At 39.6% G+C, this 72,089-nt stretch overlaps 1 protein-coding gene and 3 pseudogenes across 1 annotated transcript; all 4 read right to left on the reverse strand.

Annotated features, from left to right (window-relative positions):
- Positions 1–26,358: 26,358 nt before the first annotated feature.
- LOC131279362 (ATPase WRNIP1 pseudogene) lies at positions 26,359–41,121 on the reverse strand (annotated as a pseudogene).
- Positions 41,122–49,283: 8,162 nt separating this feature from the next.
- LOC131279363 (RNA-binding motif protein, X chromosome-like) lies at positions 49,284–50,373 on the reverse strand (annotated as a pseudogene).
- A 5,337-nt stretch (positions 50,374–55,710) lies between these two features.
- Positions 55,711–58,899, reverse strand: LOC131279364 (olfactory receptor 1N1-like). Its single transcript, XM_071216530.1, is given in 3 exon segments — positions 55,711–56,179; positions 56,181–56,650; positions 58,816–58,899. Coding segments are annotated over 3 exon segments (1,023 nt in total).
- Positions 58,900–65,387: 6,488 nt separating this feature from the next.
- LOC101424291 (glycosaminoglycan xylosylkinase-like) lies at positions 65,388–68,334 on the reverse strand (annotated as a pseudogene).
- Positions 68,335–72,089: the final 3,755 nt, after the last annotated feature.

Consider the following 72,089-nt stretch of genomic DNA (forward strand, 5'->3'; position numbering starts at 1 on the left):
AGCTTGCCTGTGGAATCTGGACCTGTGCATCCTATGATCACATGAAAGAATTTTATAAAATCTCATATTTTTTACAACTATTTCCTGTTGATTCTGTTTCCCTAGAGAACCTTGACTAATAAAAGCCCCTTGCCCTCCCAAATAAATATTATAATTGGCTTTTCCAGTTCAGTAGAAAATGCTGTTGTAATTTTTATTGGGATTTCACTAAAGCTGTAAATCAATTTGGGGAGGATAGATAATTTAATGATATTTAGTCTTCCAATCCTTACACATGGAATATCCTTCAATTTATTTAGGCTTTCTTTGATTTCCTTTAATAATGTTGTATATTTTTCTGTGTGTAAGTCCTTTACATCCTTTGTTTATTCCTAGATATTTGATTCTTTTAGTTGTTATTGTAAAGAGAATTTTTTTTCTGATTTCCTCCTCAGATTGCTCATTATTAGAGTACAGAAATACTACTGATTTTTGCATGTTGATCTTCAATCCTGCCACTTTACCGAACTTGTTTATAAGCTCTAGAATCCTTGTAGATTTTTTTGGACTCTCTACATATAGGATCATATCATCTTCAAATAGAGAAAATTTTAGTTCTTCCTTTCCAATTTGGAAGCCTTTTATTTCTTTTTCTTGCCTAAGTGCTCAAGCAAGTAATTCTAATACAATTTTAAATAAGAGCAGTGGCAGTGGGCATTCTTGTCTTATTCCAGATCTTAGAGGGGAAGACTTTAGCATTTCACTCTTGAGTATGATGTTAGCTATGGGTTTTTCATTTATAACCTTTATTATGTTGAGGAATTTTCCTTCTAGAGCTATCTTTCAAAGTGTTTTTATCAAGAAAGGGTGTTGTACCTTGTCAAATGCTTTTTCTGCATCTATAGAGATGATCATGTGATTTTTTTCTTTTGATTTATTAATGTGGTGTATTACATGGATTGATTTGCTTATGTTGTGTTGGAAACAAAGACATAAAAATCTCATATGGAAAGATATGCTGTTTACCTGGTAATGCTTGCAATGTAAGGAGTTGGGCAATTAAGAGTGTTGGACAAATAGAATGAAGCTGTCATGGGCTACAAGAATAATGAGCATATTTACTTGGTAGTTGTATAGAACATCTAGACTTTGTACTCCAAGATAAGATATTTCAGTTCCTTAGAACGGATGGGTAACTTGAAATAAGAGTTGATTGAATTCCATAGGTTATAAGTCATATTAATGGTTAACTACATGTAGCTGCTTGTTCACATGTATGTTGGGGTATATATAAAAGCCTCTCTGAAGCAATAAATACGTCTGATGAGTCTTTACTCACAGATCCCCCGATCCCTTCTCTCTTTGTTTTATTCCTGATACCCTTCGGACCCTAGTCTCCAACATCTGGCACCCAATGTGGGGCTCAAAGAAGTGTCTTCCACAACAGTATTGAGGAACCAGCAGAAAGAACTCCTGAGAGGTCGTCAATGTCGTCCAAAGAAGTTTGACTCGAGTCTTTTTGGTAAGTAACATTTCCACGGATCATCAGGGTAATGGGTAATCAACCAGGATGAGTAGAAGAATATTCTCAAGTGTTGAAAACCTTGTTGAAAACGACTGGGGTGCCTGTAAAAACCTCTAAGTTACTAGAATTGTTTGCTTTAATACAAAAGCATTGTTGTTAGTTTCAGCCTCAGGGGCATAATGTTTTAAACTTGAAACAATGGAGATATGTAATGAAGACTGTATGTAGAGCATATCAAAAAGAGAGTCTATTCTGCTCTCAGTATGGGTTTTGTGTCAACAAATAGCCACAGCACTAAACCCTTTACAGTAAGAGAAAGATGAGGAAGAAGAAATTGCAATATTTTCTAAGCCAATAAATAAGTCAGAGCAGCAAAAGGATGAGTCTGAGCAAACGCAGGAACCTGAGGATGATGAAAAATCTCCTGGCTTTATGCCTAATCCTAATCCTAATCCTAATCCTTTTATAGATAAGAAGATAACTGTTGGCTCTAATGAAATGTCCAATATCCACATATCTCGTCCAGGCACTTATCCTAGCTTATATCCAGTTCAACCTATTGTGCCTGATGAGCCACCACTTATGGCCGCTTCAACCTCAGCACTTGAATCTTTTTCAGATACTACAGACACTTTACTCTATATTAATAACGATAGTTGTTCCCAACCCCACTCCTCAAACAACTTTAATGAGCTATTTATTGCAAGGATCTCAACAAGGGGATCCAGAGGCCATGCAATTTTTATCAGCTTTTCTGGTTATATTATGGGAACTCCACCAAATACAAATAACCTTCAAGGGGGTGTTGAGTTTCATCATGAACCAATAGCTTTTAAACTATTGTAAGATTTAAAATAGGCAAAAGTGCTGAATAAAGCCCTTGTTAGTGAAATCAGGCTTGTAAGAAAACTCTGTTAATGACTTTAAAATGCTGTTTGACCTAATGTAAGGGGGAAAAGGAAAGGAGAAATGAGTTTATATGGCTACGAGTCTCTAAAAAAGAGTCTGGAGGCTGTCAGAAGGATTGCCCTTATGCACAACTGAGCAGAATCTAAGAGACAGATAAAGTATATACAATCCCCAGGTATTGGTTCCTTGGAGGACTAAAGAGACCCACGGGTTCTATGGTCATGGCAGATGGGGTTCACTGCCATGTCAGATGGCCCTTCTTTGGAGCTGGTGTTTCTGCGTGATGAAACTGGACTCAGATGGGATCTCTTTTTATAAGACTTTCATGCTACTTTACTGGAATTGTAGTTGGTGTTGGGATTTAAGATATATTTAGGGGATTTGAATCTCTGTATTGACAATGTGATAGCCAGGCCCTGAGCCTCAACAGACTCCAGCTCCTACAATCTGATTTATTTGACTCACCTCACTCAGCTAAGATGGAGTTGGAGAAGGACAACCACCACACCATGGAGCCTAGAGTGCCTACAACTGAAAGCAGGAGGATTGCATCCAGTATCCATGTGGAATCTGAGCCTCCTGTTGACATAGAGGTGCAACGGAAACAACCATCCAAGGCCCACAGAGAAAAGGTGGCATTGGAGTGGGAAAAGTGGACATGGTGGCTGATGGGTATGGGGAATGGCAGGAAGAGATGAGATGTGAAGGTGCCTTTGGGACTTGGAGTTGCCCTGGATGGTGCTTCAGGGGCAATCACCGGACATTGTAAATCCTCTCAGGGCCCACTGGATGGAATGGGGGAGAGTATGGGCCATAATGTGGACCATTGACCATGAGGTGCAGAGGTGCCCAGAGATGTACTTACCAAATGCAATGGATGTGTCATGATGATGGGAGTGAATGTTGCTGGGTGGGGGAGTGGTGGGGTGGGGGTGGTGGGGATGAATGGGACCTCATATATTTTTTTTAATGTAATATTTTTACAAAATCAATAAAAAAAAAAAAGAAAACTCTGTTGAAGTGTTAACTAAGATAAGGAAATTATTCTGGTGGCAACTCTGTAAACTCCCCTCCGTCTACATGATAATGTAGCTGTGGGCTGGGGTTAATAGAATTAAACTGCTGGAAAATGAAAAAAACATTGCAACATTGGTGTTCTGTTTTGTTTCCATGCTAATTCTGATTGGGACTATTACCAAAATAATAAAATTAGTACAAAATTTTTTATCAAGGGTTAAAGGGAATTTTTGGTTTTAAATCAATAGTTTACTCCTGAACTTCAAATCTCAGTGTGGTCTTAAAAAGTAGTAATCTAAAAAATTTGTGTTAATGGTCTGTCTAAACTGCTAAATAAAAGACTTAATATTTTTTTAAATTTAATCCCTCCTCCAGTTGTCTGCTCTCTTTGTCCATTCATTGTGTGTTCTTTTGTGACTGCTTCTATCCTTATCAGCAGCACTGGGAATCTGTGTTTCTTTTTGTTGCATCATCTTGCGTGTCAGCTCTCCATGTGTGCAGCGCCATTCTTGGGCAGGCTGCACTTTCTCTTGCACTGGGCGGCTCTCCTTACAGGGCTCACTCCTTGTGTGGGGGCCTCCCCTACATGGGGGACACCCCTGCGTGGCATGGCACTCCTTGCATGCACCAGCACTGCACATGGGCCAGCTCCACACAGGTCAAGGAGGCCCAGGGTTTGAACTGCGGACCTCCCATGTGGTAGGCAGATACCTTTCCATTGGGCCAAGTCTGCTTCCTTGCTTAACAACATTTATGCTGCTCAAACTATCTTAACTGGTTGCTGATAACTAATAAAAGTGTTTCCAAGCACAAGCTTGCATGTTACAGGCAATGTGTATTCCAGAAAAAAATCTTAAAAACAGTAAAATCTAAGATGTAAAATAATGGAGAACTTGAAAACAGCTATACCAAAAACATAAGAAAGTAAAAATCATGAGTCAAATTGTAAACTTTATGTTTCTATTGGTGTGTTGTATGTGTTTTGTGTTTGTCTGTTTGTTCAGTGTCAGAGTATATTTTGATACCTCTGGATGGTAATATAAATTAATAAATAAAAATTTCTAAAAGAGCTCTCTCTATTCAAATGGCCAAAAATTAAATAAATGCTTATATTAATACTTAAGTTTAAATGTTAATGAGATCTCTACAATGATAAAAATTGTCTTAATTAAAGAAATTACTATCTCTTCATAAAAAATTATTCTTGCCTAAATTGAAATGAATAGTTTATTTTTCTTCACAAAATAAAATAAAAAATGAAAAGCTTGAATGAATATTTTAAAAGGTAAAAGTTTGTAGAAGTGATAACTAAAATTTGATAAGTTTGTTAAAAAAAAGTATATTTTGCCCTAAAATAAAACAGCTGGTTTTCATAAAATTTAAAAAAAAAATCATATGCAGGACAGAACTTGAATGCATGTGGTAAGTTATAAAGAATATTGTGGTAAATTTTGGTAAAGGAATATGTTCTGTAAAGGTAAAATTTATCTTAAGATAATATAATTATAGTCTATGTGGTTATAAATAATAAGAAGTTTATGGAAGTTTATGTTTAAATTAAAGTGTTTAAATGGCTAATTCCAAAAAGTCATTATTAAACAAAACCTGAATTAATAATAATAATAATAAAAGGTAATTTTATAATTGGAAAACTTGTCGGTGGCCAGCCTCCCCTGTTAACTTGTTTATAAAAGACTGCTTCTGGTATTGCATGCTACTAAGTATTTAAAGTGAAGAAAAGTTCATTATTTTAACAAGGTTGCTTCATGTTAATGGTAATTATATGTTGTAAGAAGTTTGACTGGTAACTTATGTATGTGGGATGTATAAAATGTGTTTTTATTATTAAAAAAACAGAAAATAATTTTGTCCTAAAATAAAATGATTAGTTACTAAAAAAAAGTAAAATGTGGGACTAAACCTGAATAAATACAGAAAGTGTAAATGGTTCATGAAAAAGGAATTTTTTGGTTAAAGTTAAATAAAATTTGATAGTTCTGTCTATAAAGTTTTAAAAGATTAATATCAAGTGGCATACTAATGCAAATTTAAAATATTTTTTTTTTATTTTTGCAAATAATACAACTTATATTTGTTTTGGAATATATTTTGTTAGGGGAAAACATTACAGATGTACTCCAGCAAATTTAAAATTTTGTTCTTCTCAAAATCTCTCAGTCATTAGTTTGTTCTAATAAAAGTTTATAAAAAGTTTTTCTCCTGAATAATCAGTAAACAAAGTCTGTTTTATCAAAATAGCTTCTTATTGTCTAACTTTATCATTTCCTTGATTTTCTAAGAAGTGAGTCTTATCATTTTCAAAGGAACATAATGTTCAAACCTGCTTTCTCAAGGTCAAATCCTCAAAAGTATCTTTTTATTTCAAACTCTTGCAAAAGATTTGTTCTTTTACCTTGCAAAAAGGAAACTAATAAAATAGCTGAGTTCCTTTAATATATTATAAGTTGAACGGAAAGTGTTTAAATGTATTATAAAATTAAATGGAATTCTTTAACCCTCTGTTAATTAAAGTTATATGAGTAAAAAGTTCATATGAATACTTAAAGAGAATATAAAATTCCTGAAAATTTTTCCATTGTTTCAGCATAACATTGATCAAAATTATTTACTGAATTATGGCAAAACAATTTATTATGGTAGGCTGCTCTTTCTAATTTTATTGGGATACTTGATATACATTTACCATCAAATAAATTTCTAACATTTTGTCAAAACACAGCCTTTGTCATCAATGTAATAGTACAGGACCAACCAAAGCAGAAGTGTCAGCCGTTATTCAATTTTCTGATATACATGAACCCATTAATATAGGTAGCTAATTCTGCCTATATTTGCTATACTGTTAACCATATTGAAACTACTTATCTTTCTGAAAGTATAGAAATTACTTTTGGCGGATTAGCATACATCCATGTAACTGTGAATACATGTAGTGGATTTACTTAGGCTTTTGCTATGACAGGAGAAACTGCAAAACATGTTATTCATCATTGTCTTGCTACTACAGCTATATGGGTGTGCCTAATAAAATTAAAATGACAATGGCCCTGCATATACTAGTAAATCATTTTCTAATTTCTGTAAAGCATGGAATATCCAACATAGTACTGGAATCTCCTATAATCCCCAAGGACAAGCTATGGTAGAAAGAACTAATGGTATTTTAAAAACCTATTTATATAAATTTTTAAATAAAAAAGGGGAAATGAAGGGTCATCCCCCATAGACATAACAGAGATGAGTTTAATTAATGATTTTCGGCCAGCAGTTATATGAAGCAAAGGCCTTTGTACTCTGACCATTCCTAACGTACAGGCTAACACTCATACATCAGCAGTTGGATGGTTCTGGGAGGGAAAATCAGGATTGTAAAAACCTTCAACAACCGATATATTATAAAAAGCTTTTAGATAATACATGGTACCCCGCTATGGTAAACGTGTGTGGGGGGGCGAGGATATGCTCTTGTCATTACAGAAGATGGGGAACAAATTTGGCTGCCAGCTCGATGGATTAAACTGCAGAAAGAGGAGAAGAAAGAGAATTTTGATGATGATTTCTCCTCTCCTGATGGTATTAATGGTAACTCTGGGTCATGCAGGTGAAAATCATACTTATTGGGCGTACATTCCTAATCCACCTCTAATACATGCTCTAACATGGAGGGATCCATCGTTTCCTATGTTTTTGAATAAAACGTATGTGTTTCCTGGGCCTATAGATGATAGACTATCCTTAAAGCCTAATGAAGAAGGGAGGAAAATATATAATCTTACCCTTCCTTTTGACCGTAAACCATTATGTATAGGAAAAAGTCCTCCCTGTATACAAAAACAAAATTGTACTATGGTTACTATGAAAGCTAATGGTACCAAATTATTAATAATGGTATTTCCATCATATAATTCTTTTCTGACCAAGACACAGAATTATAATTATCCACCCTGAGAACCTGAAGAAAAAGAAAGATGGCAAGAATGCTATATAGGAAGAGGATCTGTCATTTTTAATGATTCCTATGAATTAGTTTAGGACAGTGCTCCTATGGGGACTCCCAGTAATAACAACAGCAAATTTACTTGGTATGGACTTAACAATAAAAGTCAAGTAATCAGTAATATGCAACATCCTTTTTCATGGCCTATGAATAAATGAATTATATTTACTAATAAATCTATTGTGTGGAAATACAAAGGAAAAATGGATACTGGTCCCTTGGGTTAATAACACTTATAATATACAAAAGAATTTGTGGGAAATATTTCTTGGAATTGTCCCTACTTAGGAATGGTTGGGAAATAAAAATAATACAAGACAGTACTTGACCCTTAATCAAATGTATCATCTTAAAGCCTATGTTAGAGATTCATAGCCAAAAACACATTGATGAACAGTTAAATAATCAGGTAAATGATTTAAAATCTGCTGTTTTGCATATTGGAAATCAATTGTATAATTTAAACTTGTTAAGAAGATTGAAATGTGATTGGAATGAAAGCAACTTTTTATTATTCCTCTTGCTTGTAATTCATCAGATATAGAATGGGAAAAAATTAAGAATCATTTCCTAGGCCATAAAAGTAATATCTCTCTGGAATTAGTAGAATTACAAAGAAAAATATTAGAAATGTCTTATAATCAAATTCATGAAGTAAATGATAAGGATATTTTTCAGACATGATTTCACATATTACAAAGTGTAACCCAGGTAATTGGTGGAAATCACAGCATTTCCTGTCAGTTTTTGGAATAGGACTAATCGTATTTGTTCTGTTGCTCATGATTTTTGCCTGTGCTGGACAGTGCTTCAAAACAAAATTGCAAAGCATAACAGCCATGGGACAAACTAATAATTTGGTGCTAATGAAAGAACTTCAATAACTTCCCCTAGTCGAAAAGTTTGGCTAGTAGTCAATAATGGGTAAGATTCTTGAGAGAAGGGCAACCTAAGACAGGCACAGTTACCTCAACTAAAACAGAAAGGGGGAAATGTTGGAAACAAAGACATAATGATCTCATATGGAAAGACATGGTTTCCCTGGTAATGCTTGCAATGTAAGGAGTTCAGCAATTAAGAGTGTTGGACAAACAGAACAAAGCTGTCATGGGCTACAAGAATAATGAGCATATTTACTTGGTAGTTAAATAGACCATGTAGACTTTGTACTCTAAGATCTTTTAGTTCCTTAGAACAGATGGGTAACTTGAAATAAAAGTTGATTGAATTCTGTAGGTTGTAAGTAATATTAATGGTTAACTACATGCAGCTGCTTGTTTGCACGTATGCTGGGATATATATAAAAACCCCTCTGAAGCAATAAATTTGTCTGATGAGTTTTTACTCACAGATCCCCTAATCCCTACACTCTTTGTTTCATTCCCAATACCCTTCGGGCCCTAGTCTCCAACAAAGTTGAATCATCCTTGCATATCTGGGATAAAACCCACTTAGTCATGGTATATAATTTGTTTGATATGCTGTTGAATATGATTAGCAAGTATTTGGTTGAGGATTTTAGCATCCAAATTCATTAGAGAGATTGATCTGTAGTTTTCTTGTGTTGTCTTTTTGTGGCTTTGGTATTAAGGTGATTTTGGTATCATAGAATGAGTTAGGTAATGTTCCCTCCACTTCTAGTTTTCTTTGGAGGGAGTGATGAAACAGATGCTGTCAGAGCCACTATAAGCTGGCATGTAGAGATGCACAGGCTTTTTGGAGGAATTTTACAGCTACTATAAAATTTCACTTTAAATAGTGTAAGGCATAAAATACATTTGAACAATGTATATGTATATATAAGCATCATAGTTTGTATTAAGGAGAATAGAAAAAACTGAAATGCCCAGCAATAAGGAAATGGTTAAATTTTATATAATAAAATGCTATCAAAATACAATGGGGAAGCAGACTTGGCCCAGTGGTTGGGCGTCCGTCTACCACATGGGAGGTCAGTCCACGGTTCAAACCCCAGGCCTCCTTGACCTGTGTGGAGCTGGTCCACATGCGGTGCTGATGCACGCAAGGAGTGCCCCGCCATGTAGGGAAGCCCCACATGCAAGGAGTGTGCCCCATAAGGAGAGCTGCCCAGCACGAAAGGAAGTGCAGCCTGTCCAAGAATGATGCCATGCACATGGAGAGCTGACACAACAAGATGATGCAACAAAAAGAAACACAGATTGCCGTGCCACTGACAACAACAGAAGTGGACAAAGAAGAACATGCAGCAAATAGACACAGAGAACAGACAACGGCGGGGGGGGGGGGGGGCGGGGGAAGGGGAGAGAAATTTAAAAAAAAAGTCCCCACCCCAATGCTATGGATACACAGAAAGTCAAGTGCCTGCATGGGTGCCCATGCAGCAAGCTGAGTCCCCACATGGTAAGCCTAGTGCCCACGTGAATGCCCGTGTGGTGAGCCAAGTGCCCGCACAGCAAGCCGAGTGCCTGTGTGGTGAGCCAGTGTCTGTGCGAGTGAGCCACACAGCAAGATGATTATGCAACAAGAGAGAGATGAAGGGAAGAGTCAAGGAGAAGTGCAGCAGAGACCAGGAACTGAGGTGGCACAATTGACAGGAAACCTCTCTCCACGTCAGAGGTCCCTAGAGTCAAATCCCAGTGAATCCTGGGAGAGAAGGAAAAGAAGAAACGACGAAAAAAAAAAAGAAAAAAAAAAGAGTAATAGATACAGAAGATCACATAGCAAATAACAGCTGGGTGGGGGAGTGGGAGGAAAAGAAAAAATATAATGGAACAGAACAGTAAAAAAAATAGTGTAGATTGTAGATAGAAGTGATGTGGAATGATATCCAAGACATGTTTTTAGACTAAAGTTAAAATTGTATTATAATATATTTATGGTGTGATTTCAATGTTGTTAATCTTTATATTTACTTATGTAAACATGTATTTCTATATATAGTGGGTCTGAGGGTGGAACCAACTTTCAGTTTTTACTTTATAGCATTTGTTTGAATTCTACAACTAGAATGTTTTCATATGTTATCTGAAATTTTAAAAAGGAAAATATAAGCATGGAAGACTAAGAGAAAAAGATAATTTAAATATTTGTAACTTATACTGCCTTCTATTTAGCACCTAATACTGACACATGAAAAATTAAGAAAAACACTTATAATATTGAAAAACATACCTAGGATATAGGGGAAGAAACTTTTTACCCCTCAAATCACAATGGGTGGTGGCTCTAAAAATTAAACGAGGCACTGTAGTCATCCCTTTAAACCAGTGGTTCTAAATCTCTGAAACTTTAAAAATATTGAAACCTGGCTCCCAAACTCAGAGATTCTGGTTTAATAGGTCTAGTGTGTGACCTGAGGATTGGGTTTTTTGTCAGAAGCTCCCCCCAAATGGTTCTAAATGTGCAGAGGAGGTTGAGAACCACTGCTTTAGATAAAGGAGATTCCGTCACAAAGATTTTTACTTAGATCACAAGGAATGGGGGAATTGCTTTGCGTGCCAGAGACAACATTATTCAGAGAACACAAGAAGGCCCTTGCTAGACCTCCTTTAAAAATCATATCCTAAAAGTGGTTGCTCAGAAGCCTCCTCTAATGTTGCCTTTGAGGATTGGCCTCAGATGAGAGGAGGCAATGCCTCTGTTATAGCATTCTCTTTCTTCTTTATGGAATTCAAGTAGAATGTGGCCCCAAGAGTTCAGCCTATGGGGGGAAACTAGGAAGCCTCACTCATGGCATTGTGTCAGAAAAGTCTCTGATGCGCTATCAACTTCTGAAACTTCCTCTGAGGGACTCTGTCCAATCTCAGCTTTCCTAACGAGGCTCTGGGGAGACCTTGCTGGTGAACCTCCACACACCTTTGCTTTGATGTTAATTAAGTTCTTAGTATGGCTCCTTAAGGCCTAATTAAATGAAACTAGAGTAAAATTTAGCTTTTCCTTAATGAGTGGTTGATTGGAAATTAAGCCGGGAACCTCTTAGCAAATCACATTGTTCTCAGTGTAACCATGGATGCAGCTGTTTCCAACACCAAGTTCCTGGTAGGGAGAAACTGCATTCTCCCACTTGCTCCCATTCCCCAACTGAGTTGGAACAATCTGCTTCCCTTTTAGAGCAAAGGATTTCTCTTTTGATCAGGTCATTGGCTCCTCTGGTTCAGAATTCTTCTAGATCAGGAACAAGAAGAGACTGGGAAGGCCAGGGATTTCCATGGTAACACCATCCTCATGCCAGTCAAAGCCTGGCCTCAGCGCAGGCACTGGGGACTTAGAGTTGTTGATTCTGGGTTTGAATTCTGATTTACCACTTTCTGATAGTGACTTTAGGCAAGTCATTTCTCCTCTCTAAGTTTCAATTTCCCCATCTTTAAAATGAGGTCATTAATTCCCATAAGCCAGAAATATGCTATGAATACATGGAAAGCAGCTAGTAGTGTGTTGAGCATAGCAGGTGCTTTTTTTGTGGTAGTTAACATTCCATTACCAGCAAAACTGAGTTGATATTTGTTGACATATTTAAGTGGATTTAAACTACATGATAATAGTATGTGCTCATTCATCAGATGATGAAAATCATTGCTATCAGAGGGCATTATGGCCAGGACACACAAGAAAATTTGGAGCACACTCCAAATATCCAGTTGCATCTTTCCATGTGTTGGTAAGGGAAAAGCAGTCCAAGAAAAATGTCAGGTTGAAAATAAGTAACATTTTTTGTTATCCATACTTTGGGCCCCGGATCCTAATGCAGAGACTCTGGCAAGCTAGCTGGGCTACAATGAGGATTCTTTTTGTTTCTAAGCTAGTTATGTTCAAATATCTTTAACTAAAGCATGTGATGGAGAAGTCAGGTCTGACATCTCATGATGCTCAGGTTTGAATTTAGCATCTTATTGTATTAGGCAACATGAAAGGGGAAGATAATTAATAGTTACAACAACAGAAGCAGCAGCAGTAGTAACTACCACTCAAAAACAATATTTATTAAATGCTTATTCTGACTCAGGCTGATTTCAATACTTTATACCTATAATCCATTTAATCTTCACAATAGTTCCATTATATTGTGAATGTTATATGCATAAGAGAGAGACTGAATTAACTCACCCACAATCACAGGTCTAGTGAATGGTGAAAGCAGGATGGAAGTCCAAGGATTCTAACTTCAGAAGTTAAGGTCTTAATCACTGCCCTATGATTGAAGTTCTCCATTCAAGAATAAGCCTGTCTATTTTTTTAGCATACAGGTTACGTTACTCAGAAACTGTAGCCCATTCAATATCCTGAAATCTGACAACTGAAACAAATCCTTATCTTTCCTTTTTCATGGTCTGGGATCAATGAGGATGGGAGAGGAGGCTTTGAATTCATTTTTCTGGTAACATCTTAAAGAATGCTGTTAAAATTCTAGTCTGAACCAGAATCTTTTTGGTTGACCATAGATGACCTTAGCAACATATGAATCAGCATTGTGATGGAAGGATCAACAAATCTGAATTTAGAAGGAAGGAGGTAATATTAGTCCCTCTTTACTTTATTCTGGAGGGTCATATTCTGTTTTTGGAGCCATACTTTTTTAGGGACTTGATAAATTGGTCTTTGTCTAGTGTAAGAAGACCAGGATGGTGAGAGGACTCAAAAGTTGTTTCTTGACATTTGACTTGGAAAGAGCCTAGGCATTCAGCATAAGCAAACATAGGTGGAAGATTGAAACACTGTGGAAGACTTATATGAATAAAGTAAAAGCTTCTTGATGTGCTATTAAAAAAGACCTGGATACTTAGAGGAAATTGCATATTCTTTATATTGCATGGGAAAATTCAATATTGCAATGATGGAAATATCTGAAATGTATCTATAAATTCAATTAAACCCCAGTTAAAATATCATTTCTTTGGAGTGAGTGAGAAATTGATGTTAAATTTTCTCTTGACAAGAACTTGTTTAAGAATGAACAAGAAATTTAAAAAAATAACAATGTGGGAGGACTTGTCCTACAAGATTTAAAAATAAACTCTTAACGAAAGCCTCCATGTTGCTCAAATGTGGCCACTCTCTAAGCCAAACTCAGCATGTAGATGCATTGCCTTCCCGCCAGCATGGGACATGACTCCCAGGGATGAGCCTCCCTGGCACCAAGGAATTACTACCAAGCACCAGCTGATGATGTAACTACAAAAAGACCATGAACAAAGAGGTCAACTCAGACCAGCAGAATATCTCAGCCTACATGTAATATCAGGTGTTAAAAACTGCTTTTTGACTTTGGATAAAAAGGGGGAAATGGAAAGGACAACTGAATTTATATGGCTAAGAGTCTCCAAAAAGGAGGTCATCAGGGGGTGATGCTTCTGCATGCCTCAGCAGGGTACCAGAGACAGCTAAGGTAGATGGAAACCCAGGTGCTGGTTCTCCTGAGGGCTGTAGCTACCCACAGGTTCTATGGTCAAGGCAGATGACTCTGGAGTTCAGGGCCATGTCAGTTGGCCCTACTTTGGAGTTTGTGTTCCTCAGTGTGACGGACTTGGACTGAGATATAACCTTTCTACACATGCCTCTTCTGTTACTTTTACCGGAACTGTGGTTGGTATTTGGGTTGGTGTATACTCAGGAGACCTGAAACTCTGAACTGCCCATGTGATGGCCAGGCCCTGGGCCTCAGCTGACTTGCAGTTCCTACCCTCTGGTTTCTTGGACTTACCCTGGCCAGCTGACAGGGAGGTGAAGAGGGTCAACCACCATACCAGGGAGCCAAGAGTGCCTACAGCTGCAAGCAGGAGAATTGCATCCATCATCCATGTGGAATCTAAACCTCCTCTTGATGTAGAGGGGGACTGAACATAGCCATCCCAGGTCCACAAGACAGAGGAATAGAGTATGGATTAGAGTGGACTTGCTGGTGTTCTGCTGGGGAAATATTGTGATTAGTAAGGGAAGAAATTTAGTAGTGATGTGGAGAGGGTAGCCATGGTGGCTGCTGATGAGAGGAAAGAAGAGATATGGTGTGGAGGCATTTTCAGGATTTGGAGTTGTCCTAGGTGGTGCTGCAGGGACAGATGCTGGATGTTGTGTGTCCTGTCGTGTCCCACTCGGTGGCCTGGGGGAGAGTGTGGACTACAATGTGGACCACTGTCCACATGCTGCAGCGGTTCTCCAAAGTGTATTTGCTGGGTGCAGTGGATGTGCCACAATGATGAAAGAGTTTGTTGATGTGGGAGGGGTGGGGTGGGTGGGGTTGGGGGTATATGGGGACCTCATATTTTTTGAATGTAACATTTAAAAGAAAATAAAGAAGAAAAAAAATACACTCAAATTGTAGGTGTTAAGGGATGTATTATTAGTGTAGGAATAGATAAACTTATCGGTGAAACATAATAAAGATCTAGAGAAAGACACATGTATATGTGAAGATTTAGAATGTGTTAATGATAATATTTCAAATTAGTGATAATATTGGTAGAAAAGCTGGATATACACTGTATCTGATAAATAAATTACCTTTAACCACTGCAAATATTCAAAAACCTACAGAATAGAAATGAAGATAATATAGAATATTTTAACATAATTTTAAAAGAGAAGGGCTTTCTAAATGATATAGAAAACCTGGAGTATAGAATGGAAAAAACTGACAAATTGACAGAACAAAAAGTAATAGACATTATTGTAGAGAGGTGTATTCTTATCAAATGGGAACTACCCAAGAACTGAAATAATTTTCTTATTATGTTGTGTGTTCTCTGTCAATTGAGGATGTCAAAGGGATATAATATGACCACCGGGTGTGCTCAGTTTGTAGGAATGATCAAAGTATGGGTGTGGATGGTAAGAATGAAAATAAATTTTATAGAGCACTATAAAGTTATTTAAACATTTATTTAAATTTGAGGTGAGATTTTGGGATATCCAGAACCTGGGACTGATTGAAAACAGAAATCGCACCCAAGAGACAAACTGAAAACTGGGGAGGATCATCATCTGTCATGTGCATTGCCATGTGACAGAAAAGCCAAGGAACCCCAAGGATGATTCTTTGGCCAGACTGAAGATACCCACCCCAGGAGGAAGCAAGCCTCTGAAACCAAGAGCCAATAAATTCCTGTTGTTTAACCCAAGCCAATGTATGGCATTTATTTTTTCAGGCAGGAAATAATACAGTGATCGTCCTACTTTCACAGGTATTAACTCCAAGAGTGAAAACTTAATGGTAGAATTTTAGGACCTTGGGCAAATGGGTAATTTTAACTTTGAAGTGATAGAATATGGCAACACCAGAATCACTTAGATTCTTCTATTTGTGAACTTGTTTCTAATTGTAGTCAGCAGAAAGGAAGAGCAAGGTCAGATGAAGCCATGTTTCTGTGATTTATTCTTCTTACATAATAATGGTAAATAGGTTTGCCCTTGCAGGCATTCTCTGATCAATTGTTAAAGAGTTCCTGGAATACTGAGGTGAGTTGTGAGGCCACTTGGGGCTCTATAAGAACATCTTCCATGTAAGATTAACAATTTAGTCTGTGAAGATGAAAGTGAAGAATGCTGATATGCATGCTGGTGCCTCTGCTCCCAGAGTTCAGCTGGTGTGGGCTCACAGATCTATAGGTTAATGCTAAAACATAAAGATAAGGGGAAACTTGATTCAGCCCAAAATACAATGTGAAAAATGGATGACTGTGCTTACTAGTTTTATGCACCTGCTTCCATTATTCATTTACACGATCATGGAAAAGGGAGGAAGATTTGGGCTCTGATTGGTCTCTGTAACTTATCATGACTTTCCATCAAGATTTCTGGCAATAAGATTCATATTTGCAACTTTTACTGAACAGCAGTGCCTCTGGTCTGAGCACTTAAATTACCTCAGTAAAAATGTTTTCACTTAACATGTTGTGAAATGCTGAGAATTACTGCTAGAGTAGATAGCAGTCACTCTGTTGGAACTCTGGTGATGTGTCCCTGCAGCAATTGGTCTTTTTTCTTCCCAACCAAACTGATTTGGCATGTGTTCTCTGAGCACTTCAGAAATTTAAGAATGACAAATCTTGGGTAGGTATGGTTGGAAAATGCTAAAATGGACCCCAAGATTCCTGTCCTCTGGTGTACATGCCTTTTATAATCCTTTCCCTATGTGTATGGGCAGGAAATGTGACTATGACGGAATATCACAGTCATGACTATGTTTCAGTGTGGCAAAAGTGATTTTGCAGGTCTAATTAAGCCACCTAAAATCAGTTTTACTTAGTCCACAGGGTCGTTATCCTGGCTGGGTCTGAAACCATCAGGTGAAAAATCCTTAAAAGCATCAGAGAGGGGAATGGATGTAGCTCAATGGTTGGGCACTTACTTCTTTGTACAAAGTACTTGGTTCAATCTATGGTACCGTCTTAAAAAAAAAAAAAGAAAGCTTTAGAGAGGGCCTCTAGTTGGCCTGGAAGGAAGCCAACAGCAATGGGTGAATTTATTATAGAGAGGCAATGTGGCTAAAACTTGAGAGAAGCCTCTAGAATCTGAGAATGATCCCTGACCTGCAGCCAGCAAGAAAACGGGGTTCTCAGACTTAAAACTTCAATGAAACAAATCCTCCCAACAACTTGAATAAGCTTCAAAGTGTATCCCAAGAAAGATGAAAATGTAATGTGACTAACTCCTTGATTTCATCCTTGTGAAACTCAGAGCAGATAACCAAGTTGCTGCATTCACCTCACAATAGGTTGGCTCAAAGGGAAGGCAATGCAGAAATAAAGGTAGAGACGAAAGAAAGGAGACAAACCTGGGACCAGGGGACTCACAGCTTCTGGAACTGAGAGCCTCAACCCTAGTATTCCCATAGCATTTCTTGGGAAACTACCAAGCAGCTGTTTGCTATCTGAACTGCAACATTATTTACAACAACAGGGAACAACTGCAACATCTAACAACTGCTACATTTAACATGTGTAACATTTACAATAACGAACAGGTAAGCCTGTTTCCAACAACATTTCCCCCTTTTTGTTTTTACAAAGTCTACACGAATGACATTTTACTGATTAACAAAGCTTCCTGCATGACATTTTCACTTTTAGGTTTGAACAATACTTTTTTTTTTCTTTTCCCCCCAATATATTCAATCCCAGGATTGTTCAAACTTAAAACGAGATTTACACCAAGACACATTCATATATCACTTCACAGTTCATCAAATCACTTAAGTATACTATATGTTTCATTATTAAAGTTCTGATTAGTATTCAAGCATTTTATACATAATCCATAACTAGCATAGATTATACAACAACAAACAATAAGACTTCCAACTAGCAGACATTTAATAGCTAAACTTTCATTTCTTATAGGCTTAAGATTTCCTACCAGCAAGGTTATATATGCCAGTACTTGATCAAAAATGACCTCATTTTCCCCCATTTGCATAGTTTGAGGCATAGGCAATGACAAATTCTTACTTCCTCATTTTGGGCTGTGGGGCAGCTGGAAGTTTATCACATAATTTTGATGCCTTCCTTGGTCCTGCTCTTAGCCTCTTCACTGGACCTGGGGCCATAACTCAGTGCTGATTATAAACTTAGTACATCATTGTGAGGACTCATTTTTCAGGCAGAAAACAATCGCTGGCTTGTTCTAAGAGTCCCGAAGCAGAGTCTGTAGCAGTGAAAGCATATTTTGCCCCTTCCAGGAGCAGGAGGGTGCTGATGTCACAGTCATTGACATGAGCATTAAGGCCACAAGCTGTTGAATAGCAGGCAGCAGGAACCGCTGCTCTAGGCACCCCAAGGTCTGGTACTCACGATGTTCACTTTTCCAGTGGAGCCATTCTACTTCCTCTCAGGTCCCAATTTCATGGCTCTGGATCTTCATGAGGCATCTGCCTCAACAGTCCTGAGAGGGATGTTATAGGAGTGGGCAGGGAGATGACAGACAGTTGCCTGTCACTGATGGCAGGTGTCCCAGATGTTCTTCCACAGATCTCTCCCCCATGCAGAGTGAATCACAACAGTCCATTGTTTCTGTCTTGTTTTTAGTATTTGAAATCCACCCCTGGATAGGGATGGCAGTCTTCAGAGTAACCAGACGCTATTGGGTTAAGCTTTTCACTTTCAGCAGGGCTTCATATGCTGCGCACAATTACTTTTTTATATTGTACTGATAGCCCCTTCCCACAATTGTGACTAAAACCCGAGGGGTACTCAATTAGAATCTTGCCTTTGCCACAAACCCCACCCAAAGCCAATATTAATACTGGCCACATCTAATTCATAGGCTAGGTCAATATCCACCTTCTTTTTTTTATTTTTTATTTTTTAAAGCAGCCTGCTGGAGGTCCTCCTACTCCCATGAAGGACCTTTCCCAATTAACACATCTCAGTGAGGGATAAAAGACTTTTAGTATTCCAACAATATTACAAATTCTTTTAACATGAGAAAACATTGTACTTTATCAATTACAGCAGAAAGTATAGTTTTGTCTTACCCAATCAAACAACATTTAAGAATTTGATAGAGTAGCAGGGACCTTAGAGCTTGTCTCAATGGTTTGCCTCTTCCAGGCTTCTAAAATACCATTGTCTCTGATGTTACTCAGTAGGGTCACTGCCACAGATTTCTTCTATGCAGCAGGATTCATCACCATCAGGACAGGGCAGAAAGCCTTAAAGAACTGCAAAAGTCCATTGTTGACCTTTTCATACAGTTTTTTTTGCACTTTTTGTATTCATTAAGGTTTGTTTTACTTTTACAAAATGCATTATTTCACTGAATGCTACCACGATACTTTTACAACTTGCTATTTATATACTAGTTCTGTTCTGCATATCTCCATTTTCTGATTTTATAAAACCATTTTATTTTAGGACAAAATACACCTTATTAAATTTCAGTTAGCATTCCCACAAACTTTTTACCTTTTTCAATATTTGCTTAATTTTTACATCTTCATTTTATCCTTTGAAGAAAATAAATTATTCATCTCAATTTAAGCAAGAACTAAAGTCCATAAATGCCCTTGTTTTACAGTTAGCCCAGTGCTTGCTTAACCAAACAACTGGGCACAATTACCTAGCCGAGTTGACACATTAGCCTAACCATCGCAATATGTTACCAAAATGTGAGAAAAAATGACTGATGAGGATGTGAAAATTGGGGTTCTCATATGCTGCTAGTTGAATGTAAGAGGCACAACAACTTTGGAAAACAGTTTGTGACCAGTTGTTTCACTCTAGAGAAATGAAAGCATATGTTCAAACAGAGACTTGCACACAAATGTTAACTGCAGCTTTATTTGTAATAGTAAAAAATTGGAAACAACCCAAAAGTCCCTCATTGAAGAAATGATTAAACAAGCTTTTAAAAATATATATTTTTTTATTTTTTTTAAAAGATGCTTAGATTACACAAAATGTTACACACAAAAATATAAGGGATTCCCATATGCCCCACTCTCTATACCTCCTCCCTTCCCCACATTAATAACTTCTTTCATTAGTGTGGTACATTCATTGCAACTGATGAACACATTTGGAGCATTGCCACTAAGCATGGATTATAGTTTACATTGTAGTTTATAGTTTATATTCTTTGTAAATAAACTTTTAATATGATAGAATATCAGTCACCAGTAAATGGGAACGAACTACTGATACACACGTAAAACTTTGATGAATTTGAAAATAGTTATACTAAGGGAAAGAAATCAGAAAAAATATAGTAAATAGAGAATGATTCCATTTATGTAAAATTCTAGAAAATGAAAACATGTAGAGACAGAAAAGAATCATCATAAAAACAGGAAAAAAAAAAAAAAAAAGGAAGCATGAAGAAAGTTGTGAAAAAACCAATCCAGCAAAGGAGCTTCTTAAACATTACCCTATTCCAAGTTACCACACGCTCTCACTGCAGTAGATTTCTTTTTTTTTTAATTATTTATTTATTTTTTAAAAATTACATTAAAAAAATATGAGGTCCCATTCAACCCCACCGCCCCCACCCCCTACTTCCCCCACAGCAACACTCTCTCCCATCATCATGACACATCCATTGCACCTAGTAAGTACATCTCTGAGCATCACTGCACCCCATAGTCAATGGTCCATATCATAGCCCACACTCTCCCACGTTCCATCCAGTGGGCCCTGGGGGGATCTACAATGTCCCGTAGTTGTACGTGAAGCACCACCCAGGACATCTCCATGTCCCGAAAACGCCTTCCCATCTCATCTCTTCCTCCCATTCCCCACACCCAGCAGTCACCATGGCCACCCTTCCCACACCAATGCCACATTTTCTCTGTGGACATTGGATTGGTTGTGTCCATTGCACATCTATGTCAAGTGGGGGCTTAGATTCCACATGGATACTGGATGCACTCCTCCTGCTTTCAGTTGTAGGCACTCTAGGCTCCATGGTGTGGTGGTTGACCTTCTTCAGCTCCATGTTAGCTGAGTGGGGTAAGTCCAATAAATCAGAGTGTAGGAGCTGAAGTCTGTTGAGGCTCAGGGCCTGGCTATCATATTGTCAGTCCAGAGATTAAAATCCCCTAAATATATCTTAAACCCCAGCACCAACTACAATTCCAGTAAAGTAGCATGAAAGTCTTGTGAAAAGAGATCTTTGGGAATGATTCTGACAACCACTCTGTCTAGGTGCACTGAAACAGAATTTTACTCTATTATTGTATAGGTGCGAGATCCACGTCACTGTGGGGGGTTGGGGAAGTGTGGTCTGATACCAATTTCTCCACAATGATCTCAGGATGACTCTCAGGGACCTGATGAACACCAGGGTTAGGTTACTCCTCATAGTGATCAAAAGAACCAGGAAATTATTGGCTAAAATGGAGGAAGCAAAGAAGAAGAAAATAGGCAGGTGTACTATGGCATGCATTTGTGTTTGTGTGTGTGTGTGTGTTGCATATGTGTGACTGAGAGAGAATCTGTTCACTCTCCCCAACCCCATGCCTTGGTTCTTACCTGGAGATGCTGGCCAATCTCAGAACCTGCCACTACCACTAGGTGATTTGGTTCACTGTCCCTTTGTCTCCCCAAGAAGGCATGGTTGGATCTGCAGAGATCTTTCTTCTCTGCCGCAGCAGCTCAGAGTGAAAACTCTGGGCTAGAGGTATCTTATTCAAAGTACAGGAGCCAAGAGGAGCTGTTGGCTTTTTATATGGAGTGTCTCCTGGGACCCAATCCCAGCCCTCCTAGTTAGAAACAAATGGGACAAATGTCCACCTCCCAGCTGTTCTCGATAGATTGTGGTTCTCTGTGTCCCAGCAATGGCATTAATGCCTCCAGTCAGAGCAACCAGGGCTGGGGTCAATGGGGGCACAGCTTTTTGGTATTTTTCCCTTGGGCGAGGTGCAGGTTGGATTTGTTCTCTCCACCCCAGACTTTGAGCATTGGCCTGTTCTGCCAATGAGGTTTGTTTTTTTTTTTTGATTTAGCCATTTTGAGGAGTTATTGTGGTTAAGAGATTTAAAATGGTGTTGACTGATAGTAACATTTTGTGTGTTAGCTTTCTCCTTTTCGTGAAAATTGAAAATGCAATACTTTTTAACAATAAAAATATTTCATGTCTTATTTTTTTTTAAAATGCAGTTATTTTTAAAAAATGAGGAAGTTATTCTTATATATCTCTCAGCCAGATAACCACAAACCGCCAAGGTATGCAAACCAAAAGCAACAAGGTTTTTCAGGACATTTGGATGCCATGAACCAGTCAGAAGATGAAGAAATCAGTAAACTGCCTAAATTAAAGGACATCTGGAAAGCCCCAAATATCCCCCAATCTATTCTTTAGAAATAACTTATGTAATTCCTATCTTTTTCTTTAAAAACCCTTGCTTGAAAACCCCAAAATGGACACGATCTGTGCTACCAAACTGCAATTCTAAGACTCTCAAATAAATAATTTTGTTGCCTTGTGGCTTTGTTATTTTTTAGTAGACATTTCTGGTGTTCAGAAGTGGGATCCAAAGCGATTGCCCCCTCAACTCTGGAGCATCCATTGGATTTGAGCATGATACTTGCTAGAGCCCTCTTTCAGTGTCCTAGGCTATCATTTTGGTGGGCATGGGTAGACATTTAACCACTATTAGAGGACCTATGATCTTCTTTGAGAAGCCTCAGCTTCCAAAAAGAACACTCCAGTGTAAAGATAAGGTGGTTACAGACAGGCAAGGTTGACAATAGGTAGCCTGTTAACTCTCAAAACAATTTTTGTGCAATTTACGGACACCTGGTCATGGATTGGGCTCCTAAAAGGACAAATTGCCTTCAAGCTTAAAGAAGTATCCCATATAAGGCAAACTGTAAAACGTCTCACTAACCCAGTCATAAGATAAATCCTGTCAGGACTTTAGGCTCTAGGATTGCTCTTGGGCATAAATAATGGGTTCTAACTCTTCAAAAAATTCTAATCATACATTGCCTAAAGCACACCTGCTGGTTTTATGTATAAGAATTTTGGTCCTGCATCACATAAATTCTTATCTCACTGGACCTGGCATACTAAAGATAATTTTAAATTATAATGACTGCAGTGAGGCTCTTTTTTTAAAATTGTTTTTTATTTTTAAAGATAGATTATACAAAATGTTATGTTAAAAAACATAAGAAGTTACCATATACCCCACTCCCTTGCCCCCCCCCCACTCCTCCCACATCAACTTCTTTCATCAGTAAGGCACATTCATTGCATTGGGTGAATACACCCTGGAGTGTGCCACATCTCATGGACCATCCAGTGGGTTATGGCAGTATATACAATATCTTGTCCCTGCAATATCATTCAGGACAACTCCAAGTCCGGAAAATGTCCCATATCACACCTCTTCCTCCCTCTCCTTGCCCTCAGCAACTCCTGTGGCCACCTTCTCCATATCAATGATACAATTTCTTCCATTGCTAGAGTCACAACACTACTATAGTAGAATACCAGCAAGTCCACTCCAATCCATATTATATTCCAGTGAGGCTCTTTTAGTATGCCCAAATAATTGTAGTTGTGCGTACAATTGGAGAATAGGGGCATTAGGATCAAATAACCTGAATGGTATTTTTAAAATTGGTACTTGGTAGTTTCCAATTGTATTAAAACTTACAAAGTTGCCTTTCTTCAAGAAACAAAGACAAAATCAACAAAACATAGACTATCTAAAAGTATTACTTAACTTAAAAATCTGCCTGAAAACTCTAAATTTTCTGAGGCTACCTCAGCATCTCCCCTGCTTTTCTGTCCTCCTCCTCTTTATCTTAGCCTTGTGGAGCTGCCTTTTTATACTAAGGGCCCTGAAGCCCCTCAGACCCACCCCTCTTAAGTCCTTTCAAAATCAAACCTAATAAAAGAGGTTCAGGAACTGCTCTATTGCCTATACTCCTTGGACTAAGAGTCATAACCAAGAAAATTCCAAATCCTATTGGAGAGCCCTAACAAATATTGGAATGTGCTCTTTAATTGTATGCCAAATCAGCCAAGATTGTTGATTCCAAAATTGCTTCTTTAAAGGACCCGTACAGAGAGCTTAAGAAAAATAAAATTCTAGCCTTGATAACCCTTTGACTTAAAAGTCTAAAGTGGTTGGGGGAAACGGACTTGGCCCAGTGATTAGGGTGTCCATCTACCACATGAGAGGTCCGCAGTTCAAACCCCGGGCCTCCTTGACTCATGTGGAGCTGGCCCATGCGCAGTGCTGATGCACCCAAGGAGTGCCCTGCCACACAGGGATGTCCCCCGCGTAGGGGAGCCCCACGTGCAAGGAGTGCACCCTTCAGGAGAGCCGCCCAGCGTGAAAGAAAGTGCAGCCTGCCCAGGAATGGCGCCGCCCACACTTCCCGTGCCGCTGAGGACAACAGAAGCGGACAAAGAAACAAGAGGCAGCAAATAGACACAGAGAACAGACAACTGGGGGGAGGGGGGGAATTAAAATAAATTAATAAATAAATCTTTAAAAAAAAAAGTCTAAAGTGGATGATGCTCCCCTTTGAGCTTCTCCTAACCCTACGTTCCTTATATCTTTCTTAGCCTGACTGCTAAAATTTGGCAAATGCCCTGTAAGAGCATACTTCTGAGACTTCCAGAATGGAACCCTCAGTGACTTTTAGCCCCTGATCAAGAGCAGAGTTTAGGGCTATTGTTAAAAAAAAAAAATAAGGCATTTAGAATTCAAATTGGAGTTTATATTAATAATTCCAGATTACCTGATATTGTTCAGTTTGTACTTATGCCTTTAAGTCTGGGTAAAATAAATATATATAGATAGATCAAGGCAGCTAAATGGGAAAAGCTGGAAGATGATATAAGGGACCCTATAATTACTATAGGCAGGGAAGTTCCTAAAAAGGCCAATCAAATTGCTAAGGACTTATTAAAAGCCATACCAAAGACTTTTCCTCAAAAAAACAAAACAAAACAAAACAAAAACCCAAAAAACAAAACTCAAACAACTGATTGTTCCATAATCCAATATTGTAAACAAACAAAAAGGCTGACTCCATCTAGGATGAAAAGAAATGATTGTCTCATACTCACTTAGGCCTTTCATTTTTTGCTGATATATTTGAAGAGATATTGTCCTCATTATTTGTCAATCAAGACTAATCTTGGGAAACTGGTTAAAAAACATAAATTTTACTGGAAAGTTGCTCCTTTTAATAAGCTTGTTAAATTAGCTAGTCATTTTGAAAAAATTCTGGATCAGGACAATAACTTAAAGAAAAAATCATAGCTTTACAATTAATTACAGCAAATCCAAGAGGTGAAATAAAATTATGAGAGTCCCAGATTGTCAGTTTCAATGACAAGCAATACAAAAATAGAGGTACCTCCAGGAGAAGAAATATAAAGGACAATAGCTATCTATATTGTAAGCAACAGTGACATTGGAAATGAGGTCTATTTTTTAATGAAAAACAAAATAAAACAAAACAAAACAAAACTGCAAGTACTGGGCACATAAAAGATCCATTTAAAATAAGTTCCTTATGTGTTTTAGTAAAAAAAAAAAGTTTTCCACACTCCATCAAGAAAGTGGAGTGCATTCTTTGAATGGTATTCAAAAGCTTCAAAAAGATATACTGGGAAACGGACTTGGCCCAGTGGTTAGGGCGTCCGTCTACCACATGGAAGGTCCGTGGTTCAAAGCCCCGGCCTCCTTGACCCATGTGGAGCTGGCCCATGTGCAGTGCTGATGCGCGCAAGGAGTGCTGTGCCACGCAGGGGTGTCCCCCGTGTAGGGGAGCCCCACACGCAAGGAGTGCACCCGTAAGGAGAGCCGCCCAGTGGGAAAGAAAGTGCAGCCTGCCCAAGAATGGCGCCGCCCACACTTCCGTGCAGCTGAGGACAACAGAAGTGGACAAAGAAACAAGACACAGCAAATAGACAAAGTGAATAGACAACGGGGGGGGGGGGGGGGGGGGAATTAATTAAATAAATAAATCTTAAAAAAAAAAAGATATACTAATTACAAAATAGCCTTTTAACAAAAAACACACACAAAAAAACTTGATTAAAAAATAAAGTGGGGCAGGAAAGTTAGCTCTGTGATATACAAGAGTGAATTTTATATCTCTGTATTTTACCTTTCTGTGTTTCTGAATATGTGTTTTTCTGACTTATGTCTGAAAATATTAAGCTATAAAGCCTTTATTTGTGTACTAGCTTAATATTGTTAATTTAAAAGAAAACAACGATGTCTTCTGAGTTATCAACGTTAAGTACAAAAAAGGCATGCATTCTTGGAGATGTTCTTCCTTAACATATACAGTTTAACAGATCAAATAAGCTAATATTATATCTTCTAGATAGTTAAATGAAAATAAAATGGTTTGCATTTAACCAAATCGAGTCATTATTCTGACAAGTTTTATTTTGACAGTAATTGTGTTTTCTAAGAAATGAATTTGAAGACAGTATCCAAAGTCATTTTGGTAACTTAAGTATATAAAGTAGACAGAATATGTTTTTATTCAGGAAAAAGAGAGTAGTTTTGTCCTAAAATGAAATGATTAGTTGTTACAGAATGAAAAAGAGGAAATGTAGAACAACTCCTCCATGGAAATAGAAAGTTGTAGACGGTTTTTAGAAAAGAAATTTTATTTCTTGTTTAAGTTAAGATTTCATGATGCCATCGGTAAAATTTTTAAGAGCCTTGTATCAAATAGTATACTGGTGCAAAACTATAATTTAGTTTTCTTTCTATTAAAATGACAAAGTTTTCTCATATTATTGGTCTATTCTTAATAACAGGTTGTAAAGGCTTTTTTCTGAATAATCAAAGTAAAAGGCGGAGTCTGTTTCACCAAAATAACTTTTTGTGCTTTATGTTAACTTTATCATGTCCTTAATTGCTTAAAAGAAACAAGTCTCACTTCAAAAGAAAAAGTTTTTTGTGTTGTCTTATCTCCTAAATAAATATATTTTTACTTTGAAATAGTTTAATTGGCTCATAAAATCTTTGCATATAACAAATATGCAAAAACACTACACAATATTAAATCACGATTACTTTCTTCACTAGGTGAAACTACCCAGAATATACATCTTTTAAAGAAAATAAATGCCACATTACTTAATTCTGAAATGACATTTTGACTTAAATGCTATGGCAAAATAGATAACTCCTTAGAACATTTATTCAGTGCACAAAACTGCCAGATATTTTCATAAGCATAACCACTGAACAGGTGCAAATGAACACAATTTTCAATGCTACCCATTTAGTTGAAATAGCTTTGCCCTCATCTAAGACCTCTTAAAATTCTGGCACAAAATGTTGGTCTGTTTTAACTTCTCCCAGTTGACGTCACAATCCAGTTACTCTTTCGTCCTGCCCGCCCCCTAAACAAAACAAAACAAACAAAACGAAATAAACAAAAAAACATTCTTCTGCTGTCACAGCCTAAATGAGTCAGCAGGGCCTTTGCTTAAAGGAATCTGTGCCTCTCAACTCTTCAGGCAGGTATTCCTGGTCCACAGGTGCTGAACATTGGGTTGTACTTGTAACCTCTGCCATAGGCCAGCTCCTTCATCAGTCTTGGTAGGCGCTTTCCTTAAGTGCAGGGAGACAGCGGGGAGAAGTGGGTTTTCAAGCACGATTTGATATTGATGCAGGCTCTGTACACCTCAACAAACTTTGAAGCTGGGGCAAAAATAGATTACACACATTCCGGCTTGCCTATACAATGACAGCCTTGATAGGGAGCGAGTGCTTGTGTCAATGCAAATGGAAGCCTCCTGGCCAGGTACAGTGAATCTTCTTCCAGCAGGCGTGCACGTCTGAGCCACACATGGATTTACGAAGTGCAGTAATTGTACTTGCGCTCTTGCTCGGCCATATAAAACGTGGGCTCGCTGGAGTCCTGTCACATCATTTTCAGTGATCAGAACTCTACTGGGAGTGTACGTTTGCCCACCTTTCTTACAAAACATCTTCCTAGAGCTTAGCCTGGTCAGAGCCGCCAGCTGCAGTTTGTTCAAGCGGGCTCTGGAATCGCCTTCGCTGAGAAGCGCGAGTAACCACAGCTTTGTTTTCTATCAACACCGAGAGCCAGAACTGCTGTTCCTGCTGTGGCTCATAGTGTCAGTGGGATAGCTAGAATCTAGGACATGGATTCCCAGTGAGTTGATCGCTCCCATTGAAACAGTCACCATTGCTGCTATTGGAACCTTCTCCAGAACAGAACCTGACAGCGGATCAGAAGTGCAGCCCTGGAAGCAGCGAAGGAAGGGTTTTCAGTGGTTGCCCCAATCAGAGTAATCGTCCCACATTCCAAGTTAGGAAGGAAAATATCCTGCTGAGATTTATTGAACGATGAATCTCCGCAATAAAAACGACAGTTTTCCTTTTGAAAAAGCTCTTTTCACTTTGAGCTTGTTTTACGACACCTCGCACATCAGTTTTCTTGGCATTTGTTGCAGACAATGACACACGCCTAATGCTACGTTTCTTGCTATCGCTGGCTATGATGGGAGCTAGAGTGGTGTTGCAACAGCCCGGCGGCCCCCACGGGATCCGGGAGGGGATTTCGTTGTCTCCAGGAGGGACCTGAGCAGGGTCTCCAGTTCCACCATTCTGCTTTGCCCCAAGTAGTCCTGCAGCGCGTCAGGATGCTTTTTAAAGGTCAGAAGCTTGCCCTCCAGCATCTGCCTGACTTCTTCGGCAGCCGATGCCCGGGGATGAGGGCGCCCCCGCACCGCCGACCCCGGCCGCCGCCCGCAAAGCTGCGTCATCAGCACCCCAGGCTTCTGGTGGTTCTCGCCAAGCGGATCCACAGCCAGGTCTCCATCCGGGTCTCAGCCGCGACGCCATCTGCCCCCGCCTCCGCCTCCTCCTGCACCTCCTCCACCTCTCAGCTGCACGCTTTCCCCGCCGGGGTGGCCGCAGGGGTCAGCCTCTTGCTCCACCTCTGCCTCCCTGGGCTGCTGGACCGCGCCACACGGAAGTCCGGGAGGAGGCGGGAGCGGGGTGGCGCGTCGTGGCTCTCGGTGTCGCCCTCGCTGCCCTGGCCGCCGTCGGAGCGGCGAGCTTCTTCAGAGCCGGAGCTCCGACAACCACTTCCGCTTGGGGCGCGGGGGACGAGGGCGCCTAGGCTCGGTCCCCTGCGCCGTGTGGCCGGGTCCTGGGCTCCGCGTGCTCTTCGGGGTTGACTGCACGCCGCGGTCCAGGTGCGAGTCGATGTGCGCGGCGGGCATCACCTGCTGGCACACGGGGCACTGCACCTGGTGCAGCTGCGACGGGCAAGAGGCCTGCCTTGGGCCGGCTCACCTCCAGGGCGGCCGCAGCAGCGCCTCCTCGCGCAGAGGCCTCACGACTAGCCGCTGCGCAGTCCCCGCACCGCGCGACCTTCCGCCACGCGGCTGGACACGCGCAGGCCCGCGGAGGGTTATCGCGTGCTTTACATCTCCAGCCTCAGGTGATGACTCCCCGCCCCTTTCTATATTTACTTTTAAATCTTTTATTGTCACGTTAATTCAAGAAGAGAGCCAAATATTATTTCACAGTGATGTGTTCACCCTCCTGACAACTTTTAACATTTTGCCTCTCAAGTATTAAATATCTTTTTTTATTTCAAACTGTCTTTGTGATAGTCCAGAGGACCCCTGGAAAATCACCAGTAATCTGCTTTTTCACCTTGTAAATAGAGAGGTGCTAAAAATAAAGGTATTTAGTATGTTATAAATTGCATGAGAGGTGTTACATTAGAAGCCACCGCTCATACACCTCACCTAAAACCACAGTTTTCCCCAAATGATAACTCACCATCTATCGCCACTGTCCTGGGACCAGGAATCCATTTCCTTTTTCCTGAGAATTGAACTTAAACTAACCAATCCTTGACTTCCATGGAAAGTCTACTAACCACAACCCCTGGAACACAATAAAGGCATCTGTCCAACCTCCCTTTTGTTCTGCCTATGTGCTCCCTGCTGGCTGTTTGAGCAAACCAAGTCAATCCCTCTTCTCATTGACCCACTCATGGAATCCCCCTCTCTCTGGGACCTGTGAGTAGTAAACACTCTTTCTCATGCATTATGAACTCTGTTTCCCACTGTGTTGTACGCAACCTTCACCCAGACCCACATTTAAAATTCAATATAACTAATTTGGAAGTCAGGGAGATATTTTCTGGAATTCTCTTCTGAAAACTTTCTTATTTTGCCTTTCATATTTAGGCTTCTATTTCACCAGGCATAGATTTTTGTGATAGTTGTTGTGAAGTAAGGGGTCCAGTGTATTTTTCGTTGTTGTTGTTAGTTCATGTCCAATTAAATGTCCTTTATTGACAATTCCATTCTTTCCCCATTACTGTGCAGGGCTACCTCTGCCACATACTGTCATGTGTGAGCTTTCTCTTCTATTCCATATGCCAATTCTTCATTGTCTTTGCTAACTATAGATTGGAAGTAAATATATCTGGCAGAGAAAGTCCTCCTGCTTTGTACTCCCTCAAACCCATCTTGGTTACTTTTTTTTAGTACTTCTTTTTCAAATTTTAAAATCTGCATGTTGATTTCAATATTTATATGTCATTTGTTTGCACACACAAACTTGAATTTTTATGTGGTTACACTGATTCAAATAATCAGTTCAGAGAGGAGGCTCTCAATAATAGTCTTCCAACTCCTGACTGTTATACATCTATTTATTCTTTTTATGTTGAGATCTTGTACATATTTTACCAGATTCATTTTTGTATACTTAATATTTTTAAGTATTTGAAACCTGATATTTGTATTTCTCTTTGTTTCTGATACATACTCTTAAAGATTGCTTTTGTATTACTTTTGAATCTTGCTAAATTTTCTTATTAATTTTAATATTTTATCTTTATATGCTTTTGAGGTTTTGATTATACAATCATGCCATTTGTGAATTAAAGACAGTTTTGTTTCTTTATATATGTGTGTATATATAATTTATTTTTCTTCCTTTTGTCTACTTGTTGGCACCTTCACTACGATACTGAATAGTAGTGCTGAGCGCAGTTGTGTTGGTCCTGATTTTGACAGCAAAGATTTAACTATTTCACTTGAGTGGAATATATGTTGTTGTTTTTTAAAAACAAACACCTTTTTATACAAGATTGAGAAAATTTCTTATCTTCCTTTGGTTAAAGAACTTATTGTGACTGAACGTTGAATTATTTCAAATGCTTTTTTTTCCATCTGTTGAGATCATCATAATTTTTTCTCTCTTCTGTTAATGTGGTGAATTACTTTGATTTTTTTAAAAGCATTTTGAATTTTTAAAAATCATTCAAAGAGACATCATTTTAAAAACTTGCTAGTGCCTTCAACACTTTATATTGATTTTCTGCTCCTCAGTAAGTAGGGCTTGATCTTCTCATGGACAATTTAGCACACACGGAACAACCTGGATTCTGATGTCATGCTTTTTTTTGTTTGTTCTTGTTTTGTCCTAGACAACCTCATAATCACTTTAAGTCTTACCAAAGGAACCTCTTAAAGTTGCCTGACCGTGAGCTACATGCAACATGTCGATTTTTGGTGCCTTCCCAAACTTCTTAGTGTAAGGAAAAATGTCTATGTGGGGAGGGGTGGCTGCTCTCTGGAACGAGTGGAGACCACCTAGAGAATATTGGGTCCAGAAAATTCCGGCAGGTATGCTGGCTGTGCTACAGGAGATAGCAGAGCAGCTGCACTTAAATAAGGAAAAGGGAGATTGCCAGATAGTAGCAGTAGGAGATTGCAGGTGACTACTGAGACAGAGAAGCAACAAAGGTCTCTATGCTCCGCTTAGAAGGAAAATTAAAAGTTTTGCAGAGTTAAGTCCTAACAGGCAGAGAGGAAAGAGTCCTAAACTGATTGACTGCACTGAGTTGATGATCAATTATATTGCAAAACTGTATAAACCGAAAGAGTTTAATGGGATATTATTTTGACAATGTTTTAAGTTTTATTCACATTTTTATTTTATTTTTTTAAAGATTTATTTTTATTTCTCTCCCCTTCCCCCTCCCCCCATGTTGTCTGCTCTCTGTGTCCATTAACTTTGTGTTCTGTGTCGCTTGCATTCTTATCAGCGGCACCTGGAATCTTTGTCTCTTTTTGTTGTGTCATCTTGCTCTTCAGCTCTCCGTGTGTGTGGCCATTCCTGGGGAGGCTGTACTTCTTTCATGCAGGGCAGCTTCCTTTACAGGGTGAACTCTTTGCACGTGGGGCTCCCCTATACGGGGGACACCTGTGTGTGGCATGGCAGTCCTTGTGCGCATCAGCACTATGTGTGGGCCAGCTCACCACACGGGTCAGGAGGCCCTGGGTTTGAACCCTGGACTTCCCATGTGGTAGGCGGATGCTCTATCAGTTGAGCCAGATCCACTTCCCTATTCACATGTTATTTTGATCAGAATTTTTATCAAGGTGTTAAAAAGATCTTTGAGTTTTGAGTGAATTGTCTAAGTGTACTCTTGAAGACTAGTCTAGAATATAAATGTTAAATGTATGTCTGTCTAAAATGCTAAATTAGTGCTTAACTTCATTATATTGTTCAACTATTCCTAACTGGTTGCTTGCATGGTAGAATATGACCCATTGACAAAAAGACCTTCTCATTTAAAACTGAGATTCAGCTGCTGTCTCTCAATTAAACTCGTAATTATATTTTTTCCCCGGTAAGGGAACAGGTGCATAAGCCCAGGCCTTTATCAGGATATGCTGTATATAATAGTTTAGGATGGTTAATGGCTAAGTCTGTCATCATAGATTATATCACTCCTGTCTGCATTGAATGACGAGGGAATCCGTGATATGGGGTGGTTACACCCTGAGTTCTGTAATTTTATTATCAAGCCTAGATGTAAAGTGCACCCCCGTTGGTTCTACCCATTGGCCATTTTTGTGCCAGGTGGTGCTACTATTGTCACTGAAAAGCAAATCACACTGCTCAAGTCCTTAATGACTCCAAAGGAGCAACTTTCTTATTAAAGGATGAAATTACCCAACTACAAAAGGTTGCTTTACAAAATAGGATGACTGTAGATATTCTTACTTTGTCATGAGGTGGGGTCTGTGCCTTCATTAATGTTCTGTGTTGTGTATATATTACTCCTATTATTCTGTTGTCTTTTATACTGTTGCTGTGAAATGTGGATGCAATGCTTCTCCTATGGTCAACCTAGGCCACTATGTGGGGGTGGATTGTGGGGACCCAGGATCTCCCCCAAGTCCTCAGCATGTAGCCACCTGCATGACCTAGATATAACTTAAAGGTTAACAACCCTCCCCAGAGGGGAGAGAATGTATAGATGTTATCTTAAACTATAATCTTCCCAAAGCAGTAACCATCCTTTGTAAATGTCCTTCCTAGGAGAGTAGTGAATACATCACCACCCCATGTATGTGTGTCATCTGACTCTAGCAGGAACTCTCTTCTCATACCCTATGAAATGTCCTTGTTCTGAAACCTCTTATATATCACCCCTCATTTTCTCATCTCTTTATGGAGCACTGTCTTCATTCATTTCTTTGACCAGCCACTATCAAAGAATTTCTCCTGTTTGTAAGTCCCAATAAAGCTTATGTCTGATTCTCTGCCCAGTGCATTCTTTGGCCTTCCGGCTGCACCAATTTATACTCTTCAGGAGTTTCACCAGAGAGGTGTAAATTTTGTTAATCTTTGCAGAGAATAGTATTTTAGCTTTTTTGAGATTCTTTATTGTATGTCTTTTTCTATTTCATTATTTTTCACTTTGTTTATGACTTTTTTTCTGTTATGCTCCTGCATTGATTTTGCTGTTCTTTTTCTAACTTCTTTAGATGGATGCTCATTTCATTACTTGGCAGCTGTTTTTCCCTTTTTTTTCCTTTTTCATGTATGGCTGTAAATTTCTTCTAGATAATGTTTTAGTTGCATCCCACATGTTCTGAAATGCAACATATTTGTTGTCAATTGACATAAAAATAATTTTAATATTCATTATTACATTCTCTTTTAATCCTAGATTATTCCCAGGTGTGTTTCTTAATTCCTACTTACATGGGGATTTTAAATTTGTATTTTTATTATTAATTTTTAGTTTAATTGCATTTTGGTCTAATTTCAAACCTTTGATATTTGTTGACTTATCCTGTTTTGTAAATGTTCCTTGTGTGCTTGAAAATAATGTATTCTTTGCGAGTGTTGAATGGAGGGTTCTATATACCTGTATTTGGTTAACATTGTTAATTGTGATTTTCATACTTTCTGTATCTTTACTGAGGTTTGTCTACTTGTTCTATTAATTACCCAGAGAAGTTTTAAAAATCTTTCACTAAGTGGAAGATGGTAGATTTAGTTATGTACCCTGAAAAAAAAAATGTACCCACATTAATCCCATTAATGTGGGTGTGAATCCATTGTAAATAGGACCTTTTGGAGATGTTATTTTTAGGTAAGGCATGACCCACTAAATCAGAATGGTTCTGAATCCTATTCCTGGAGTCCTTATAAAGAGGAAGCCATGGGAGGAGCCTGAAGATGGACGTCAAAGTCAGCAGGAAGCCGGAAGTCAGCAGGAAGCCAGAAGTCAGCAGGGAACCAGAATCGGAAAGGAGAGCACATCACATGTGCCCATGTGGGAAAGCCAAGAAATGCAAGGATTGCCAGCCAGCCAGAATGCTACCACCCAGGAGGAAGCAAGCCTTTCTGCCTCTAAAACTGTGACTCCATAAGTTCCTGCTTTTTAAGCTAACCCATTTTGTGGTAGACACTAAAAAAAATTAGAATTGAAATGAATTGTCATTTGATAATAATATAGCTAGGCCTATATATATATATTTTTTCACTTAAAATTTATTGAAGTATATCACTCATAAATAAACTTACATAAACAATAAATATATAGTAAAAGTTGTGAACTTATTAAATAAATATGCATAACATTATACAGGGCTCTCATACCTCACCCCACTACCAATACCCTGCATTGTAAAACATTTTTAACAAATGATGAAAGAGCATTCTCAAAATATTACTACTAACAAAGTATATTGCCTTTGGTGTATTTTTCCTCCAAACCACCCTATTATTATCTTTTAAAGTATATTTTATTACAGAAGTTGTGAACTTACAAAACAGTCATGCACATGTGTAGAATTCCTATACAACACCCCTTCACCAACACACCACACCTTGGTGGAATGTTTGCTACAGGTTATGAGATAATATCATCGGACTATTACTACCAACCATGGTCCATAGCATAATACATTTGGCACACTTTCCATACACACCCCCCCCCCCAATTATCAACACAGTACATCTTTGGCATTGATGTAAGAATATTACAGTATTGCTGTTAACCACAGTCCACAGGTCACACCAATTGTATTTTCCCCATGTTTCTCCACATTCCCACCATCCTGCAATGGGGATATACATATGCTCTAGCTCACAAAGAACACTCTTACATCTGCACAATCAGCCACAATTCTCATCCATCTCTGGATTTACTGTGTTATTCGGTCCCTATATTATTCTCTAGCCTGCTTTCAATTGACATTTACATCCCCATACTACCCCTTTGAGCCACATTCCCATTTATAAACCAGTTGTTACTCACTGTAATGTGTCACCATCAACTCTATATATATCCATACTTTTACAGTAAATTTAACTAAAACTTCTACATACATTAAGCATCAGTCCTTTTCAGCCCTCCTTTTATCTCCTTTAAGAATCCACCAGGTCTTGAAGATGTTTTCCTACATTTTCTTCTAGAAACTTTATGGTTCTTGCTTTTATATTTAGGTCTTTGATTAATTTTGAGTTAGTTTTATATAAGGTCTGAGATAGGGGTCTTCTTTGTTTTGGCTATGGATGTCCAGTTCTTCCAGCACCATTTGTTGAATAGACTCTTCTTATCCATCTGGGTATGTCTGACTGACTTGTCAAAAATTGCTTGACCATAGATATGAGAGTCTGTTCCTGAACCATCGGTTCAGTTCTATTGGCCTATGTGCCTATTTATTTATTTATTTTTAATTAAAAAAATTTATTTCTCTCCCCTCCCCCCCAGTTGTCTGCTCTCTGTGTCCATTTGCTGTGTGTTCTTCTGTGACCGCCTCTCACCTTATCAGTGGCAGGTCTGGGATTTGAACTGCGGACCTCCCATGTGGTAGGCAGATGCCCTATCCATTGGGCCAAGTCCGCTTCCCTTTGTGTCTTTCTTTATGCCAGTACCATGCTGTGTGTTTTTTTTTAACCACTGTAGCTATGTAATATGATTTAAAAGTCTGGAAGTGAGAGTCCTCCAACTTTGCTTTTCCTTTTTAAGATGTTTCTGGGTATTTGGGATCCTTTACCCTTCCAAATAAATTTGATAATTGTGTTTTCCATTTGTTTAAAAAATGCTGGTGGAAATTTTATTGGAATTGCTTTGAGTCTCTATATCCATTTGGGTAGAACTGATATCTTAATGGCGTTTAGTCTTCCACCCCATGAGCATGGAAAGTTCTTTCAATTATTTAGGTATTGATTTATTTTAACTATGCATGGTGGTTGTCTGAATACCAGTGCTTTACATCCTTGGTTAAGTTTATTCCTAAATATTTGATTCTTTTAGTTGCTATTGTAAATGGAATTTTTCCCCTGACTTCCTCCTCAGATTGTGAATTACTAGTGCCTTTTAAAGTCTATTTCATCTAAGTATAGCTTCTCCAGCTTATATTTTTGGTTGCTGTATGAATGGAATATCTTTTTCCAGTCTTTCACTTTCAATCTATTGGTATCGTTGGGTCTAAGGTGCATCTTGCAGACACCTTATAGATGGCTCACATTTTCTTATCCATTCCACAAGTCTGTGGAATACATTAACATTCAATGGTATTACTGTAAGGCAGTTCTTATTTCTGACCTTTGGGTTTTATCTGTCATATTTTATTTTCACCACTTTTTTGACCCTTTTAGTTACTTTCATTCATATAATCTTTACTTCTAGACTCTCTTCCAAGCCTCTTTTTCCTGCCTTTTCTTTTCAGACTATAGTACACCCTTTCCTGTAAAGCTGATTTCATTGTTATAAACTCTCTCAGTTTCTGTTTATCTGTGAATTTTCTAAACCCATCCTAATTTTTCAAAGACAATCTTGCTGGATATAAGATTTTTGACTGGAAGTTTTTCTCTTGCAGTATCTTAAATATATCATACCACTGCCTTCTTGCCTTCATGATTTCTGATGAGAAATCAACCTTAATTGTATTGGGTATTCCTTATATGTTGTGCATTGCTTTTCTCTTGCTGCTCTCAGAATTCTCTCTTTGTTTTTGGCATTTGATATTCTGATTAGTATGTGTCTTGGAGTTGGTCTATTTGGATTTATTCAGATGGGAGTACATTGTTCTTCTTGGACACAGATATCTATGTGTCCTTCAATAGGACTGGGAAATTTTCTACCATTATTTCTTCAAATATTCCTTCTGCCCTTTTCCTTTCTCTTTTCCTTCTGGGACACACATGACATGTATGTTTGCATGTCTCTTGCTGTCATTTAGTTCCGTAAGAATTTGTTCACTTTTTTCCATGTTTTTCTTCATCTGTTCTTTTGTATGTTCACTTTTGGTGTCCATGTCTTCAAGCTCACCAATCTTTCTTCTGCCTCCTCAAATCTGCTGTTATATGATTCCAGTGTATTTTTTAAAAAAGATTTATTTACATCTCCTGTTGTTTGCACTTGCTGCCTGCTCTCTGTGTCTGTTCATTTGTTTTCTCTCTATGTCTGCTTATCTTCTTTCAGTAGGCACTAGGAACTGAACCGTGGACCTCCCATGTGGGAGGGAGGTGCCCAATTGCTTGAGTCACTTGTTGTGTCTCTTGTTGTGTCAGCTCATTGCGTCAACCTGCTGTGCCAGTCTGTTACATTAGTTTGCTCTCTTGCTCATCTTTAGGAGGCACCAGAAACTGAACTTGGGACCTCCCCTGTGGGAGGCAGGCACCTAACTTCTTGAGCCACATCCACTCCCCCTCTAGTGTATTTTTTTTTTTTGTCTTTTAAAGATTTTTTATTTATTTCTCTCCCCTTCCCCCTGCCCTCTCCCCCCCCCCCCCCCAGGTTGTCTGCTCTCTGTCCATTCACTATGTGTTCTTCTGTGTCTGCTTGTATTCTTGTCAGCAGCACTGGGAATCTGTCTCTTTTTGTTACGTCATCTTGCTGTGTCAGCTCTCCATGTGTGCGGTGCCATTCCTGAGCAGGCTGCACTTTCTTTTGTGCTGGGTGGCTCTCCTTATGGGGCGCACTCCTTGCATGTGGGGCTCCCCTACGCAGGGACACCCCTGCGTGGCATGGCACTCCTTGTGCACATCAGCACTGCGCGTGGACCAGCTCCACACGGGTCAAGGAGGCCCAGGGTTTGAACCGTGGACCTCCCATGTGGTAGGCAGGCACTCTATCCATTGAGCCAAATCCACTTTCCATGTTTTTAGTTTTTTTAATGCACATAATTTAGCAGGACATGTCTCTATTGAATCAAAATTCACTCCCAAACTATTTCCTGTTTGTCCATTTATTTAGATGCTTTCCAGTTGGTTAACCTCAAGTTACCCACTGATCATCTGCTCCCCCTCTGACTGTGGGGATAGTATTTGCCCTCCTTTTGTCTTCAGCATCCTCTCATTTTCTCACTAATTTCTGCACAATTACAGAAAGCGACCTGGGGATCTCCTCAGTCCATCTCTAAACTCCTGAGAATGCCACGGTACTCCATGTTTATGGAGCACCTACTGTGTGCATCCCCAGGATGTCACGGGGTTCTCACACCTCCTGCCTCAGGCCAGAGTTCTGTCCTTTGGCCCGTCTTAGCTCACCCAGTGCCTGCCAGGTGGAAGGTCTGGAGCTGACTGTCCTCTCTCAGTTGAGCAGTCTGCTGCCTACCTAGAGCAGAAGTGAGTGCAGAAATGCCTGAGAGAGTCTCTGGGGGCAGCCATGGCTCTCTAGGTGCCGCCAAGGCCTCCCGAACTGGGCATTTCACGGTTTGAGCACCCCCTGCCTCTGGCCGGGCAAGCATCGCTCCCGGTTCCCTGGAGTTCTGGGAAGCTCCCTCCTGAGCTCAGTCTGCCTGGGGAGGAGCACGTGGCACTCCCGGGGTCCTGCCCCCCCCACCAGCTTGTCCTTAGGGCCAGGTCCTGTCACTGCCGCCCATGGAGGGGGCCTCAGAGGGGCAGTGTGATCAGTGCAGTGGAGAGCTGGGGTGAGGGAGCAGGGAAGGCAAGCAGACCCAACACATCTGCCTCCTTCCCTGGCCGGCCCCTGGGGTGACCAGGCGTGGCTGTCCTCCTCCTCTTCCTCCTTCGTCCAGGGCCCCGCCCCAGCCGTGGTCCTCTGGGCCTTTCCTGGGCTCCCTGAGCCTCCCCTGGCCTCAGCATTGGCCTTCCTGAGCCCGTACCTGCCGAGTCTGTCCAACAAGCCCCGATTTGCTAGGAGCCCCCAAATGGCAGGGCTGGCCATGACACACCCATGGGGTCCCTTGGCCCAGAATAAGTGTCTTGGTGCTGGGAAGGCTTCCAGAGTATGGAGATTGAGTTACGGACCCCAGAAAATTAAAACATGTTCCTTATCCCAATCTTGGTCGGATTCCTGTGGGTGTGAACCCGTGTGCTGGTTTGAATCTTTTGTGGACCCCAGAAAATTATGTTCTTAAATTGGTCCATTCCTGTAGGCATGGGATCCTTTGACTGAATTGAATTCAGCTGAGGGCCTCTGCTTGGAGTGCTTCAGTGAGGCAGGATCCAGGGAGCGTCTCGGCCCTCTTGGTGAAGACCTTTCTAAACGGGAGAAACGTGAAAAGACACTCGGAGAGAAAGAGCAGCCATTTTATCCTGTCATGTGAGAGAGGACTCCAGGATCACCTGCCGCCGCAGAAAGACGAGAGGTTGAGAGAGGCTGGAGGCTGAAATCAGTGGAGCAGCACACAGCTGAAGAGATGGGCTCCAGAGAAGGGAGAGACCAGCCATATGCCTGATGGCCCACAGCTGAGCTTGGGGAGAAAGTGAGCCTGGAGGAGAGACCACCACTATTTTGCTTTGTCACATGGCAGGAGCATGCAGCAGCAGACTTCAAAGTGAGAGAGCATCTCTGATGATGCCTTGGATTTGGGTATTTTCACAGCCTTAGACCTGTAAGCTTTTAACCTAATACCTCCCTTTGTAGAAGCCGTGCTTTTCTGGTGTTTTGCATTGGCAGCCTCTAGCAAACTAAAACAACCCACTGTAAAAAGAAGCTCTTGAAGATGTGCCTTTAATTCAAGGTGTGGCCCGAATGAATGAGGTTGGGCCTCAATCCACATTACTGGAGTTCTTTATAAGCAGAAAATGTTCAGATGCAGAGAGAGACAGAGGTCAGAGGTCAATAGGACCCAGGAAAGAAAGGAGAGGATGCTGCCACACGACAGGCAGGCTGAGAAGCCCTAGAGCTAGCAGCCAGAATGCTGTTGACTCCAGGAGGAAGCAAGCCTTCCAGCTTCTGAAACCACAAGCTAATAAATTCCTGGGGTTGACGCCAACCTGTTGGGTGGTATTGGCCATAGCAGCTCTGTCAAAGTGAGCAACAAGGGAACCCCTCAGGACCCTAATCATGGAGAATGATGGCCTTAGCATCTCCCCAGGGCTTTGTGCCCAGCTGCGGAGGGGTGAGTAGATAAAGTTTCCAGGAAACGGCAGAGGGGGCAGGAGGAAAGAGAAGGTGCAGTCTTTCATTGCTACTCGAAGGGGAAGTAGAATGGGCTCCAGGACGGGGCCCTGCCAGGCTTGCCTAATGCTTGCAATGGGCCTGACCCAGGCCTGGGTCACCCCTCATCTGCTACCTGATGTCACCCATGAACATGGACAGGAGAGAGGTCCAGCGAGCAGACCTTGACCCAGGCGACTGGTTTCCACCCTGGCTGGGCAACTCCTCAGTTGTGGGGTCTTGAGCAAGTGCCTCTTCCTCCAGGGGTCAGAAACAGTCTGATTTTGGAGGGGCCGACCTCAGGCACATGGAGGGAGCTGAGGGCCCCGAAAAGGTACCAGGGACAGGCTCAGGTCCTGGAGGCGGGGGTGCAGAGGTGGTGACCTGGCCCCCAGCCCACCCACCTCATCACACGGAACGATGCGGCCCACGATGTCCTTTAGATACCTGATGACCGACTCCTCCTGGAAGTCCCGCGGGAAGGTCTCTGTCCACTCGGCCAACGGCTGGAGCAGCTTGGGGCCAAACTTCCAGACTCGGGCCTCCATTTTTGCCTGCCCATGTTCCCTTCCCTTCCCGGGGTGACAGCATCTCCATCTTCCTTCCGGGATTCACCCTCCCTGGTTCCAGGCCGTCCTCCAGTGTATTTTTAATTTCATTTAAAGTACCTTTCATTGCTGTAAGAGCTGCTATTTTTCTCTGTATGCTTTCAAATTCTTCTTTGTGGTCTTCTAATGTCTTCTTTTTTTATTTAAAAAAATATTTATTTTATTCCCCCCCCCCCTTTCTTTTCTCCTGCCCTGCTGTTTTTGCTGTCTGTGTTGTCTTCTCTTCTAATTTTCTCTCCTCCTAGGATTCACTGGGATTCAATTCTGACGACCTCTGATGGAGAGAGAGATTCCCTGTCAATTGTGCCATCTCAGTTCCTGGTTTCTGCTGTGCTTCACCTTGACTCTCCCCTAGTCTCCTTTTGTTGCATCATCATCTTGCTGCATGACTCACTTGCACGGGGCACTGGATCAATACACGGCCACTTGTATGGCATCTCATGCGGGCACTGGCTCACCATGTGGGCAGTTGCATGGGCATTGGCTTGCTGTATGGGCATGCTTTCTCTTCTTCTTTTTTACCAGGAAGCCCCAGGGTTTGAACCAGGTCCTCCTATATGGTAGGCAGAAGGTCTATCACTTGAGCCATATCCACTTCCTTAATGTCATCTTCTTTTTTTATAAGATGTATTTATTTATTTAATCCCCCCTCCCCCGTTGTCTGTTCTCTGTATCTATTTGTTGCGTCTTGTTTCTTTGTCCGCTTCTGTTGTCGTCAGTGGCACGGGGAGTGTGCGCAGCGCCATTCCTGGGCAGGCTGCACTTTCTTTCACGCTGGGTGGCTCTCCTTATGGGGTGCACTCCTTGTGCATGGGGCTCCCCTACACGGGGACACCCCTGCGTGGCACGGCACTCCTTGTGCGCATCAGCACTGCACATGGGCCAGCTCCTCACGGGTCAAGGAGGCCCAGGGTTTGAACCACGGACCTCCCATGTGGTAGACGGACACCCTAACCACTGGGCCAAGTCCATTTCCCCTTAATGTCTTCTTAATATCCTTAATCTCTTTAGCTATCTCATTGAATTTATTAAGAAGATTTGTTTGAACATCTATGATTAGTTGTCTCAATTCCGTTGTGTCATCTGGAGTCTTTTTTTTTAAAAAGATTTATTTACTTATTTTCTCCCCTTCCCTTCCTCCCTCCCTGCTGTTTTTGCTGTCTGTGTTGTCTTCTCATTTTTTGTCCTCTAGGATTCACTAGGATTGATCCTGGAGACCTCTCATGTGGAGAGAGGTTCCCTGTCAGTTGCACCTGGTTTCTGGTTTCTGCTGTGCTTCACCTTGACTCTTCCCTTGTCTCTTTTGATGCATCATCATCTTGCTGCATGACTCACTTGCGCGGGGCACTGGCTCACCACACGGGCATGCTTTCTCTTCCTTTTTTTCACCAGGAGGCCCCAGGGAATGAACCCGGGTCCTCCCATATAGTAGGTGAAAGCTCTATCACTTGAGCCACATCTACTTCCCTGGAGTCTTATCTTATTACTTTATCTGGGCCATATCTTCCTGTTTCTTGGTATGGATTATAGTTTTGTTTTGGTGTTTTGGCATCTGGCTTACTAGATGTATATATTCTGGGTGCAGTTTCTCTCTTTAGTTTAGGACTTTCTTGCCCTTTCTCCCTTGCTGGTTGTGTAGTAGAAGCCAAGGATGTAGTTGGTGCTATAAGCTGTGGAAGCTCAAGCTGCCTGTGTTGCCCCAGGAACCTATGATGCTTCTTTCACCTTTTTCCTTTGCCAAGGGTAGGGACAGAGCCACAGGTGTGTATTATAATCCAAGTCATGCAGGTCAAGACTATCTGTAATTGCCCTGAGAGACTGATGAAGCTTCCGGCCCCTTCCTCCCCTGCCTAGGGAGGGGATGGAGCTGCAGGTGTGGGCAGCAATCTAAGCCGTGCAGATCCAAAATGACGTCAGTTGCCCAGGCTTCTGACTATTCAGTCTGTGAGAGCTGAATATACCTGCAGTTACCTGGAAAAGCTGATGTAGGTCCCACTAACTTCCTCCCTGCCAGAGATGAGGCTGAAGCCTAGGCTAGGGCTGTAGTCCAATCTGGGTGGAAAGAAGCTAGTCTCTACAATCTCTGTGATTTTCAATCTACTCTGCTTCCCCTCATGCCAGCGGTGGAGTCAAAATGGCAGCTATATATATATAATATATATATAGTCATTTTAAGTAGGGTTTTATCTTTTATTTATTTTATTTTTATTTTTTTAAATATTACATTAAAAAAATATGAGGTCCCCATATACCCCCCACCCCCCTCACCCCACTCCTCCCCACGTAACTACAATCTCCTCCATCATCATGAGACATTCATTGCATTTGGTGAATACATCTCAGAGCACCGCTGCACCTCATGGTCAATGGTTCACATCATAGTTCACACTCTAACACGTTCCACCCAGTGGGCCATGGGAGGACATACAATGTGTGGTAACTGTCCCTACAGCATCACCCAGGACAACTCCAAGTCCCAAAAACGCCTCCACATCTCATCTCTTCCTCCCATTCCCTACCCCCAGCAGCTGCCATGGCCACTTTCTCCACACCAATGCCACATTTTCTTCGATTACTAATCACAATAGTTCATGAATAGATTATCAGTAAGTCTACTCTAATCCATACTCTATTCCACCATTCTGTGGACCTTGGAATGGTTGTGTCCACTCCACATCTGTAACAAAAGGGGCTTAGGTTCCACATGGATGCTGGATGCAATCCTCCTGCTTTCAGTTGTAGGCACTCTTGGCTCCGTGGTGTGGTGGTTGACCTTCTTCACCTCCATGTTAACTGAGTGGGGAAAGTCCAATAAACCAGAGTGTAGGAGCTGAAGTCTGTTGAGGCTCAGGGCCTGGCTATCACATGGTCAGTCCAGAGATTCAGGTCCCCTGGGTATATATTAAACCCCAGCACCAACTACAGTTCTGGTAAAAGTAACAGGAGAGGCTTGTGAACAAAGATCACATCTGAGTCCGGCTCCATCACACAGAAACACAAACTCCAAAGTAGGGCCAACTGACATGGCACTGACCTCCATCTGCCATGACCATAGAACCTGTGGGTCTCTGTAGCCCTCAGAAGAACCAATACCTGGGGTTGTATCTACTTTATCTGTCTCTGGGATATATTTTTAAAATATATTATATATATATATTTTATGGCATGTGGTTTTCACCTTTTGTCTCCAATATTTCTGTGTTTTTATATTTTCAAGTAAACATTTTTCCAAGGTGGAAATAGCATTATGTTATTATATATAAATGCTTATTAAAAGAACAGAAAATACAGAAAATGTAAAGAAGAAAATAAAACTAGGCACAATAGCATCCACAGAAAATTTACTTTTATACATCCATTTAAAAGCCTTTAGGACTAAATGGAGCTATTTGGGATAAGAGGAAAGTGGTTAAATTTAGGAACTGAAATTCAAGTGGAAGACATATAATCAGAGGAAGAAAAGTTATAATGATGCTTGTTAGATTGGCTGTTAGATTATAAACCTAGATTGTGGGTTCCAGCCTCTTTTTGAGAACTTCACACCAGAAAAGCAAATTCAACTATTAAATACCAAACATTTAGTTTCTTTTAGTGATAAATGTAGAACCTGACTTAGCTCCTCCTAAACTTGACTGGTTTGAATTGAATTTACAAAGGTAGCTCTAGAAAGTGAAGATGAAAGAAGCATAGAGACCTCTTAATTTATTATAGAGAGCACAGGTATTATCCGTAACTGATCTTGGCATTATTGGAATAGGAGCAGTATAAAAGTGAGTTTACTACAGCAATGCCAGATTCGATCATCCAGCTACTGTGTAACATTAGCTTGAGGATCATCTATCACCTATCATTTCATCATTAGAGTAAAGAAAGTGCACTAAAATTAACAAAAAATCATTTAAACTATTTCCCAATTGTCAGTCAGAGAATAGAGTTAAAAAAAAAAAATTTATTGTGGGAACAGATGGGGCTCAAGCGGTTGAATGCCTGCATCCCATATGGGAGGCCTTGGCTTCAGTCCCCAATGCCTCCTAAAAACAAACAAAAACAAGCAAACAAATGAAAAAACCAACTCAGGGATGCTGATGTGGCTCAGTTTTTTTTTTTTTTAAGATTTATTTTATTTATTTCTCTCCCCTTCCACCCTGTTGTCTGCTCTCTGTGTCATTCACTGTGTGTTCTTCTGTGTCCTCTTGCATTATCAGGTGGCACCAGGAAACTGTGTCTCTTTTTGTTGCGTCATCTTGCTGCATCAGCTTTCCATGTGTGTGGCACCACTCCTGGGTGGGCTGTGCTTTTTTCATGCAGAGCGGCTCTCCTTTCACGTGGGGCACCCCTACATGGGGGCCTGCATGGCATGGCACTCCTTGCTTGCAGCAGCACTGCACGTGGGCCAGCTTACCACATGGGTCAGGAAGCCCTGAGTATCGAACCCTGGACCCTCCATGTGGTAGGTGGACACTCTTATCAGTTGAGCCACGTCTGTTTCCCATGGCTCAGTTGTTGAGCTTTGGCTTCCCACACATTAGGCCCAGGGTTCAATCCCTGGCACCAGTACCTCAAAAAAAATTTTTTTTAAAGATATTTTTCTAGCTAGCTATTTCTTTTTTATTTTATTTTACTTTTTACTTTTTAAATTATTAGAGAAGTTGTGGATTTATAGAATAATCACACATAAAATACAGGATTCCCATATATACCACTCTATTGTTAAAACCCATTGGTGTGACACATTTGTTACAACTGATGAAAGCACATTTTTATAATTGTATCAGTAATTATAGTCCAAGGTTTTATTTAAAGTTCACTGCATTGTACAGTTCCATGGTTTTTTTAATTTAAATTTTTATTCTAGTACTATATATACAATATAACATTTCCCCTTTAATTTTTTAAAAATTTATTTTTATTTCTCTCCCCTTCCCCTCCCCTCCCCCATTGTTTGCTCTCTGTGTCCATTTGCTGTGTGTTCTTCTGTGTCTGCTTATGTTCTTGTAATGCGACACTGGGAAACCGTGTCGCTTTTTTTGTTGCATCATCTTTCAGCTGTCTGTGTGTGTGGCACCACTCCTGGGTGGGCTGCGCTTTTTTTGCATGGGGCAGCTCTCCTTGGGGGGACACTCCTTGTGTGTGGGGCACCCTTACACAGGGGACACCCCTGCGTGGCATGGCACTCTTTGCACATGGCAGCATAGTGCATGGGCCAGCTCACCACATGGGTCAAGAGCCCTGGGTTACAAACCCTGGACACTCCTTATGGTAGGTGGATGCTCTATCAGTTGAGGCACAACTGCTTGCCAACATTTCCCACATTCTGATAGATATTTTAATACTGTTAATTATGTTCACAATGTTGTGCTACCATCACCACCATCCATTACCAAAACATTTCCATAGTTCCAAATTGAAACAATAAATTCCTATTGTTAAGCCAACCCATCTTGTGGTATTTGTTGTAACAGTCTGGAAACGAAGACACTCAAAAACATTAAAATTGAAATATATAGTAATTTGATAATAATATAGCTAGGCCTGTATTTTTAATGGTATATGGTTTTTCAACTTTTTGTTTCCAGTATTTGTTTTCTTATGTTTTCATGTAAACATTTTTATTAGAGAACTATTTAAGTGTATAGGAAAGTATAAGAAACCTAAATAATCTGATGAATTTTTTCAATGTGAACAGACTTACATAACCTACACTCAGATCATGAAACATAAAATGAGCAGCTGCCCAGAATCCCTGATTTGGTCTCCTTTAAGTTATATTCTTTCTGCATTTCCCCCAAACCTGACTTTTAACTCTTTTGATTAGTTTTGACGATTTTTGTATTTTACGTGAATAGAATCTTCCAGTATGTACTCTTTTGTATCAGGCTTCTTTCACCCAACATTACATTTGTGAGATTCATCTGTACATTTACATTTAATGGTAGTTTATGCATTTTAATTATTATGTAGCATTGCATTGTGGGAATACCACTAAATTTATTTGTTGATTTTACTGTTGATATATATTTGAGTTGTTTTCAGCTTTTGGCTATAACAAATAGTACTGTTACGAATATTCTTGTCCCTGTCTTTTTTTTTTTTTTTAAGATTTAAGTTTTTTTTTTAAGCCTTGCAGCTTGTTCCTTTCTTTGCTGTCTCTTTTCTGTGTCCATTCGCTGTGCATTTTTTCTGTATCTGCTTGACTCCCTTTGTTGCGTCATCTTGCTGCGCCAGCTCTCCACAGTGCATGCGCTGTCAGGTCTCCGTGGCTCACAGGCCAGCTTGCCTTCACAAGGAGGCACTGGGACGTGAACCCAGGGCCTCCCATATGGTAGATGGGAGCTCAACTGATTGAACTATAGCTGCTTCCCAACTTGTCCCTGTCTTTTGAGTTTTTTGGGATATATCATTAGGAGTGGAGTTTCTGGATCATAGGATAATGCCTATATTAACTTTAGTAGATACTGTGAAATAATTCTGCTGTTGCACTCTCACCAGCAATGTCTGAAAGAAACTTCTGCTTCATACCCTTCCAACATTTATTAGTATTTTCTTTTTTTAGTATGTAGTCATTCTATTGGGTATTGCATTGTGGGGTTTGTTTGTTTTTTTCTTCTTTCTCTTTTCCTCTTCTGCCCTCTGCTTTTTCTGTCTGTGTCCATTTGCTGTGTGATCCTCTGTATCTGTTTCTCTTTTTGTCTTCTTTTCTCATCTTTCTCCTCTGGGATTCACTGGGATTTGATCCTGGGGATCTCTGATATGGAGAGAGATTCCCTGTCAATTTTGCCACCTCAGTTTCTGTTCTCTGCTACCTTCACCTTGCCTCTCCTCTTAGTCTCTCTTCTGTTGCATCATCACCTTACTGCATGACTCACTTGCGTGGGTACTGGCTCACTGCACGGGCACTCAGCTTGCTGTGTGAGCACTTGGCTCACCACACAGGCACTGGCTCACTGCACAGGCACATTTTCTCTTCTTTTTCAACAGGAGGCCCCAGGGATTGAACCCAGGTCCTCCCATATGGTAGGTGGAGGCCTTATCACTTGAACCACATCTGCTTCCCATGCATTGTGGTTTAATATGCCTTTCCCTGATGACCAATAATGTTGAGAACCTTTCTCTATGTTTATTGATCCTTTGTATATCCATTTTTGTGACATATCTCTTCAAGTCTTTTGCCCATTATTCTATGAATTGTCCTTCTTTTGCATATAGATTTGTATGAGCTTTTAAAGATTATTTTGGTTACAAGTCCTTTCTCAGATATGTATTTGTATATTTTGCATATATATGTATCTATTACAGATAGATACATATATATGTTGCAAATAACTTTGCCCACTCACTGCATTGCCCTTTCACTTTCTGTGGGTTATTATTTTTTGTTGTTGTTTTGGCCAAACTTTTCTTAGTATTCTGTAGTTATTTAACATACACTTAAATGGTCTTATTGGGGTAGGGGGAAACGGGTGGTCATTGCAGATTCCTAAAGAAATGTCAAAAAGCAAAAATATGGCCAGCATTATCCATTTGCCTTTTTGGGTTTACTGGATGAATCGCATTTTCCTTACATAAGCATCTGATCACAGTTTTTCATGCTGAGCACATTGAGATTTCGGTTTGAAGATATTCCAAAATTCTGAGTGGCATTATCCCAACCACCCTCTAATATCTTGCTTGTATTGGCAGAAAGTTTCATATCTCCATTTGAGATGGCTAGATGTTTGTGGAACCTCTTAGAGGCATGCTTCCTGCATTTACTGAGAAAAATCAGATAGGAAGTGGCCTTTAGGGACATTTTTAGTTGAAAAATTATAACACTAGTTGTAACATTTAACATTTGCTTGTTGAAAGCAATGTCATAAGTCAAATAAAATTAAAAATTTTTTTCTTTTTCCTCACAAGAACATACAAATTATGGAGGGGAATTTAACAGGAAATTTAAAAAAGGTAACACATTTTTTTCTCTTAGTAGTCCTTGGGTAGTTATGACAATTTCCCCTTTTTGTTTCTTTATTTGAACAGGGATTTTCATCCATAATTTTGTTTGTTTTTAGCATCTTCTTCTGCCTCCCCTTTGTCAGATTGGCTACCTTCATGACCACCACATCTTAGTACACCGTGATTTGGAATACTATAGGAATCATGTGGAGGAGGGGACATCCTTTCCTCAGGAGGGGAAACCCTCTTTTTGGTCTGTCAGTCCAATCATGACCACTTGAGTAGAGATCACTTTGGCTGCTTGAGGAACTGTCTCGACTTCTACCATATATGTCACATGAGCTTCTGTAGTCACCATAGCAACTGCTACCACCATAAGATGGTGGGGGCCTTCCCCATGTAGGCACTATGTGAGTCACCATAACTCTCATATGAATCTCTATAGGACCCTCCCCTTGGATGATCTGAATACTCTTGATCACAACCATAGCCATCTCTATCATTATAGCCTCTTGATGGACAGTCATCACATGAACTGGAATGGCCATAGTCACAGTACGTATAATCTCTTGGTGGTGGTTCATAATCTCTGTGTCATGAGAACTTGGGTAACTTCTGCTTGAATAGCAGTCTTTAGTAGACTCTTGGGGACAAATAAACATCTGTTCGAGAGGGCAGGGGTTCCGTTCTTTGTGGGCTTCCATAACTATCTCTTCCTTGTGATAAAGGAGCTCTCCTTCCCATTCCACTGCTGCTGCAAAGTGATCCTGATTGGGCAGATCTTTTAGGAGGAGGACCCCCACTTTTTGGTGGTGGTCCTCTTTTTACTGGTAGTGGTCCCCTGGAAAAACTCATGTTAAAATTCATGGAATAGCCACCATCATCCATGTGCCCTCCCTATGAGGGATGTTCCCTGGTTCCTCCACTTCCTCCTTTTCTGCCTCTAAAACTTCTAGAAGGGCCTCTGCTTCTTGCAGATAGAAGTGGTCCATGTCTACCATTTTCAAATGATGGTTTCCATTTTGATAGCTTTTCCATCCAAGGGCTTTCCATTCCTGTCACTGACTGCATCCTTGGTATCTGCCAGGCTTACAATGAGGACAAAAGCAAAACCTCTCAATTTGTTGGTTTCATGGTCTTTCATCAAGAGTACTTCCGCTATTCTTCCATATTTGCCAAATACTGCTTCAAGGGCTTTCTTATTTGTTTCTGTACTGAGCCAACAATGAAGAGCTTTTCTGGATGATGTACTTCAACCATTTTTTTTCCCATAGAAGGAGGGGTAATGACGATTTCAAACTTCTAGGAGTGCATAGACAGGTGCGTCTTAGTGGCTCAGCACTTGAGAGGGCTGCCTGGTTGGGTGGGTGGACAGGAGTGGGAAGCACTACTGGGCAACTGTGGGTCTTTTGGTGAAGAAAATATCTTACTTTCTATGTAATCCAATTTATTTTTACTTCATGATTTTTTATTCTATTTAAGAGATATTTGCTTACTCCAAGTTTGTGATGATATTCTTTTTATTTTTCTTTTGAAATCTTTATTGTTTTACCTTTTGAATTTATACCTATAATCTATTTATGATCGACATTTATATATGGTGTGAGGTAAAGGTCAAGATGATGTAAGATTCATGATTCTTACAATTAGATATCTAATTGAACTATCATCATTTATAGAAAAGTCCATTTTCTCTTCACTGTACTACAGGGTCACTTTCATTTTACATCAGCTGATTGTATATGTGTTTCTAGAATCTTTATTAGTCTGTTTAAGTTCTTTATTAATATTGGGCTATTTAGAATTTCTGTTTATTTTTGTGTCAATTTATTAAGCATTTTATTTCAAGGAATTTTCCTATTTTATTTAAATTATTAAATGTATTATGTAAAGTTACAATATCTTTCTGATACCTTTATTTAATTTTTTAAGAAGTTTTTCATTGTGTCTTTATTCACATTAATTTATTATGTCATTGATGTGGAGACAGTGGCCACAGGAGTTGCTAAAGGCAGGGAGAGGGAAAAAAAGTTGTGATATTGGGATATTTTGGGGACTTGGATGTGTCCTCAATGATATTGCAGGGATAGATGCAGGACATTATATATCTTGCCATAACCCACTGAATGGACTGGGAGGGAGTATAAACTACAACATAAATTGTAATCCATGTTGTGTAGCAATGCTCCAAAATATATTCATCAAATGCAACAAATGTACCACACTAATGAAAGAAGTTGTCGATGTGGGAGGAGAGGGGGGTGTGGGGAGTAGGGTATATGGGAACCTCTTATTATTTAAAAAAAAAAAAAGATTTATTTATATATTTATTTTACTCCCCCCCCCCACCCCAGTTGTCTGTTCTCTGTGTTTATTTGCTGCGTCGTCTTTGTCCGCTTCTGTTGTTGTCAGTGGCACGGGAATCTGTGTTTCTTTTGGTTGCAGTCATCTTGCTGTGTCAGCTCTCTGTGTGTGTGGCACCATTCCTGGGCAGGCTGCACTTTCTGTTGCGCTGGGCGGCTCTCCTTACGGGGCACACTCCTTGCGCATGGGGTTCCCCTACGTGGGGGACACCCCTGCATGTCAGGGCACTCCTCGCGCACATCAGCACTGCACATGGGTCAGCTCCACATGGGTCAAGGAGGCCTGGGGTTTGAACCGTGGACCTCCCATGTGATAGACAGATGCCCTAACCACGGGGCCAAGTCCGCTGTCCCTCATATTTTTTAATGTAACATTTTATGTGATCTATGTATCTTAAAAAAAGATAATAAAAATATAATAAAGCAAAAAAAATGTATTTATTTTAAAGATCCTATAAAGAGACAACCCATTCATGTGGGATAGAAGCCACCCTTCTCAGCATGGTATATATATTTTTAAGCAGTATTTCTTATAGGAATCTTATTGATCACACAGTAGTTTATAAGAATGTCAGGTACAATGACATACACAATGTAACAAGACAGGCTGATTGAGAATTTACATAATGTGGTAAAAATATACATATTGAAAGTCAGCAATGTGGACAGAGGCATGTGGACAGAGGAAGTGAGGAGGCTGCAGATTCCTTCAAGGCTGGGCCCGAGTGCCCACAGGAGCAAGACTGCTTCCCTGCCCAACGGTAAACCATTCCCACTAAGAAATACAAGCATTCCACATACATCCTAATACACAGAATAAATGCTAACCTGCTACATATTCAGTCTAAATTGACATAATTGTGATTATTCTGTGATACTCCCATGAAAATAGTAAATAGTAAATCCAATTGAAGTAGCAGAAAGCACCAAGTCACTTATTCTGCCTAGAATTTGGAAGAGGTTTAATTCTTGACATTAGTATTGTAAAGAGCTATTCTTTTCTACGTTTTCTTCACAATTGACATGCATTTAAGAGTAGAAGAATTCTGATGGTTGGTTCAGCTAACAGTGATAAGTACTCTTAAAAAAGTGAGAACTATTTCATAACATTTTAGTTGCACACTTAACAGATAACATGAATAACCTATAGCTTTAAACCAAAAGGTAGACGGGAGTACATTTGGATTTTAATGCTTGAGTTTTAGTCTCTACCATTGTCCTAATGAAAGTATTACAACTGTTTGTTTATTTTCCAAATCATGTACTAGTTTGAGTTCTCAGAGAAAATCCAAAATAAAAAAATGCCACTTCTTTTTTCTCTTGGGCTTTTTTAGAAAATAGACCAAAATTTTAAGTTACTTAAGATTCCAACAAAGGCATCATGTTTTTCTGCATGTAACTGTCTAGAAAACAAACCAAGGCAGCAGCTTGGTGTTTTATCAAATTTCCTAGTGCTAAAAGAGCCCTGACTTTGTGTATATCCTACTAAGAATTGGGAGCATTGAACTGCAACTCAGAGTCAAAATTGTTTTTTTATACCTCCATGTACCTTGCTTTGCTCCAAATTTTATAGCAAATGATTTTCTGAGGGTTATGCTTGACAAGATCAGCTTAAAGATCCTTCTATGGAGATTTCTCTAGCTGAATGGAAATCCTTCTCTAAAAAATTGGCAGTTTCTGTGAACCTCAAGAGAAGACAATTTCTCTCTCAATGCCTTTAAGTTACTTCTCAAATTGCAAGTTCCTATTGGGAAAAAATGCATTGAAATAATTTGAAGAGATCTTTTACTGGCAACTTAAAATGCAAAGTATTTTATTTTAAAACTTCTAAAATAGATGTTTCTGCCAAACTTACACCAGCAACTTCATTCCAAATGTCTCCTGAGAGGCATATACCGTATACAGGAATCCATCTTCATGCTTATTGCTTTCATACACTTCATAAATGGGTATGGAAACGCTTACCATGCTTCCTTTCTTTATGCTCCCATCCTCCAGAGCTTGGAGGGCTATAATGGGCTAGAAGAAACCCCATATCTTGCTCTGCTGTCTTTTGTACCCAGCTTTCTCTTTAACACCCTCTTCTACCATTTATATTTCTTCTGCTTCTTAACCTTCCTTCCAAAGACCTTTCCTCAAAGTTTTCTTAGGAAAAGAACAGTTATTGCACAATGTCCCCTCAATATTGCTAGAGAAAAATATAGATATCAGGAGGTTGAATGGAGACAAGTCCTAAGAGTAAGTGAAAAAGTATATATAATTGAAGCTATGGGATCTTTCTCAACAAATAAAGAGATAACAAATTGAAAAAGATAAAAAGATAATGATACATGAATTGTAACTAACATACCACACTAATACAAGGTATTACTAATAGGGTGGTATATGAGAACTCTGTATTTTATGACTGATTTTTCTGTAAACCTGCAATTTATCTAATAATATAAAACATAACAAAACAAAATAATCAACATTCCTTAGGATAACGTCATTAAGAAGATAGATATTAGAGATCTAAATGGACAATCAACAAAGAGTAGTGTCACAGAACCCAAAGGAATAGAACTTTCAAACAGTTAACCACAATAGCGCAATAGAAAGGTCTGTTATATGAGAACTGAAGGTTGTATATTGTAAAACCAATGTGAATTACGATTATGTATATTTCTTGAGAAGATTCACCATAGTTGATAAAGACAGAAGTTCAATTTCAATGAATTCCACAGTAAATACAAAGTAAGGAAGTAGAGATTGAGGTTGCTTTACTATTTAAAGAATTTTCTCCAAGAATATAAACCATATTAAGAAGAAACCCAATTCCTATCCCCATGAAGCTTATTGTGAAATGATGCATTATCCAGCAAACTATTACATGAGCTATATTTATAAATTTAAAATTTTCTACTAGGCACATTAAAAGTGAAAAGAAACAGGTTAAATTATAATAGTATTTTTTTTTTGTGTGTGTGTGAAGTATGGGGGCCAGGGATTGAACCCAGGACCTCCTATGTGGGAAGTCACCATACAACCACTCAGCTACATTGGCTCCCCTGAGTTGATTTATTCATTCGTTTTTTGTTCTTGTTGATTTTTTTTTTAGGAGGCACCAGAACCGAACCTAGGAACTCCCATATGGGAAGTAGACGCTCAAATGCTTGAGCTATATGTGCTCCCTGATATATTTTATTTAACCCTTTATTTTAAAATGCTATTGTTTCAACATGTCATCAATATAAAATATTATTAATGAGAAAAAGATAATGAGTAAAATATTAACTGTGGTTATCTTTAAATAAAGGGAAGGGTAAATGGTCTTTTTTCTAGTTCTTTATAGACTAGCACACTTTGTTTATCATTAGAGGCACATAAAATAAACTAAAGTTTAAAAACTAAAGATAAAAGATTTGTCATGATAACTAATAAACACTCATTACTTGAGTCTTAGATCTAATCCAAGTTGTACGATTTTAGGCCAGTCCTCTGATATATTTGTCCCTAGATGACTCCTCTAGATTTATTGTGGTTCTCTTAATCCCAGCAATTATTGTGTCATATTAGTCTAGACTTTTCATGTGGAGCTCAATCCCTCTGAGTGAATTTCTTCCAAAGCTGGGCATGGACTAGTCCATGAAACTCAGAGCACTTGACCTTGCTCAGGTCTTGTAGCAGTCCTCGTAATTGGTGGGAATTGTTAGTCATACTCTGAACTGTTAATGACACTTTATTCTAGAACCTAAGTTTTGGACAATGGTTGTTCCTAATTCTCTGTAGTTTGAATATACTTGGATACCTGTACCCATTAAATCAAGAAACCCTATAGCAGGAGTTCTTAACAAGGGATCCATAAGCTGGAATTTAGATTAAAAAAAATTATTCTTATGGGGACCAGTTGGTGTCGGTGTGATATATTTATTAAGTAATGCACAGTAGAGTGTGGACTTAGTAAGGGGTCTATGGTTTTCACCTGCCTAACAAAGGGGTCTTTGGAACAAAAAATGGTTAAGAAACCCTGCCCTATAGGGTTAGCTGACCACTCCCTTTAACCAGACTGAAGCTCTGTCCTTGTTGAGTTGCTTCTATTTCAGCTCTTCCAAGTCAGTCTCCTTTTGTTTCATCTGCTTGTGATGATAGGCATCCATCCTGCCTTGAATGTGAGACTTTCAAATTTATAATGAATAAATCCAGGGAGAAAGGCATATCTAAAAGCCTGGACATCAAGTCTGGGAAGGACCTTTTATGGAGTAGAGCCTTTACCCCAGCTCAGGAGTCTCCACAAAGCTCTCTTCATGTTCTTGTTCCGCAGGCTGTAGATAAAGGGATTCAGCATGGGGGTGACCATTGTGTATATCACAGATGCCACCATTCCAGGCTTTGCTGAGTAGGAGGACGAGGGCTGGAAATATACCAGAAAGAGGGTCCCATAGAAGAGAATGACCACTGTCAGATGAGAGCCACAGGTAGAGAAGACTTTGTACTTCCCCCCAGCAGAGGGGATCTTGAGGATGGTGTGGATGATGTGGACATAAGAGACCAGGACACAGGTGAGAGGGACCACACCTGAAAGGCCTGAATTAAAAAATATCATAACCTGAAAGATATGGGTATCTGAACAGGCAAGCTTGAGGAGTGGGAGAAGATCACAGAAAAAATGAGGGATGGAATTGGAAGCACAAAAGGAGACTTGAGCCATCATCAGTGGATGAGAAGGCCAGGAGGTGGGAGCAGAGCCAGGATGCAGCCACCATCAGCAGGCAGCGCTGCGGCCGCATGATCATGCTGTAGTGGAGAGGAAGGCAGATGGCCACATAGTGGTCGTAGGCCATCACAGCCAGCAGGAAGTCATCCAGCAGGGTCAATGCCATGAAGAAGTACATCTGCATGAGGCACCCAGTGTAGGAGATAGTGTGGTGCTGTGTCTGGATGTTCACCAGCACTTTGGGGACAATGGTACAGGTAATGCAGGTATCAACAAAGGACAGGTTGACCAAGAAGAAATACATGGGTGTATGGAGGTGAGTGTCAGAGCCAATGACTAGGATAATGAGCAGGTTTCCCAACATGGTGACCAGGTATGTGGCCAAAAAGAGCCTGAAAAGGAGAGGCTGCTGCTCTGGTTGCTCAGAGAAGCCCACGAGGAGGAAGACAGAGATGCTGGTTTGGTTTCTAATTTCCTTCTAAGGAAGAGAAATTAGAGAAAAATATGGCTTAAATAAAGCTAGGCTTTAACAGTTAGAGTCCAAGGACTTCAGTCTGTTTTTCTCCATTCCCTGAATAGGTCTCTGAGATTCACAAATGGCTGTAGCTGTAAGTGTGAAAATATGTACAAGTATGAGGAGTACGGACTATTAACAAATTGTGAAGGGGTTTGGTTTGGGTTCTAGATTCCTATCTCATGGTAAGTTTTCCCTATGGATTGCCTAAATGAGGCCTAAGTGGTATTCACCTGGAAAGAACCTCTGCAAGTTTTAATTCCTCTTTTTTTTTTAACCTTAGAATAACAGTTTCAACTTCATTGCTTTATTATGGAGCTCAATTTACTGCAAATACTAGTATTTAGAGAGCATAAGGGATCCTCTCTGTGTGAGTGTGCTTATTGAGGGAGATGCACAGAAGAATCATCCTGCAGAGGAGACAGCTGAGACTTGGCATCTTGCCATGTATTGATAGTGCTCTGGCTGTTTTTGCATTTGAAGACCATTCCAATGTGTTACTGTGGCTATGGGAATGTTGAAAACTGAAAAACACTTGAGCATAAAGGGCTCATCAATCTTATTTTCCTCATCAACATCAACATTATCAGTTTTATGATCATGGGTTTTGGTATTTCGGAAACCTATGGAAATCCTTTCTCTGTCTCTTATTTAAGTAGACTTGGGCAAGTTACTACTTTATAAAGTCTTAAAAGTTATAATTGGATAGCATATGCTATTTAACTAGGGAAGTTTTTCTATAAGGGTATTGATAGTTATTTTTTGTTTATTAGCAATAGATGAAACATGAGCTTAGGACATGTGATGCAATGGATAGCAATAGAGCTTTCCAGCTCTGATCCTCATACCTTTTAAACCTTGAGAAATGCCTACCCTGTTTGAGCCTTGCTTACCTTATCTGTAAGATGTAGATAATAACCCTAGCTCATGGGGATATTAAGGATACCAAATGCTAAAATTGGTTGAATTTTTTTCATGAACCAGGAGGTGCAATCAGAAGGAGAGATTCCAACTTTCCTGTTTGATGGTGTGTAGGAACAAATGTAATGAACTCTCAGTGGGAGCACATGCTATTGTCAAACCTGTTTAGTATAGTGATTAAAAGTACCTCTCTTCCTGTCTGACAGATTTGCTCTACTCTTTACTTTCTTTGCACTTTTGAGAAAGTCACTTAACTTTTCTGGGTTCGGTTTCCAGTGTTTAGATGTGGAGATAATAGAATCTACTGTATGGAATAGTTATGAGGATTAAATTAGATAATGATTGTAAAATATTTGAGGTGCTCAATTAATATTAGCCATTATTGTTATTTTTCTTGTTAGAGCCATGAAGTTGCTTTACTCTGTGTCAAGGTTACTGCTTGAGGGTTGGGCTTGTAAATTGTGAGGTTTCATATTGAGTCATCATTGTCATCATTGTCTTCATCATATCATCATCATCATCATTATCATCATGAGTACCACCTTGAGTGTTTATGTCTCTACTTATAACTCTCCGTGTCAGAGCATTAACTTTGGCATCTCAAACCAAGTATAAACTTTGTTAAAGAACTTAATTATCACAGAGTGGATGTAGCTCAGTGGTTGAGTAACTGCCTTGCATGTATGAGGTTCTGGGTTCAATCCCCGATACCTCCGAAAGGAAAAAAAAGTACTTAATTATCAAAGCCCTGTATATGAACTGTAAATTGAGTAAAAATAATTCTATTGCATTCAGTTATCAGAAGTACAAGTTAAAAAAGAAGGAGGTGGATGGGTTGGGATATCTAAATAGAGGAGTAAATTACCACTGTTGATCTAGTATGTAGGTGAGAGTGATTATGAGATCCATCTCTGTCTGAATGGACTGGGAGTGAATTATTGCATAGATGCTAGTTCCTGTTAACTGATGGGGCTTGGGGAAGGATGATCTGAGATTCATTTTCCAAAATGACGTTAGGCTGGACTCTCAGAAACCTGATGAACACTGCGGGCAGGCATCCCTTATGGTAATCAGAAAATGACTGGCAGTAAGAAAGGAGGAAAATGTAGGGGAAAAGATAAAAGGTAGAGTGTCTATGAGTGGTGTGTATGTGTATGCCTGGCCAAGACTCTGCTCCTTGCCTTCCATCTCTATGTCTCAGTTCTTACCTGGAGATCCTGGTCAGCCTTGGTCCCTGTCACTATCACCAAGGAGACTGAGTTTTTCATGCCTTTGTCTTTCCACAAAGACATGGCTGGAGCTTCAGAGCACTCCTCTCTCTACAGCAGCAGCACAGATTGAAGACTCCAGACTGGAGCGACACCCCAGGCATAGAAGCCAGGAGGAGCTGTTGGCTTTTCACATGGAATGTCTCCTGGGACCAAATCCCAGAACTCCTAGTTAGACAGGATAGAACAATTATCCAACCTCTCAGATGCCCACTCTGCTTCTAATTGAGAAGGGGCTTAGGTCTCATGAAGCAGATGAATGGAGCTATCTTGCTTGCAGTTGCAGATACTCTCTGTTTCTTGGGATGGGCATTGTCCATCATCATCTCCTTGTTAGTTGTCCTGGGTGAGCCCAATGAACTGGAGAGTAGGTGTTGCAACTCAGCTAAAATTCAGGGCTCAACGGACACATGGACAGACCAAAGATTTAAGTTTCTGGGGCATATATTTATCCAGTATAGTGTTATTTATGGGTTCAAATAAAAGGGGCAGAAGAGCCAAATGTAGAGAACTTATAAATGAGGTTCTCTACATATGACTGGGGTATTTTTCTTAATATTATTTACTTGTAAGTGCCCTTTATATATTCTAAATATAAGTTCGTTATCAACTATGATTTACGAATATTTTCTCCTATTCCATGGATTATCTTTTTCACTTTCTTATAGTATGTTTTGATGCATATCCTCTTCAACACTTATTTTTCATTTTAAAAATAACAGTCATCCTAGTAGGTGTTAAATGGAATTTTCTCCAGTTCTGTAGCTTGTCTTTTCACTCTGTCAATAATGTCTTTTGCTACATATTTAAAAAAAATTTTTGATGAAGTTCAATTTATCTATTATTCTTTTGTTCCCTGTACTTTTGGCATCATATCCTTGCCAAATCCAAGGTTATGAAGATTTACACCTATTTTTATGGTTTTAGCTTTTTATATTTATGTGGTTGACTGATTTTGAATTAATTTTTGTATATGGTGGAAGTAGTGGTTCAAGTATATGATTCTTTTTGATGTTATTCTATGAGGAATTTTTTTCTTAATTTCAATTTTGGATTGTTCACTGCTAATAATATACATAAGTACACTGACTTATGTAAATTGATCTGCTATCCTGTTGAACTTGTTCATTAACTGTAATTTTTTTTTTTTTTGATTCTTTAGGTTTTCTCTCTATAAGATCAAGTATCTTCAAATGGAGATAGTTTTATTTCTTCCTTTCTGATCTATAGGCCTTTTATTTCTTTTTCTTGCCTAATTGCCTCAATTAGACACGATATATTGTCTGGTTTTGGTGTCTGGGTAATACTGATCTCAGAATGAGTTATGTTTTATTACCTTCTCTTCTGTTTTTGGAAGAGTTTAGAAGTGAATCATGTCAATTCTTTTTAAAATCTTTGGTAGAATTCAACACTGAAGTGATTTGGTTCTGAGCTTTACTTGTGATAAGTTTTTTCTTTTATTACTAACTCAATCACTTTGCTTGTTTCAGTTCTGTTCAGATTTTCTATTTATTCTTGAGTTATTTTTAGTGGATTTTGTCTTTCAATGATTTTGTTCATTTCATCTAGTTTGTCTAATTTGTTGGCATGCAGTTTTCTTCATAGTATTTCCTTATAAGCCTTTACATGTCTTTGAGATAAGGAGAAATGTCCCTTGTTTCACTCCTGATTTTGGTGATGTGAATCTTCTCTCATTTCTTGACCATTATAGCTACAGGGTTGTTAATTTTATTGATACTATTTCAAAGAGCCAATATTTGATTTTGCTGAATTTCTCTTTTTAAAAAATTCTGTAATTCATTTTTTTTCTACTCTAATCTTTGTTATTTCCTTCCTGATGCTTGGTTAGGGTTTAGTTTGCTCTTCTTTTCCTAGTTTCTGAAGGTGGAGGGTAAGGTTTTAATTTGAGAACCTTCTTCTTAATATAGGTGTTTACAGCTATAAAGTTCTCTCTGAGTACTGCCATACTTGAATCTTACAAATTTTAGTACATTATGTTTTCATTTCCATTCATTTAAGTGTATTTTCTAGTTTCCCTGGTGATTTCTTCTTTAACATATTGGTTATTTAGGAGTGTGTAGTAATTGCTACATATGATGGTTCATTTCACCTGTCAACTTGGTTAGGTTGTGATGTCCAGTTGTTTGGTCAAGGGCATTTCATGCATTTAAATTATTAGTCAATTGATTGCATCTCTGGCTGATTACATCTACAATCACAAAAGAAGATCATCTTCAACAATGAGAGAAATTTCCTCATCCAATCAGTTGAAGTCCTTAATGGGAAAATTGATTTCAGTGGTCAGAAAGAAGAATTTCTATCTCTACTCCAGACACTAATTTCTCCTGGGGAATTCATCATGACATTCATCAGAGTTCTCAAATTTGTGGCTTTTCCTGAGGAATTAAATGTCACCTTCAATGAGTATCAAACTTCAATTTCTATGGAATTGAGACTTGCCAATACTCATGGTTGTATGAGCAAATTCCTGTAAATCTTTTTTTTTAAAGATTTATTTATTTCTCTCCCCTTTCCCCCTCCCCCTCCAGTTGTCTGTTCTCTGTGTCTATTTGCTGCATCTTCTTTGTCCGCTTCAGTTGTCATCAGCGGCACGGGGATCTGTGTTTCTTTTTGTTGTATCATCTTGTTGTGTCATCTCTCTGTGTGTGCGGCACCATTCCTGTGCAGGCTGCACTTTCTTTGTGCTCGGCAGCTCTCCTTACGGGTGCACTCCTTGTGCATGGGGCTCCCCTACGCGGGGGACACCCTGCGTGGCACGGCACTCCTTGCGCACATCAGCACTGCGCATGGGCCAGCTCCACAGGGGTCAAGGAGGCCCGGGGTCTGAACCGCGGACCTCCCATATGGTAGATGGACGCCCTAACCACTGGGCAAAGTCCGCCGCCTAAATATCTTAATACTTACAAATATATATGGTTAGTTCTGTTCTGATGGAGTACCCTGACTAATATACCACATATTTGTGAATTTTCCAGTTTTCCTTTTGTTATTGATTTGTAATTTCATTCTATTTTATTAGGTGAATATACTTTGTTTTATTTTAATACTTTAAATTCATTGAGACTTGCTTTATGACTCAACATATTGTATATCCTAGGGAAGGTTCCATGTTGACAAGAATGTGTGCTCTGCTATTGTTTGGTGAAATGTTCTATAGTCAGCTATTAGATCTATGTGTTGTATAGTGTTGTTCATGTCTTCTTTTTCCTTGCTGATCTTCTGTCTAGTTATTCTATCCACTATAAAAAGTAGAATATTGAAGTCTTCTTTTACAATCATTGAATTGTCTGTTTCTCTCTTTAAGTATGTTAGTTGTTGCCACATGTATTTTGGGGAATTGTTGTTAAGTTTATAATTTTCATATATTTTGATGTTTATAATTTTATACATATTTAGAATTGTCATAGCCTATTTTTTAATTTTTTAATTGTATTTTTTGAAGATAAATAGATCACAAAAAATGTTACATTAAAAAATATGAGGTTCCCATATACCACCCCGACACCACCCCACCCCCTCCTCCCACATCAGCAACCTCTTTCATCATTGTGGCACTTTCATTGCATTTGGTGTATACATTTTGGAGCACAGCTGCACTGCATGGATAATAGTTTACATTGTAGTTTACACTCTCCTCCAGTCCATTCAGTAGGTTATACAGGATATATGATGTCCAGCACCTGTCCCTGCAATATTATTCAGGACAACTCCAAGTCCCAAAAATGCTCCCATATCACATCTCTTCTTCCCTCTCCCTGCTCTCAGCAACTACCATGGCCACTTTCTCCACATCAATGCTACAATTTCTTCCATTACTAATTGCTATAGTTCCAAAGTAGAATACCAGCAAGTCCACTCTAATTCATATTTTATTCCTCCATCCTGTGGACCCTGGGATGGTGATGTCTACCCCACCTCTAAATTGAGAGGGGGCTTAGATCACACATGGTTGATGGATGTGATTCTCCTGCTTGCAGCTGTAGGCACTCTCGATTCCCTGGTATGGTGGTTGACCATCTTCACTTCACTGTTAGCTGACCTGGGTAAGTCCAATGAACCAGAAAGTAGGAGTCAGCACTCTGCTGAGGCTCAGGGTCCAGCTGGCATGGGCAGTCCACAGATTGAAGTCTCCTGAGTATACACCAACCCCAGCCCCAACCACAGGTTCAGTAAAATTGACAGAAGAGGCATGTGTAGAAAGGTCACATCTGAGTCCAACTCCATCACATCCAGGAACACAAATTCCAAAGTAGGACCCACTGACAAGGCACTGATCTCCAGAGCTATCTGCCATCACCATAGAACCTGTGTGTCTCTGTAGCCCTCAGGAGCACCAGTACCTGGGGTTGTATCTACTTTGTTGTCTCTGGGATCCTGCTGAGGTGTGCATAAGCGTGACCCTTCTGATGACCTCCCAACTCTTTTTTGAAGACTCTTAGCCATATAAACTCATTTGTTTTTACCATTTCCCCCTTTTGTTCAAAGTTTTTTTCTACTTGCATCACCAGTTAGTGATTGGTAGTAATCCCTGGGTGCCAGGGAGTCTTGTCTCACAGTGGGGGGAAGGTAATGCGTTTACATGCTGAGTTTGGCTTAGAGAGTGGCCACACTTGAGCTACATGGAGGCCCTCAGGAGGTAACTCTTAGGCACCCTGCAGCTCTAGGCCTAGTTGAAATTTCAGGCACACAGGCTCACAAGCATTGTCATCAGTATCAAGGGCTCATCCTTGGATCATCTTTCTTTACTGGTCTTTGTCCTTACACTTGGGGGATTGTTGCTATTCCACTGGGGAATTTGACAGTGGTCCCCTGGCTAGGAACTCAGTACTCCCTCAGTTGTCGTTTGTAACTGTAACTACTATGAAAACATCCAATGAATATCCAAACACTTTTATATACCCTATATACATGCCCTGGAGAACTCCCTCCCAACCATGTATCCCCCATCAATAACTCCCCACATCAGCATTCCTCCCCTGCCATAGTTGAACCCCTCTGTGGTCCAAAACTCCTTCAAAAATGAAGCCTAATATATCACCAAATTCAATTAGTAGGAAAATGAAATAGTAATGATAGGCTTAAAAATTAGAAATATAATACATACTTATTTAGAAAAATTAAAATAAAGTAAAAAAATAAATTGGGGTATTAAGAAATGAAAAATATCATAAAAATTTTTTTTGACATTTTGCCTTTCATCACTGTAATACGTGTTGCCCTGTATGTACAGTGGCAAGGAAATTTCTTTCATTCCTTCCTCAGTGTCTACATCTACATCTACAAAATTTTTTATTTTGTCTTCAAAAAATTTTTAGATCACAGTAAAGTCACATATACAATGTAGGGGACTCCCATATATCCAACATCAAACCCTTTCCCCCTTTCCCCAGCAATTATCTTTTTACATGTTCATGTTATATTTGCTGCAGCTGATGAACAGATATTGAAACATAGCTGTCAAACATGGTCCCATTTTGATTTACATTATGGTTTTACATATTGACCCATTTATCATTAACAAGTGTACATCTTTGTCTGTAGTAACAAGTTTTTGTCTTAAAGTATATTTTGTCTGAAACTGGTGCAGTTCTCTTTTGGTTGCATATTTTTCCTATCTTTTTACTTTCACCCTGTGTGTGTCTTTCATTTTTTTTTTCTTATTCAAGGTATTATTTCCGCTTGTTTTGTTAATTAAGAAAGGATTCGCCTGCTTTGGGAAAAAGGGGAAAAAAGTCTCCTTAAGAGAATCATGCTTGGGATGTATAATATTTTCTTTAGAAGCAATTATTTGGTTAATTTTGACACAACTATGAGAATGCAGATTTTACTTAGGCACAAAGTCATCTTTGCTTTTTACACACCTGAAGAACCTAAATACAGGGGGATCTGTTTTCACTAATGATCTCAGTATACAATTCAATCATCTTCCCAATTCTGGGTTTACCATGTGATCTCTTTCTCTTCTTTCTTTCCTAAGAATCATCAAAAGCACCACTACCCAACAACTTGTAGCCCAAACACCTTTTCTGCTTTGGCCTTTCTCTCCAATGTTATCTTAAAAACATATTCCCTCCAACAGAGAGTGCTATTTTGAATCAAGAGAATGCAAGATTTTATTTCCTGCCACTCCTTAGGAGGCAGTGAGCTTCCAATTTGACTAGTCCTGATTTAAAGGACGCAAGAGATTGTAAAGAGTTTTCAGAAAATCCACACTGGTGGAGAAAGGACTGTAAGGTTAAACTCAAAACACACACTCCAGAACCAATGCCAGCATTAGCCTATCCCATGTCACTTCTCTGTCCTTTGGCAAATTAAGACTATAATGCACATTTCTAGAATGGGTACATGATGCCAAGGAAGTCAGAAGGTGATTCAGCAGGAACAGCTCTGTGGTCAAAAACTTGTAGTCTTTGCTTTAGCTTCTGCTACAGAAAACACCAAAGACATCCAAGGGCACCCTGTTCCCGGTCACCAGACCTTGATGCTGGACATTTCCAATGCATCTGATAACATTTAGAATTGATTGTGCTGTTTTTCTATCTTTGTAAAAAGAAGTTTCACATATTTTGTGTTGAGAATTACAAGTGGGAGAGAGGCATCCTGTCTTCCACCAGCACAGAGTCCGCCCCAAACTGGTCAGTGCACTGCTTCACAGTGGCCAGGACACTCAGCGGCCATGGGTGCACGGTGTCCAGGTGAAGCCTGGAGAACACTGGGGCGATGGGGTCATGGGCCATGGCAGACTTCAGCACACCGTTCTTTAAGTAGTTTAATCTGTTCCAGGTGGAAACCCGAAAGATGCAACACTGATAGAGAGGGGCGAGAATGCTTCTCTCATCCACGGAGGGCTTCCCAAAGCTTTTGGCATTATCAAGAAGGATGAGCATACTAGCGCCTTCATCATCTTGAAAGCGCACGTAGTGATGGCGGTCAGCATTGCCAATTAGGTAATCAAAGACAGCTGTGTCAATGATGTCCAGGAGGCGTGGGCCAGAGTCATAAGGGGACATTTTCTTCACAGCATCACAGTAGCTCTCATCATACTCCTATCTGGCCAATTTGCCCTCTCAGTAAATCCTGCCCCATGGGTGTCAGTGTTTCTGCAGAGGCCACACATCTGGGAGCTAGAGTGTGACAGATCCCTCCTTTGTGTCTCTATCAGCATAAGCTAGCTCTGTTTCTTGGCAGTAATAACACTTCCCATAGAAACAAGTATTGTTTCCTACAGTTAGGAAGGTGCTCAACAGCTGCTCTGTGGCAACAGGCCTGATCTCTGTCCGCAGGTTAACAAATCTGCCATCCACCAAGGGGGCACGGTGGAAACCCAGAATCCTGTCCAAATGAAAGGCTCCTACCTCTGCATTGTGTCAATCATAACCAGCATATGGTTCCCCTTCTACCATGTCATCTTGGCTGTACCTGCCAGGATCTAGGTTACTCCATGGCCACCCGCGCTGTGCAGTGTGGTGCGGCCCCGGCCACCCCCACCGCCTCCACTGGGGAGGGGCAGCTGCACGCTGCGATCACTGCCCCCAGCCGCAGCCACTGCAGCTCCTGCCCACCCCTGGCTGGGCCATTCCTTGGCCACCTTTCCTAGTGCAGAGCCAACCGTCCCACGCCCACCCCCTCCTTCTCAGTCTCTGACTCCTATGTGTGTCTTTCAATATAAACTGACTCTCTTTTAGAGAGTTTATAATTGGCTCATTGTTTTTAAAAATCTATTTTGCCAATTGTTTCCTTCATTGGAGATTTAATCCATTTACATTTAATGTAATTACTGGTAAGGTTGCATTTATTCCTCCCACTTTGTTATTCATTTTCTACTTTTTGTTGTCTTTTTTCTTCTATTTGTTTCTTCCTGCCATTTTTTGTTAAATAGATATTTTCTAGTGTACCATTTTAATTACCTTGTCATTTGCTTTGCTACCTACTTTTTAGTTATTTCCTTAATGTGTGCCCTGGAGATTCCAATTATCATCTTAATTTATAATAGTGTAGAGTAATATCAATTTCATTACTATTGAAAACTTTGTTCTTTTATAGCTCCATGTCCCCTTCCTTTAGGATATTATTATCTCAAATTACATTTTTTACATTTAATTGTCCCCATGAATATACTTTTATAATTATTGAATTACGCAGTTTTCTTTTAAATAAGATAGTAAAAAGGAAGTTATAAAATACATTTCTAATCTCTTTTGTATTTACCTATATGCTTACTTATATGGTGCTCTTTTTTCCCTTCATGTAGACTCAGGTTACTTTGTAGTGTCCTCTTATTTCAGCCTGATGGACTCTTTTTAGTATTTCTTGTAGTATTACTGTTAGTGATGAGCTCTCCTGGTTTTTATTTATCTGGGAATGTCTTAAATTTTCCTTTATTTTTAAGGGTTAGTTTTGCTGGATATAGAATTCTAGTTTAGCAGTCTTTTTCTTTCAGCATTTTGAATATGTCATCCATCTGCTTTCTGGTTTCCATGGTGTGGTAGTTTGAGATTATTTTATGAATCCCAAAAAGAGATTATGTTTTTTAAACTAATTTATTCCTGTGTTTGTGATACCCTATGATTGCATTACATTTGGTTGAGGGTTCTTTGATTAGATTATTTGATAAATAGCTTTAGGGCTTTTCAATGGACTTTGTCAGTAAGGCATGACTCAGGGTGAGTCATTTCCCTCTTGCTGGGTCTGATAAACAGAGACAGAGAAAGGCAGATAAAGGAAGACAGCATATTTGATCCTGCAATGATAAGAGAAAGGATTCCAGTTTTGCCCACACCTGAGCTGCAAGGAGAGCAGCCCCTGAGAGGTGCAAAGAGATGAGGCTAAGGGAGAAATGAGCCATATGCCTGATAGCTTACAGCTGAAATTGGGAAGAAAGCAGAGCTGCTGAGACTGAAAGAGGAGGCCCAGTAAGAGACAGGCCTTATATCAGATTTGTCTGCTGCTGCAGAAGTGTGGAGACCTCAGCAAAGATTGGCAGTCATCTTGCTTCACCACATGGCAGTTGTCTCTGGTAAGAAAGCACCACTTATTGTATCTAGAGTTGGGCTTTTCATGACCTTGGAACTGTAAGCTTTTATTCCAAATAAATCCCTTTTATAAATGCCAAGCCATTTCTGGTACTTTGCATTGGCAGCCCTTTGGCAAACTAAACCACATGGGTTTTCATGAGAAATAACCTGTTTCTTATTGAGGAGTCCTTGTACATCAGGAGTTCCTATCCTTTTGATGCTTTCAAGATTTTCTCCTGGTCTTTGGCTTTTAGCTATGTCAATATCATGTGACTAGGTGTGGCTTTCTTTCAGTGTCTCACTTGGTGTTCACCAAGCATCTTGGATGTATAGATTCATCAAGTTTGGCAATTTTTTTAGTCATGATTTCTTCAAATAGTATTTCTGCCCCTTTCTCTCTCTCCTCCTCTTCTGGGACTCTCATTATGCATATGTTGGTACATTTGATGATGTATCACATGTTTTAAGGCTCTGAACAATTTTCTTCATTTTTTTCTTTCTTTTCTTCCGAGTCAATAATCAAAATCAACCTATCTTTAAATTTGCTCATTCTTTCTTCTTCTGCTCAAATATGCTCTTTAGTCCTTCTAGTAAATTTTTCATTTCAGTTATTGTACTTTTTAACTCCAGAATTTCTATTTGGGTTCTCCTTTTTCATAAATTCTCTTTTTTAATTTTATCTACTTGGTGAGACATTATTTCCTCTTTTATATTTTTAAGGCATGGTTTCTATGGTAGTTTGAGACTGTATGTACCCTGGAAGATCATAGTCTTACAATGAATCCATTCCTGTGGGTGTGAGCCTACTGTGGGTGGGACCTTTTGATTAGGTTATTTTGGTTAAGGACCTTTGAGTAAGTCACTTCAATTAAGGCACAGGCTGGGTCTTAATCTCACTGAAGTCCTTTATAAATGGGATGACTATATAGAGAAACACACAGAAGCAGAAAGAAAGCCATAGAAGCTGAGAGAGGAAGCCAGAAGCTGAAGCAATGAAACCTGGAAGAGAAGGGAGAGACCAGCATTCATGTGACAGAAGAGTTGTGGTCTTTGGGGAGAGAGCATCACCTGATGATGCTCCTTCATTTGGACATTTTTACAATCTCATAACTGTAAGCTTGCAAGCAAATAAATCTCCATTGTAAAAGCCAAACAATTTCTGGTATATTGCATTTTGTCAGACTAACAAACTCAACCAGTTTCCTTTAGTTTTTTGAACATATTTCAAAAAACTGATTTAAAGTCTTTAATAAATCCATTATGGGTTCTTTAGGGACATTTTCTGTTGGTTGCTTTTTTTTTTTTTGTATTTAGTAGCTATATTTCTTATTTACTGAACTGCCTTTTTTCATTTAAAAATTATTGAAGTATATCCCTCACACATAAACATACATAAACAATAAGTGTATAGTAATAGTTGGGAACTTACAAAACAAACATACATAGTATCATACAGGACTCTCATAACTCACCCTACCAACAATACCTTGCATCATTGTTAAACATTTTAAACTAATGATTAAAGAGCATTGTCAAAATATTACTACTAACCAAAATATTTTCCCTAACCCACCCTATTATTATCTTTATATCATTTATATATGAACAAACATAAACAATAAGTATACAGTAAAAGTTGTGGACTTACAAAGCAAACATGCATAACATTATACAGGGGTCCTATACATCAACCCTCCACCAACGCCTTGCATTGTTGTGAGAAATTTGTTACAGATTATGAAAGAATATTGTCAAAATCTTGCTACTAATTATAGTCCTTATCTTACATTTGGTGTATTTCCCTCCCCCCCAATCTACCCCATTCTTATATTTTTTACATATATGTATTTACTTATTGTCTTTTTAAATAAAGATACATAGAGCACAAAAAAGTGTAACATTAAAAAGTATAAGAGGTTCCCATATACCCCTCACCTCACTTTATTCCTCACCTCCCACATTAACAACCTCTTTCATCATTGTGGCACATTAATTGCATTTTACATATATTTTTTTATGACAGAAATTGTAAACTTATAAAACAATCATGCACATGTGCAGAATTCCCAAACAACATCCACCTATCAACACACCAAACTGTGGTAGAACATTTGTTACAGATAAAATAATATCATCTGACTGTTACCACATCCATAGTGTACCTTTGGCACATATTCTCCATACTGCCCCATTATTAACACAGTATGTCTTCAGCATAGATGCAAGCATATTACACTGTTCTGATTAACCACAGTCCATATGTCACTCTGGTTGTGCTATTCCCATGTTTCTCCACATTCCCACCACCTGCAGTAGTGATTCACATTTGCTCTAGCTCACAAAGGACACTCTTGCTTCTGTACCATCAACCGCAATTCTCATCCACCTCTTGGTTTACTGTGATATTCAGTTCTTAGATTATTCTCTAGCATTCTGTCAATTGGCATTTACATATCTAGACTACCATTTTCAGCCACATCCTCATTTATAAATTAGCTGTTATTCACTATTTGTTACCAATTACTTCATACATTTCCACACTTTTACATTAAAGCTAGTTAAAACTTCTACATACATTAAATATGAGTTGTCCATCTCAGTCCTCCTCTTATCCCCTTTAAGAATCCACCATCTACTACCAGGGCTTGAAGGTATTTTCCTACAATTTCTTCTAGAAGTTTTATGGTTCTTGCTTTTATATTTAGGTTTTTGATCCATTTTGAGTTAATTTTTGGATAAAGTGTGAGATAGGGGTCTTCTTTCCTTCTTTTGGCTATGGATATCCAGTTCTTTCATCACAATTTGTTGAAAGGACTGTTCTGCCTGAGCTGTGTGGGTTTGATAGGCTAGTCAAAAGTCACTTGACCATACATGCGAGGGTCTGTTTTTGAACCATCAATTTGGTTCCATTGGTCTATGTGTCTGTCTTTATGCCAGTACCATGTTGTTTTTACCACTATAGGTAGGTAATGTAATTCAAAATCCGGAGATGAGAGTTTGCTTTTCCTTTTTAAGATGTTTCTGGCTATTCAGATACCCTTTCAAATAATTTTGATAATCATGTTATCAATAAAAAAAGTTGGTGGAATTTTATTGGGATTGCATTGAATCTGTATAACAATTTGTGTAGAATTGATATCTTTATGACATTTATCTTCCAATCCATGAGCATGGAATGCTCTTTCAGTTAGTAAGGCCTTTTTTGATTTCTTTTGACACTGAGTTGCAGTATTCTGAATACAAGCGCTTTACATCATTGGTTGAGTTTATTGCTATCTGAGTTTTATGTGTCATATTTTATTTTCCCCACTCTTTTGACACATTTGGTTACTTTTATTGATATATCTTCATTTCTAGACTCTCTTCCAGGCCTTTCTCCCCTGCACACCCTTTAGCATTTCCTGAAAATCTGGTCTCTTGGTTAGAAATTCTCTCAGTTTCTGTTTATCTGTGAATACTCTTATCTTCCTGTTTCTTGGTGTAGATTGTAGTTTTTTGTTGGTGTCTTGGCATCTGGCTTACTAGAGTATTTATTCTGGTTTAGTTTAGGGCTTTCTGCCCTTTCTCTCTTGTTGGTTGTGCAATAAGAGCCAAGGATGTAATTGGTGCTATGAGTGGTGGAGGCTCAAGCTTCCCTCATTGCCCCCAGGACTGATGAAGGTTCTCCCAACTTTCTTCTTTCCCTGGGTTAGGACAGAGTCACAACTGTGTGGAGTAATCCAAGTTGTGCAGGACAAGACTCTAGTTGCCCAGAGAGAATGATGAGGCTTCACACCCCTTTCTCCCTTGCCTGGGGCATGGGTGGAGCTGCAGGTGTGGGCAACAATCTATGCAGTGCAGGTCCAAGATGACCACAGTTGCCCTGGTTGACTTCAGATTATTCAGTCTGTGCCAGCCAAAGATACCTGCAGTTATCTGGATAGGCTGATGCAGGGCCCACCAGCTTCTTCCCTGCCACAGATAGGGCTGAAGCCTAGGCTAGGGCTGCAGGCCCATCTGGGTGAAAGAAACTGGTTCCTACCATCACTGTGATTTTCAGTCCTGGCTTCCCCTCAGGCTGGGGGTGGAGTCCAAATGGCGGCTCCTGGCCTCCTTCCAACTTAGATTCACACCCTAGCTGTTCCTAGGGTTATACCCTAGCCATCTGAGTCTACTAATCAGTAGCCAAAATCAGTGGCC

The sequence above is a fragment of the Dasypus novemcinctus genome, chromosome 8, assembly GCF_030445035.2.
Source record: "Dasypus novemcinctus isolate mDasNov1 chromosome 8, mDasNov1.1.hap2, whole genome shotgun sequence".
Taxonomy (NCBI): Eukaryota; Metazoa; Chordata; class Mammalia; order Cingulata; family Dasypodidae; genus Dasypus; species Dasypus novemcinctus.